The following is a 60948-nucleotide window of genomic DNA, read 5'->3' as shown; positions in this document are numbered from 1 at the left end:
TTGTTGTGGATAATATGGAGGAATGAAATGTTGTTGGGTTGGGTGGAAAGAGAAAGTGTGTGGGAAGAAAAAGTTTATAGAAATTTGTATTTTGCTGATGTGGCTGTATTAGAATTCGTGTTTGACTTGACTTTTTGTGTAATAGAGGTAGGACCGGGCCAACAAAAATGTTGGCCCAGCAAATTAATTCCCATTGCATTTGCCCTAAGTGGCTGATGGTAATGCGTTTCACGACTGAGTTATGGGCTATGTGCTCTGGGCTCTTTTTTTGGGTTCTTCTCGAAAGTTTAACCTAATTGAGCGTGACGTTCACGCGCATGCAGATAGCGAGGGCGAGACCATAACAAATAAAAGACTAAAAAAAAAGGGAATAACTACAAAAGTGGTTTTTCACTTTAATTGTGAAAAAAAGCCAGCTTTATTTGGTTATTGGAAGAGATTTAGAAACAAAATTGAAAAGCAAGAGAAGGAATGATGTCTGTTTGTGTTCTCTTTACTCCTCTTTGCAGAGAATACACTAGCAGTCTGTCTCCCTTCAACTGTATTCTCCATTGTTGGTAAGTTCTTAGAGAAAGTGGGTTTAAGCTTAATTTACGTCTACCGCCACTGACCATTTCTTCAACTATTATCCTTGTATTGGAATAGATACTGTTTGATGGATTGTGCTGTTTTGTTGCACAGTTACCTCACATTATTCTTGCTGAGTTTTGGGCTGTTTTATTCTTTTTCTGGGTCTGTATTTACACATACGGCCATTGCTTTTTGATGGGTTTGTATGCTTAGTTTTTCCAGCTAAAGTTTTCTGTCATTTTGGGATGACCTTCTTCTGTGAAAGTCTTGCTCTGGAAGATGGGTTTCTGATTTTTAGCCCTCTAACAGCACAAAATTACATATCTTGCCAGTCTACTGCCAGTGAACAGCTATTGAAGGCTTGAATTCTTTCTTCATTTTGGGTTCTAGAGATTCCCCTCGCAGTAATGGCGCTGAAAAGTGTTATGATTGTTCACGCTCATAGAACTGTCAAATTACATCTGTTGTCATTCTTGTTCCTGCTATTTCTGTGCTCATGCCCTTCTCAGTGTGTTGACATAGACCCGGAAGATAAGGCGTCGCTTTTGCTGTTCGATTCTTGGGTTGAAGACCCAAAACAGAACTTGTCAACCTGGGTTGCTTCCAACTGCACCAACTGGACCGGAATCGCATGTGAAAGTCAGACGGGTCGGGTTGTATCGATCAACCTGTCCTTCATGAATTTGTCAGGTCATGTTCACCCTAACTTGTGCAAAATTGTATCTCTTAAAATGTTGATTTTGTCTCACAACAACTTCACAGGCCAAATCCCGTCTTGTTTTGGTTGGTTGCAAAATCTCAATACCCTTGATCTCGGTCACAACAGGTTTGGTGGTGCTTTACCTGCCACATTCATGAGGCTTACGCAATTGAGAGAACTAGTTTTGAATAGTAATCAAGATTTGGGAGGTCTTTTTCCTTGGTGGGTTGGTAATTTCTCAACCAATTTGGAGAAACTTGACTTGGGTTTCAATTCTTTCAGTGGGGAAGTTCCTGAGAGCTTGTTGCACTTGAATTCTCTTAAGTATTTGGATCTTGGGAACAATTACTTATCCGGTGATCTTCCCGACTTTTATCAGCCTCTAGTTTATCTTAATCTCGGGTCTAATTCGTTTTCGGGTACTTTGCCTTGTTTTTCTGCTTCCATTCACTCTATCAATGTTCTAAATTTGGCTAATAATTCCATTGTCGGTGGCATTCCTACATGTATTGACTCACTGCAAGAACTCACACATCTGAATTTATCATTCAATCACCTGAATTATGGGATATCTCCAAGACTTGTGTTCTCAGAGAAGCTTCTTGTGTTGGACTTGAGTTCCAATGATTTATCAGGACCACTTCCAAGTAAAATTGCGAAGATGACAGAGACATCAGGGCTTGTGTTCCTCGACCTCTCACGCAATCAGTTTTCTGGTAATATCCCATTGATGATTACGGAACTGAAAAGCTTGCAAGCACTGTTTCTTTCTCACAATCTTGTTTCTGGGGAAATTCCTGCAAGGATTGGAAATTTGACTTACCTCCAAGTGATAGACCTTTCGTACAACTCGTTATCTGGCTCAATCCCGTTGAACATTGTTGGGTGTTTTCAGCTACTTGCATTGATACTCAATAATAATAATCTCTCTGGTGAGATTCAACCTGAGCTTGATGCGTTGGATAGCCTGAGGATACTGGATATAAGCAACAACAGGATTTCTGGGGAGATTCCTCTAACTTTGGCAGGCTGTAAATCTCTTGAGGTTGTAGATTTCAGTTCCAACAATCTCTCTGGATCTTTAAATGATGCAATAACCAAATGGTCAAACCTTAGGTACCTCTCTCTGGCTCGGAACAAGTTCTATGGAGATCTACCAAGTTGGCTGTTCACATTTCAGGCAATACAAATGATGGATCTTTCATGCAACAGATTCTCTGGCTTCATACCAGATGGTAACTTTAATGCCAGCTTGAATTTTAATGAGGAAGACATTGGCAGAAGAATTTCTCGGGAGCCAACTGTTGCATTGCATGATATGGAGATCAGAATTTCCATGGTGGTTGTTCATAGCAATGAAGTGAGCTTCAAGTATGTTGTGTCTTCAGCTGTTGGAATTGACCTATCTGATAATTTACTCCATGGACAGATTCCTGAAGGTTTATTTGGTCTACATGGTTTAGAGTTCCTAAACTTATCATTCAATTTCTTTGATGGCAAGGTTCCAGGCTTGCTGAAGATGTGGAATTTAAGAGCCTTGGATTTGTCTCATAATTCTTTGTCAGGTCAAATTCCGGCTAACATCTCGAGTCTTCAGGCGCTGACGCTGTTAAATTTGTCATATAACAGTTTCTCAGGATTTGTTCCCAACAAACAGGGGTTACGTAGGTTTCCAGGAGCGTTTGCAGGAAACCCAGATCTTTGCATGGAGTCCTCTGGTGAAGGGTGTAAAAGGTCAGGCGTTCCGCTGGTGCCTGGGAAAACTTTTGGAGAAGAAATGGTGGACGGACCAATCTCCATCTGGGTTTTCCTTTTAAGTGCCTTTGTCAGTTTCTATCTTGGTCTTGGTGCTATCTTTTGTTCAGCTCGAGCAAGGAATTATATCCTTCAAACTAAAGTGTCTCGCTGCCAATGAGAATGGTTCTTAATGTTTATTACTGATGTTAAACAAAACAGCTTTGAATTTGAGAATGTTGCATGAAGATGATAAAAGTTTCGATATTTTTAGCTGCAGGGGAGTAGATGTGCTGTGCTTTCGAATTATTACAGTGAATAGCATAAATTGCATCATGTTATTTTTGCATTTTGAACTCCGTCTGTGCCTACATCCGATCCCAAGCCCGGATAAAGGAGAAGAGTTATAATAGGTTGACGGTCAACATAAAACTTTGTCAAAGATATGAACACAAGTCTAACGGAGACAATATGATCAGATCTATTCAACATATAAATTGTATTTTCAATTCCTACAAGAGCCTCCAAACAATGGTGAAATACATATCAAAAGTACAATCTATCTGCTAGCCTTAGGAAGCTTGTATATCAACATGGATTGGGCGCTATAGTTGCTGATAAAATCTCTCTTTTGGGGCCAAGGACTTTGTCAGTCAGCTCCAAGATTCTCTGCAGAAGTCTTCCATGTAAGAAACTGCAAAAATTTAATTCCGGCTGCCATTTCTGAGCTTCTCTTAAGGAGATTCTACAGGCACTCATAAATAAGTTCTCCTGTGCGCATTTGTAAACGACTGAAGGTCGATTGATATTCTAGCTAGTATTTGATATGGGCCATCCAAGCTCCCTGATGCAAACTGAAAACACAGGAAAATGACGGTGGGATTGCATTAATTAATGTAATTCTTACATAAATCTAGAGCAACAATGCAACTGTAAGCTGGAAGAAGACAGAAAGCAACAACAATGGTAACCATATCATGGTCACTCAACATAGAACTTCTGTGTTTTTCTACCAGTATCAGGAGAGCACCTTTGATTACGGAACTAAAATGGGAAACGTAAATTACAATGCGAATTGTGTGTAAAAGAAATAACAAGATCCAACTGACTATAACGGGGAAAAGGATGACTTAAATCCGTACAAATCAAGTAATTCAAGTGAAAGGAGAGTCTACATCTTCTAGAGTCTAAAACTACCATTGATCATTACCTGTTGAACGATTCGATTGTTTGATGTCGTCAATTCATGAGTCATTCCTTGCCAGATAATCTTCCCCTCATAGAGAAACAACAACCTATATACGGGTAACGGCTTAGGTTAGGGTATCATATATCTGGGACAAAACATCTAAGAACACAATTCTTCAGACGAGGGCCCAACCTGTCAACAGCTCTTCTAATGGTAATATGTTGATGAGTAACAACCACATAAGATGTTGATGACCTTTTGTATGGACAGGCGGATGAGATCTTCAACTACAGTAGAAGCAATTGGGTCTAGCCCAGCTTGGTTCATGATACAAAAGCACCTGTTGAGGAGTTGGAAAAGAATATTCAGAAAGTGGTTGACAACTTAAACCGAAATAAACGCCCTTTTGGAGTTATAGAAACAATATGGAGATGAGATGAAAAGAAGAAAATATTTGTTTCACTTAATAATGCATTCCAAGCAAGTACTAGAAAGCAAAACCAGTAACCGTATTGGCTATTATTTGCCGAAAAACCATCAACACAAATAATTAGACCATTGAAGTGGCATGTCCTACATAATTGTATGTCAGAAGCTTAATATAATGTAGTCCTATAACAGGCACAGGAGAGCTTCGTGCAAATAGTTTCACACATTTCTAGCAGGATGCTTCAAAAAAGAAATTAACATGAACATATCAGACAGTATGCTTCGTCAACATTATACATAAAGCCAGACAGAATCAACTACATCCCCATCTAGGAGGAACTAGCAAGACCAGCAGTAGCAAATTCATTCTAAATGCGGCTTGATGGAGAATTTGAGAACGAGGAGCGCTAATACTTGACTTATCATCCAAAAGACATTAAAGCACGTGATATAAACTACACATTAGCTCTCACATCTTCCGATGTGGGACAATCCTATCAGCACACATACCTCAAGAAACAGTATAAAGGGGTGAGATTCATAAGGTTGCTCAACATACCTCTGGCTCTATGGCTTCTTTCGTAGTATCGAAAATTATAGAGCGAGCTAATGCAACTCGTTTCTTCATTCCACCAGACAACTCAGAAGGTAATCGATCCTCAGTCCCCTTAATACTATTAAATGTTAGATTTTACATTTCGATTAGGTCAAAAGTCGAAGGTCTGCATATATATAGCAGTATCAACAAATCTAAATAAACTTGAATAAAAAAAGATATAAATAGAAGAAGTAGCATGAACCACAAAATGTTGATCAGCAACTACAAAACCAAGGATGCCCTCACAACTAACCCAAATATATAAAGCAAGAAATAACAACAATATGATAAGATCGAGAAATTGATACCTTTAAACCAACAGCAGCCAAATTTTCTGTCACTAGATCAGAGATATGATCTACAGGCATTTTTGAATTTTCATACCTAAACAAAATCAAAAATAAAAAATTTCAGCCACTACCCCAGCGAATCCAAAGGAACTAAAAATTTCTAAAGACAATAGACTGCTTCTTACAAAAGAAAACCAACATTTTCACGAACGGTCAAAGAATCAAAAAGTGCGGCACTCTGAAACACCTGTTAAGCATATAATTAGAAAATATCAGCCAGTATATCCCAGAACAACTAGAATCATGATTTACATCTAAAATATAAAATTATCGATCCAATTCGAAGCCCAGATATCTCCTCATCACTGATCAGACCATCCCTCTTTTTACCTCGAATATAAACCTCTCCCTGCTCATTAGACATTGGATAGAGTCGACATAAGAGGACCCATTACAAAATTAATTTATAAGTTAATCAAGCTCAATAAACAACAAGATCATTTGAAGAAGCAAGATTAAGAGCAACTGACCTTGTTTGGTGCAAGAAGTCCCGCCATAATCTTCAGTACCGTAGATTTCTCAGTGCCAGAAGGTCCAATTATTCCAACAGCTTCACCGTGTCTAATCTGCATATCATGGAGATGAAAAAAGTCAAGGCATAAAATTTTCCTTTTACCCAAGCATTTTGTGCTTTGCACTTAAATGATGCCTTTCTTTTCTTCTTCTTTTTTCTTTAGCCAATAGGAATAAAGAGCAAAATGGGAATGCAACCCTAGAACACAGATTATGCAAGAGTACCTTAGACAAATAAAACAACAATACTAATGATCAGTAAAGAATGAGATTCTTATCCATATAGTTTCTATACTAAATTACTAACTAATGGTCTAGTATGAATGCCACTTGTTACATAAAGACACCTTTGGTCCTCAAGCAGTAAGTCAGTAAGTCTATAACATCATAAAATAAAATATGAAGCTGAAGCATTCTCAGATCAGATGAGAAGAAATCATATGAAGCTCATCTTAAGGCTCACACCTCTCAATATATGTTTTTCCCCAAAAGACTTGTACACATTTCTACACTCAATGAGAACATCAGACTCATCCTTTGGCTCCCATATTGTGCTTAAATTCTCCAATGTTGACGAATCCTAATCACATTGCTAGTGGAAGCAAGAATGAAAAACTGTTCAGTGGTGAAAATTGAATAGACAGATCCAACATGACTTCCGGTTAGCACAAAAAGACACTATTCAATATAATTAACTTCATTTCAATAGGAGTAAATACACAATTACTGCCACAAAATTATAGAAAACAGAAACAAATTTAAGTAAAAACTATGTAGGAAACAGAAGTACAGAACTTTACAGAGCCCAGAGAATTAATCGAGCAAGATTAAGTGGTACAAAATCGAAAACTTGAACAATATTTGACAGTTAAACCAAGAGAAAAATATAACATGCGTAGCTTGTATTGTAGTCGAGGTAAAACAGATTTTTTTTGTTTTAACTAAAAACCATCGAAGACACGGCCATATTAGACCCCGACCCCACCCTACACGGTAAACCCGACACATGAGTACTCTCATCCTACACGCAGCAGGCAATTAAAGCACTTTCAGCCCGCCCATGGGGCTCCAAAGAAATTTACTAAACGGATTATAATCTAGAAACAAAAAACTAATCTTAGCCAGATAATTGACTAGGAGACTAAATTCAGCTAATAAGCCCCAACACAAGTTAGCCTAAACGAACTGCCAATAAGCCACTTCAAAAAAATGAAGAAAAAACATAAAATAATGCGGAAATTAAATTAACCAACAAATTACTTACATTGGATTTGATAGCAGCAAACCCATCACTCCCCAAATTCTGCGGAGGCGCCACACAAGCACAAATAACCTTTTTCAGTTCTTTCCTCTGTCCATGACAACCCAGAATGACCGTGTTTGAACTTGAAAGGGCACTCCTTGTAGACGCCGAGGAGGCACCGGCAGAAGTCAGGGGAGGCAACAATGAACCCGATAAAGAAACCATCTTTTCTAGTTGGGAAATGGATTCTCTTGTCCGGATCGATACTTTGGCCAAAAAACTCACAGTGAACAAAGATACATCAGTATTGTTGTTCGAGGTATTGTATGGGCCAAAAACTGTTGGCCTGAAATAGTTTGACACATGGGTGGATACTCACGTATGGACACCGTTTAGATCGGCCCAAATATGCTCCTGATGGCTAGCTTGACTTAGTTATTAAGTAAGCCCAAGGCCCATATAGGGATTGAGTATAAAGGGGCTCTAAGGCCATGATGTATTGGAGTTGTCAAATTAAGCCATAGGCCCAATCGCGGCCCAATGAAGAAGTTCATCGGTACGGTCAACACGTGCTGATCACGTGATTAGAGAGACTATAAATAGAGGAGGGGTCCTCCTCATTTACTCTCTCAACTACATGGTATCTCTCTCTCTCTCTCTCTCTAAAAGCCTTTCACTTCTCTCACTTAAAGTATCTCCCACCGTTCACTGACTTGACCGTCGGAGCTTGTTCGGCCGACACCACACCGGTGCTCAAGTTTGACGGTCAACCTACTTTGATCTTGCAGGGTTGTCATAGGCCTCGATCGACGACAACAAATTGATTGTAGATTTTAGCGTCTACAATTTGGCGCCCACCGTGGGGCCTTGACAATCATTCGGCTAGATCATTTACTTCCAGACGACTCTCCAACTCATCATGTCTTCGGACGATTCAATTGATTTCACTACTCAATTGGCTGCGTTGAAGGCTCAAATGGCGGAAGACAAGGCTGCAGCAAAGGCCGAGAGTGCCTCCGTCTGGGTAGAAAACATCGCCTTGAGGAGTAAAGTAGAGCAGTTGATGGCCCAGCTCTCACGCCGCCTCCGACCTCATAGGTCCGTCTCAATATCGGCTCGATGCAGTCACTGGACTCTCCCAATCCAGTTGAAACTTCTTGTCAGCCACGATCTCAGTCATTCAATATGCCACACCTCCCCTTGTCGGTTGGCGAACAATCTAATGCCTATCATGGACTTCCTTCGCCCCCACCAACTCGTCCAACCATGATAACTAGTGCTGGACTGTCATACTCTGAGGGTTTATCTGATGCCCAGAGACTAACCGAAGTCGAGAGGTTCCTCAGACGACTTCCCGGAGTTCCGGTGCCAATTAGGAAAAGCCTGCCCGACAGTTATTCTGATTCTCCATTCGCCGATCGCATTGCTTCGGTGGAAATGGTGAAAAAATTTCATCTCCCTAACATGGGCTCCTTCGATGGCACCAGCGATCCGGACGACCATATGGCTCAGTATAGACAAAGGATGCTCACCCTCACTGTGCAGAGGGAATCTCGTTAAGCATGCATGTGCAAGGCATTTGGATGTTGTCTCAACGGTCCAGCACTACAATGGTTCATTAACCTCCCTAATGCTTCGATCAATTCGTTCACCCAACTGACAGATCTTTTCATAGAGCAGTTTGCTAGCAGCAGGAGGTTACCCAAAGCTTCGGACGATCTTTATAAAGTCAGACGCGGGTCGGAGGAATCTCTTCGCTCTTATATTGGTCGCTTCTTAGAGGAGAAGGTGCTGATCCCTAGTTGCAACGTGGAGACAGCTGTCACAGCTTTCAAAAAGGGTTTGCCACCCTCCAACGAACTCTATAAGGAGTTGACGAAGTTCCCATGCACCAACATGGAGGATGCGCTAGCTTGCGCGTGGGCCCAGGTAAAATGGGATGAAGATGAAAGCAATCAACCACAACCCCCGATCAGGAGAGGGGTCAGACATGCTGGGGTCGGCAAGGACCAATGCCAGGACCATCGACCTCGAGGGTCCGATCGATCACTCCATGACAGACGACAATACGATCGATCTCGATCTGTATCAGCCGATTTTTGAAAACCGGAATACTCGTTTAATATTGAACCGACCGAAATGATCTCCACTCTCAAGAGCTTGGGAAACAAGGTGCAGTGGCCCAGGAAAATGAGGTCCCCGGTAGATCGTCGAGACTCGTCAAAATGGTGCGACTTCCACCAAGACCATGGCCACACCACTCGGGATTGTCGATGTTTACACGATGAAGTTATCGAGTTGTTGAACCGTGGGCACCTTAAAGACGTGTTGACCGAAAAAGGTAAGGAGACCATGGCCAAAAGGAATGAGCGAGAGCTGACTCCACCGGCTCACCCGAAGCCAAAGGGGTCAGTCGGAGTCATTATCGCTGGATCTGAGATCAGTGGCATATCGCATTCAGCTGCAAAGAGAAATGCCCGGAAGGCTGTAAACCCAATCCTACGATCGACTGAACCTGTCATACCGCCATCCAGACAGATTATAAGTTTCATTGAAGCCGCGCAATTACTCAATCCATATCACGATGCTTTGGTAATCTCTATTCTTGTTGCTAATTACACTATTAAGCGTGTCTTAGTTGACAATGGCAGCTCGACGAATGTCTTCTTCCTAAGCTGTCTCAAAGCAATGGAAATCGATGAATCCCATATCATTGGTCAGTCAACAATACTCCTGGGGTTCAGCGGAGAGCAGGTCTACAGCCTGGGCGAGATCGCCTTGCCACTTTATACCGAAGGAATAAATCTCAACACTAACTTCGTGGTGTTGAATAGCTCTTCTCGGTATAACATCATACTCGGTCGACCGTGGATCCACGAGATGAAAGCGGTACCTTCAACGTACCATCAGCTGATACGTTTTCCTATAAAATGGGGGGTCAAAGAGATTAGGGGAGAACAACTTGTTTCACGGAACTGTTACACCAGTGCCTTGAGAGGGAAAACAAATTACTTATAGCAATTACAACAACTGACGACCTCGGAAGACCAAGCTGCTATAGTCGACCGAGGTTCGCCAGACATGGAGGAATTAGATGACATTCAGATCCATCCAGACTATCCAAATCACAAAGTACAGATCGGTGCACACCTCGAATATGATATTCGAGCTAAGCTGATTGAATTTCTTACAGAGAATCAGGATTGCTTCGCATGGTCACACGCCGATATGGTAGGGATAGATCCAGAAGTTGTTGTCCATCGACTCCGGGTCGACCCGAATCACGAGCCTGTCAGACAGAAAAGAAGGAAGTTTGCGCCCGAGCTTAATCGTATCATAAACGATGAAGTTCAAAAGCTTATCGACGTAGGCTCCGTTCGTGAGGTTCAATATCCGGATTGGTTGGCGAATGTTGTGGTTGTCAAAAAGAAAATTGGAAAATGGAGAGTCTGTATCGACTTCACTGATTTGAACAAAGCATGTCCAAAGGATCCTTTCCCTCTCCCGCACATCGACATACTGGTTGATTCTACTGCCGGGCATGAACTCCTCAGCTTCATGGATGCCTTCTCAGGCTACAACCAAATTCTCATGCATCCGGACGATCAGGAGAAAACCTCATTCATAACTAAAAGAGGTATTTTCTGTTATAAAGTTATGCCTTTTGGTTTGAAAAATGCAGGATCAACATACCAAAGGTTGGTAAACAAAATGTTCACCGCTATGCTGGGCAAAACTATGGAAGTCTACATTGATGATATGCTAGTGAAATCATTGAAAGCTGAATCCCATCTGGAGCACTTGCGAGAGGCATTCGAAGTGCTCCGAAAGTATAACATGAAGCTCAACCCAACCAAGTGTTCTTTTGGGGTGTCGGCCGAAAAGTTCCTTGGTTTCATGGTGACTCAGTGGGGGATAGAAGCAAATCCGGATCAAATTCGGTCGGTCCTCCATATCCTATCTCCGATATCAGGAAGGACGTGCAAAAGCTGACCGGAAGAGTAGTGGCCCTAAGCAGATTCATCTCACGCTCATCCGACGGGTGCCACAACTTTTTTAGTATTCTTCACAAAAACAAGGACTTTGAATGGTCGGTCGAGTTGGAAGAAGCCTTGCGACAACTGAAACATTATTTGGTATCGGCACCATTACTTTCCAAGCCAAAGCAGGGTGAGTCACTTCTATTATATCTTACAGTTTCTGAAACGACGTTAGTGCTGTTTTAGTCAGGGAGGAAGACGGTCGACAGTTGCCGGTCTACTATGTCAGCAAAAGCCTACTTGATGCAGAAACAAGGTACTCCCAACTTGAAAAGTTAGCCCTAGCACTTCTAGTGGCCGCCCGAAAATTACTTCCATATTTCCAATGTCACCCGATCGTTGTTGTTACAACCTTTCCGTTGCGTAACATACTCCACAAGCCCGAATTATCTGGCTGATTAACAAAATGGGCCGTGGAACTCAGTGAACATGACATTGTGTTCCAACCCCGGACGACGATGAAGTCTCAAGTGTTGGCTGACTTTGTAGCTGACTTTACTCCACCAATCGAGGCCCAAGCGAAGCACGAGTTGTTGTGTCTAACAGAGCATCCAGAAGGGACGTGGTTTCTCTCGGTTGATGGTTCCAGCAACATGAACGGAAGCGGGCTCGGAGTCGTTCTCACTTCACCCTCTGGGGAAATAATGCAGCAGTCCATCCGTTGTGGGTTTCGAGCTACCAACAACGAAGCTGAATACGAAGCTCTTATTGCTGGATTGGAGCTTGCAAAAGAACTTAAGGTAAGAAAAATTTTTGTTCGGTCGGATTCACAGTTGGTCGTTAATCAATTACTTGGGACTTATCAGGCTCGCGGAGCCAACATGATGACATATTTGGAGTTAGCAAAGAAGCTTCGAGACTCGTTCGAGGAATTCGTTATAGCGCAAGTGCCACGTCTCGAAAACTCGCATGCTGATGCACTAGCTAACTTGGGATTTGCCCTACAGAAAAACGAGCCACAAATTATACCAGTTGTACACCTCGAAGTCCTGGCAACCGAGGATGTTGATAAAGTCCTTACAATTTTCACCGAAGACAGCTGGATGACCCCCTTGATCAAGTACATTGACAAAGGAGAGTTGCTGCTCGACAAGAAAGCAGCCCGACGACTCAGGGCGGGAGCTGTTCGGTTCACCATTTACGATGGTCAGCTTTATAGGAAGTCGTACTCCGGTCCATTGCTCCGCTGCGTAACTACTAGGCAAGGTGGAGACATTCTTTTAGAATTACACGAGGGAGAGTGGGGAAACCATTCAAGTGGAAGAAGTCTGGCCAATCGAACCCTAACGAGCGGCTACTTTTGGCCTACGATGCGAGCAGATGCTGCTAACTTCGTCCGACTATGCTCGCACCATGGCCCTTCATGCATTGGGGAATGGATATTGTTGGCAAATTGCGGGTCGCCTCCAGACAAAGGGTATACGTCCTGGTCCTAACGGATTACTTCACAAAGTGGGTCGAGGTAGAAGATTTTAAGCAAGTCCGGGACCATGAGGTGAAGACATTTATATGGAAAAACATTATCTGTAGGTTCGGCATTCCAAAGAAGATAACGACCGACAATGGCTCCCAATTCCTGAGCGATAAATTTCAAGTTTTTTGCAACAATTATGGAATCAAGCTACACTACTCCACTCCGCGCAACCCCCAATCGAACGGACATGCTGAGTCCTCCAACAAAACTATCATACTTTGAAGAAAAGGCTCGAGGATGCCAAAGGCAAATGGGCGGAGGAGATACTGGGAGTATTGTGGTCGTATCGAACGACGGCCAAAACTCCGACAGGGGAAACTCCATTTTCACTTGTATATGGGTCGGAAGAGGTCATTCCCGTCGAGATCGGGCTCCCCTCAGCCAGATGTCAATGGATTAGCCAGAGTTCGAATGACGAATTGCTAGAGAAGAATCTTGACACGATTGACGAACTCAGAGAGGAAGCAAGGATTCGAACGGCAATCTATCAGCAAAAGATGGCGCATCACTATAACAAAAATGTTAGAACCCGAATATTTCGAGTTGGAGACTTTGTACTTAGAAAAGTCTTTCAGAACACCAAAGAGCATGGGGCAGGAAAACTTGGGAAGGACCCTATCAGATTAGGGAAGTTGTCGGACGAGGAGCATACAAGCTTACATCCAAAGACGGTTGGAAATTGAACAACAGTTGGAATGCTATCCATCTCAAGTTGTATCATTTTTAAGTAAATGAAATCCCTACTTTTGTTATAATCTCGTTCAAACGATTAAAATAAACGTACGTCAGACAACTAGTACAACCACTATTATCAATACGATCGAAACTGATATTAAGAAAATAAACCGATGATCAATACGATCGAAACTGATATTAAGAAAATAAATCGATGTCCAAAATTACATCACCAAAAACACACTTTCACTTGATTAACCAAAAAATCCTAAGTATTCTATGCCAGAAACCGGACGACACCAAGCCGTGACACAAACCGGTCAAATACAGCTGAAGTTCATCTAACGTTCAGGCCGAAGGGGGAGCGTCACCGTCGCCATCATTTGCATCATCAGCATCATCATCCTCCTCTTTGTCCTTAGCAAACATTTTCAAATACTCCTCATGATTGCGAATATGCAGGTCGACATCCCATTAAGAGGATTTCCCCTCCTTGAACTCCCTCATCAAATTTCCGGTCGTACAAATGATCGCATCATCAACAGTAGATTCCAACTGCTTCCTCAAGTCGGCAACCTCATCGTCTGAGGATTTTTTACTGGCCATCAAGGATTGGACCTGAGATTTGAGGTCTTCAATCTCTTTCTCCAGCAACCCTGTTTTCTCTTCAAGAATCTTTGCATTGGCAATTGCTGCACACTCCTTTTTCTTTCGCAATGAAACTTCGGCCGACAGCTCTCGAATTTTGACCGAAGCATTTAAGTATTTTTGCTTCATTACCCCATACTACTCAGGCATATAAAGGCAGCTTTCAAAAACCTACATCGGAAGGAATTGCTTTTAAACGCATGCTTTTCGGAGGTCAAAACGATGTAATATATAGATCGACGAAAACATACCTGAAAGGCACGGGTGGCACTAAAATCTGCAATACTCTCGGTCGTAAAGTCCGTCAACTCTTCCACGTCGGCCGGAAACACTAGGCCACTCGCTGCAGTCATAAACGCGGCAGGATCGCCAAAGGCAGATGTCCCCTCAGGAAAGGTAAATACTACGTTGCCAGGCAAATCATCCAACTCTTTTGCTTTCCTTTTTGGCCTAGCTTCGTGAGGACGCTCGACTTCCACCACATCGTGATCTCCTGGTTCCACAGTGTCTGCTACTTTGTCCGTTGCCTTCTTTCCACCGTTTCTCCTGGAGGACTTGTCCTTTTTAGCCTCCTGAGCATCCTTTTTTCTCCCTCAAATGCATCCGTAGCTTTTTTGACATCAACAGGGCCAACCATCGTGTCGTCTGACAATCCTTTTTCAGCTACATTCAAATTTCAGAGAAAAGAAAATTGGTATCCCAACAGTTCGCACGATCTTGCAATACATAAAACAGTACTTAAATCTTTAAGCTTAGGCACGGGGATACCTTCTCGAATATGTTCAACGTGTGACCACAAAGAACTCCTACGCAAGTTTGATTCCTTCAAGATATCCTTCCAGTCCCTTTGCTTGACAGTTAGATCCCCGATAAAACTGCTGAAAGCCCGTTCGAAATTACCACAATCAGGTCTCGTGCTCAGATTCCCTACAAAAGTAAAAATATAAGTCTCAATCAGTTAATTGCGTGCGAAGCAAACAGTAAAATGCACTTACTAGCTTTTCTCCAGAAAAAGGGATTCTCATCCGATCCGCCAGGACCAAAAACCATCTCCCCTCGAACCCAAAAAAAATTGAAAGTATACCGACCGGGATCACCCGGATGCTCTTTCAGGTAGTAGCAATTCAATAACTCCTTGTACCCGAATGGACGTCCCAGCCTTTCGCTAAGGCATTCGACCGCAAGCAAAAGTCTCCATCCATTCGGCATAAGCTGGGACGGAGCGATAAGGAAAAAACGCAGTACGTCCCGCGCTAACTGCGGTATTGGAAAACGAAGACCCAACTTAAAAGGAGCCTCGTACATAGCGATCCAGCCCGGTACCTCCCAGTCAACCCTTTGGTAAAACGCTGGAGCTTTTACCTTGACTCCGGCCGGAAATTTGTAGCAATATTTCAGCCTTGAAACATCATTTCCTCTGAGTGCTGGAGCATCTGTATTCACTAAAAAGTTAAGTGGCCTTCCATCAACCTAGATCGACTCGGCCCCAATAGTAGGGAGGGCTTGACCCCCGTCTGGGTCAGTTTCCTCAACTAATTCAGCATACCGCAACCTAGACTTATGGTGAGTTTTCCTTCGACGGAGAATGACATTTAAAGGAGTCGGCCAGCTTGGCCCAGGCTCATCTTCTTCCATGCCTTCCTTGGCTAATGTCACCGTACTGTCCGCTACGTTATAAAGAGGGGCATAATCCTCGACGAGCGAGCTGAATCTCTTATTTTCCCTTAGCTCATCCAAATCAGACTCTTTTAGATTAGCAATCTCTTCTAACTGCGAAGAGGAGGTCATCGAATCCGACACCGAAAACCTAGATATAACGGAAAAGAAAATCCCAAACACCGACGGAGAAGGCCAGGCACGAACTGGCTAAAAGGGTCCGAAACTCAACCAAATAACGCTAGAAAGAATGATGAAACTGACAAAACGACAGTAACTACAGAGAAAAGGCAAGAAAATCACCTGGAACGTGGAGAAGAATGGTACCAAAACAAGGGGAACCATGAACAAGACAAGCAGGAAACTTTGGAGAAGACAGGAGAAATTATCCTCACAATTTATAAAAGGTATCGCGAGATACGAAGATCATTCATTGCCTGATGATGATTACTTCGGGAGAAGAAATGGCGACACCTCTCCTCCCCCGCTATAAATGCTCTGACAAAACGTGTGAGAAAGGGAATGTATTAAATACCCCTAGACCGTAGGCTTGCCTGGGGTAACCCTGCGTCAGAAACTGACAGTTGCAATTAATTTAAAGATCTCTCCAGATACTTTCAAGCCCAAGAGGCCAGGGACATTCGTCCAAACTAACAACTAGACCCGTGAGAGTCTAACGTTCAAGCCCAAGAGGCCAGGGACTTTCGTCCGAACGAACAACTAGACCCGTGAGACTCTAACGTTCAAAGCCCAAGAGGTCAGGGACATTCGTTTGAACGAACAACTAGACCCGAGAGAGTCTAACGTTCAGGCCCAAAAGGCCAGGGACATTCATCCGAACCAACGAATTTGATGAGGGCAACCAGACGATCTATTCCAAATAGCTGCTGATCTCCAACCAACGACTTGACTACTCTCAAAGTCATGGAACTTGACTCCGAGAGTGGGGGACAAAATGTATGGGCCAAAAACTGTTGGACCGAAATAGTTTGACACATGGGTGGATACCCACGTATGGGCCCTGTTTAGATCGGCCCAAGTATGCTCCTGATGGCCAACTTGACTTAGATATTAAGTAAGCCCAAGGCCCATATAGGGATTGAGTATAAAGGGGCTCTAAGGCCATGATGTCTTGTAGTTGTCAAATTAAGCCATAGGCCCAATCGCGGCCCAATGAAGAAGTCCATCCGTACAGTCAACACGTGCTGACCACGTGATTAGAGAGACTATAAATAGGGGAGGGGTCCTCCTCATTTACTCTCTCAACTACATGGTATCTCTCTCTCTCTCTCTCTAAAAGCCTTTCACTTCTCTTACTTAAAGTATTTCCCACCGTTTCAGTCGACACCACACCGGTGTTCAAGTTTGACGGTCAACCTTCTTTGATCTTGTAGGGTTGCCATAGGCCTCGATCGACGACAACAAATTGATTGTAGATTTTAGCGTCTACAATTCGTGACTCTAGTAATTGGAAGGTCAAATTTGAACACAACGAGAAATCGTAGGTTTGAACCAGAATCTCTGGTCGATTCGGCCAAATAATGAACCAGAATTCACCGATGAAAAAGAAGTTCGAGTTGGTTTTTCCAAAAAATTCGAAATCTGGGTGATTGCTTAATTGTGCATTTGAAGCAAACCCACTTGGATTTAAATAGAAGAATGGAGAATTTGATTTCATTGTCTCTCATTTTGACGTGATGGCACAACAATTTTGACATGATCTTCACATGAAGAATTGACTCCAGATTCATTTAAGAACTAGTTGCATACTCGTGCTTCGCGCGACACATAATTAATTTGAAAAATAAAGATTTTTGATAATTTTTCTATAATTTGTTACCATGATAAACAACAGAGCTTGAATTATAGAACATAGAGATAAATGTGAGATAAACAAATAACTACAATACATTTTTCTCAATATGTTAAGAAATAATTTTCTAAGAGTAGCGAAAAATTTGATGCATAAGGAAAAAATATGCTTAGAGTTTAGCAATTCTTGTTTGCTCTGTTTTTTTCTCCAAAGTGGTAAAGGTCACCAAAAATATGTGTATGGACAACATTCTATGCATAATAGTAAATGGACAAATTATGAATCTCATTCTAAACTTGAGTACTCAGTAGCGTCAACAAAGCGAAAATATGTGTCCCCATTTATTTACGCGACTAAAAGGTAAAACTAAAAGGTTTTTAAAAGTGACAAAGTTTGAAGTGCAATTCACTTCACAAAGATTTTAATTATAATGCGAGTACATTCAGTAGCAAGATAATAGCACTGTCATATATAACATGACATTATTGAATTGTAACATATGGTTGATCATATGAGGCGGAAAAGACATGATGATTGAAAGCGTTTCTTAATACAACTTCAATTTAATTTAATTTAATTTTTTTACATGTGGCAAGAGTTTGAGCCATACAGAAGCAAATGTTACAGCTTCTAAAGCATTTCAGTATTTTGTAATACACTTATCTTAATTATATGATTATGATTATGATTGTTCAATTGCTTAGCCATAACTTTTCATTATTTTACATTTTTTAATCACTTTTTGTTGTTTCTATTAGTATTTATGCACATTTAATTGGTTATCATTGTAATAACATTGATTTTCCAGTAATTAACATCTTTAATATTATGTGTTATTTAATTTTTGATGGATCTTTATTATTAGTATTGATGGTTTTTCCATAATTAAGAAGAAGCTTTTTACCTCTATTTTAGCTATTCTTCACAATTTAAGGGGAGACATCCTTGAGGCCTTCATTTTATATATATAAATTGAAAGTAAGAATAAGAATAAACGCAATAAGACTGCATTTACATTAGTGGGGTTTTTTTTTTTCCATTAGTAAGAGCATCTCCAACAAGGGTTCTATAATTGCGTATATAAATTGCACTATACATACTCAAAAAGTCATTTATATACCCTGTTACATACTTTGATAAAAACTCACTCCAACAATAAGATAAAAAAGTTCATCAAAAAAAAAAAAGGTATAAAAGGCAGTGTTGTGAGAACCGGACCATGTCGGCCAATGAACTGGCCGTCAAGCCGGCACGGTCCTACAAGAATACATGTTATGCAATAGACCCGGGAAAAGCCGTTTGAACCGGACGGAATTCTATTGAATTGCAAACCCGACCAGTTTTGATTGAACCATTGCATATTATTGAAAAAAGGAAATCAATTAAATAATTAATAAAAATGAATTATTAAAGTATTAACTATTAAACACAGTAATACAACACTAACGTGTCTAAGTGTAACATTAAGATCATTACATCAATAAAAGACACTCTAATTCTAAATGGTAAGTTCTTACGAGTTGACTAAAAGTCTAAAACGAAAACTGAAACTAAAAGTCTAAAAGAGTAAAATACTAAAATCTTATAATAAACTAAAATCCCTAAAAAGTAAAAATCAAAATCCCTAATTTGTTAAAGCAATTTCGTTCGCGACTTTGGTGTTCAGTCTCACTTCGCCGTTTCACATTCAAGCGAATCCAGCCTCCACCGTCGTCGTCTTCTCTAGTCTCAACTATCCTCTACGCAATCGCGACTTTGGTGCTTCCCCTTCCACTATCTATCGTCGTCTCCAGAGTTCAGTCTCCACTTCACACGACTTCCTCAGCCACTTCTCTTTTCATTGCCCGTAAGTTCACTTCTGTAACTCTGTATTTGCTTAAATTAGTTAATTGTTGTGTTGGTAGTTGTTAATAAGGCAGTTTGGTTTCTGTTATTTGTTTTGTTCAAGCAGTAACCTGTAAGAATGTTCAAGTCTTGAAGAGTTGAAGTGGTCAATCTGCTCCAGCCTCCAGCTCTGTCAACAATAGGTAACTTCTTAATTCCTAATTGGATTCCTCTGCTACACCCTCAACCAATGAATCCATTCCATCAACAAATACTTCTGTTAGTAATAGATCTAGTGCTAGTAGAGAGAAAATTGATCCAACATGGGAGCATTGTAAGGAAATTTTTGAAGCAGGAGGTAAAAAGTTAATGTGCTTTTATTGCAATAATATCTATAGGGGTGGTGGTATTAGTAGATTTAAAAAACATCTGGCGGGGATAAAAGGAGAAGTTGAGGTTTGTAGGAAAGTACAAGTTGATGTACGCTTTCAAATTCAGCAGTATATTGGAGGTTTTGCATCAAAAAAAAGAAGGGCATAAGAAATATATGAGGAGAATAATCCATATGGGCAGGAAGAACACATGTGTTTAGATGATGATGTCCAAGAAATTGATCATCCTCACATACCTCCATCTCCTTCTATGGACAATGGTAAAAGAAATAGTGGTAAGGGCTTGAACGACCCAAAAGAAAAGTAAAATGGTTCAATGGACTTGTTTTCCAAAGTGGGTGGACTATTTTAAGACTAATCCCAACAGCTTTGAAAAGTTAATTTACCTTTTAGGATAAACATGTCGTGGACCAATAAAAAACTTCCTAACAGTATTAAATCCTTACTGAAATGATCAATGCTACAAACTCTCAATTCATGTGATATGTGGGATAATTATTGATTATAAACACACATGTAGAAACCTTTTAACATTCAACAATTTCACATGGATTTGAGGTAAAATTGGGGGTCTAAAAACGAAACAGTAAATCAAGCGTACAATGGCCTGGAATGTATTAGAAATTAGGAAGAAAAAAGATTAAACCATTTTATATTTGTCACATAGTATCATCGTTCAAACAGATAGCTGTTTTGGAAATTAATGCCACAAATGCTTATGTAACCGTGGGAACAACAATACCAAACGTTTATTATAAGAAAATATACATAAGAAGTCTGTGCAGAAGGTGTACATATATACAAAAGAATTCCATTCAACTTCCTACTAACTACTTTATTATAAACAACTATCTGGCTTAACCAACCCCAGCGTCTTCCCTACTGCATTGGCACATGATGATTGAGCTGCCCGATTCATGTAAGTCAAGTGTACATTTTGCAATTTTATGTTTGTGCATGGGTATTTAGAGCTACAATCCAACATTATAGCTATTGATGTCGCTGATGAACCTCGGATTCCTTGATACATCACGTCATTGATTCTGACACCCGAAACCTGCAATTGAAAGATGATGTAAGAACGATGGATTATTTGATATGATATTCATGCTAGCAACTCAAAAAAGAATACTAATGGTCTCAGTGTTTTTTGTCTTATCTATCCCAAATGATGGAACATATGCCTATGATCCATGTGAAATCGTGTACCCACATGATTCATATCAAAGCATTTGGGATAGTTGGGACAAAAACCATTGAGATCCGTAAGACTGCTGACTAAGACATCCAATGTACCCGATTAGGGCACTTTAGATTATGTGGGCAATAATGTTGGTCTATGATGATAGGGTTTTGAACATTCTGCATAACTGCACCAATGAATCTAACCCCTTGAACAAATCCATTGCTGGGCCTGGCCCATGACTTTATTCTGAACCCATTTGTACTGCCACTAAAAATGGTTCTCTTCACTGTTACATTTTGTACCCCTTCTTCATCCAATTCCTTGCCCAAGCTTCCAATACTGCAATGACCAACAAATGTGATTAAATACAAGATCAGATGCATATCAAACCAATCATGGACTGCTGTAAGTACAATTAGCTACCTAATTCCATGGCCCGGCCCACACGTGACATGTTCTATCCACAAGTTCTTGGTACCAGGCCCAATAGAGATGCAATCATCCCCAGTTTTGATAGAAGAAGATATGATCTCAACATTTGTGGAATACTGGACATGGATGCCATCAGTATTGGGACTGTCCCCTGCCGCTATGACTTTAGCTCTTTCAATGTGCACATTTTGACAGCCATTGATCACAATGTGAAACATTTGGCTGTTAATCGACATCAATCCACTTATCTGAATATTGTTTGAATTTGTGAAGCTCAATGTCTGCACCCAAATTCATTAATAAATCAATACCAAAACACTATAAAATAAAATCAAATAATAATCCAAAATTAAGGGAAAAAGAAGGGATAGTACAGTACCGTAGCTCCATTAGGGCAGTTGTTGCTTCTTGGGCCCAATTTACAAGCCCACAAGAGTGAACCTCCAGCATCAAGAGCTCCACCTAAAATGGAAACACCACTCACTCCTTCAAAACTAAGCCAACTCTTAGCTTTCCCTAATACATTATAATCCGCAGGAGCCACAAGCGTTCCATCGACTCGGAAAGCGATGTCAGAGCTCTTGCACACTCCTTTGAAGACCATAGATCCAACCATGTACCTTCCTTTGGGGACATAGATCACCGTTGATTTATTAGAACCACAGGCATCGCTCCATGCATCAAGAAATGCTTGCGTTGAGTCCTTCACGCCATTTGGTTTGGCTCCATAGCTTAACACATTGTATGTAATTGGTGCTGAGAAGGAGGGTTTCGATACAAATACAATGAAGAGAAGTGCAATACACTATGAAGATTAAACCTAGAAAAAGTTGCCATTTCTTTTTTATGATTGAGAAGCATCGATGGTTGTGATTTGATGGTGTTATTGGAATATGGACAAAGAAGATGAAATGCGTTATAGGTTTTGATGGTGAAGAAGTTGAAGAGGGGGTCAGGTATTTATACGTTAAAAACTATTAAGTATTAAGTAATATGTGCATGATTTAAGGCTTAAGAAATGGTAATTAATGTGATTGAAAGATAGCTGCGGTGCGTGAACTGAAACTAGACCTTACCAATTTCTTTTGCCTTTTATATGGATTACGTAGGTTTAGTTCGAATGAATGTACAAAAGTACAAATGTAAGAAAACGTAGGGTTTTTGTTGCATATATATATGTATATATTCATATAAATTAAAAGAGTTACGTGGAAAGCCAGGGTCTTGAATAAAATTTGACTAGAAGTAGAGTCAAATCATGTAACGGAAGACTAATACAACCAAAATTCATTGATGATGAATGCATATATATTGCATGCAAAACACAACACTGGACAGCAGCCTCCTTGCTTTGTATCAAATGAAAAACATAAAACTATTCAACAACGGAACAACCTAAATTGACTTATGTGCAAATTGTTTAATATATTCCGAGGCGGAGCAGAAGCCGTTAACGTGAAGTTTAGTCAATGCAGAAGAACATAGAGGTGAAGCTGAGGCCGCCTGATGGTTAAAGAAAGAAATTTGAGTGGGCCCATCCGCCCATGCCCGGGAAGTGTAGACCCGAAAGTTTGTAATCAATGAAATGTCAAACGACGCCTTTGAGAATCCTACAACCTCATGGATTTATTTCAAGAAAATATCCCGCCTGCCCTCACATGAACCCATGACATCTTGATGATGGGAGAGTAAGTACCCAAGAGGTCATGGGTTCGAGTTGGCGGGAGAATGGACTAACTGGTGCATAGGTGGCCAGAGCGGACAGTTCCTTGGTGGGCGAAAAATATCCACCACATGTACGATCTAGTGCATGTGTGCTTGCCTCAATTTCCTTCTTTTGTTCCTTTCTTCTCATGCCTAAATGACAAGCTATGTGTTTTAAAGTTTGATACCCCTCAAAACTTATATGTTTCATGTGCAATAGAAAGACCATATTCTCCCACTGAAGTGACTAATTGATCAAGACATGTAATGAAAAAAAAATCCCAACTGGGCCTTAATCAAGATTCGGGGTTGTTGCTCAGTGACCTTAATTTGGGCACATATTGAATTTTTTTTTGTATAGAACAAGCAATTTGATCATGACTGAGAACCCAAAAAAGTTCCAAATGAGCCTTCATCAAGATGTGGACAAGCAATGAGGTTTTGTAAGTTTGTGTAACATGCTGTTAATACCCAAAATCAGATTAAAGAAACATCTGAATGTCAAATATGATATACAGAACTAACGAGAGATGACTTGATCGGAAATTAATATTCGACTAGATTAGGTATATATGTGTTCAAAGTTCGATTCCCACTGCACAAACTTATTTCTCTGCGTATTCCCAAAAAAGAGTATGATATATAGAATCAATTCCATCCACATGAATAACCTACTCTCCCCCACCAATCCATACGATTAGAAAATTATAATCAGACCACAACAGATATAGTCTAACAGCACCGAAAATGATTAGAACAGTAACCATTTCATCCATACGATTCCAATAACTTAGAACAATGCTGCCAAGGTCGGGTTGAATTTTTTTTCATGATTTGCACGTCCTAATTTGAGGTAGGCGCCAGCATGTTTGTTGCCAACCCCCAAGCCCCAATCATTTCCTTTTATATATAGATACATGTTCGCAATGTATAATTATAATCAGACCACAACAGATACCATTTATCCCACCGACAGCCAGAGTAATATTATTAAGAAAATAATAAATGAATAATCTATATATACATACATATATATATATATATATATATAATATTTAAAAAACTGAATTCGCACATGGGCGCAGCAAGGAATTTTTGTGAGTGGGCGAGAAGTTGGCGGGGCTTCAGGGACAATGTCCCCAAAAATATTTTAGGATTATATTGAAAAATTAACTAATTTCTCATTAATTATATAACAAAATTAAAATATCACGAAATGTATATAAACCATGTACAGAAAAATATATATATACTTCCAAATGAATACAATTGTAATGTAATTCGACGATTCTTCTTATTCTGAAAATGTCGTATAATAGACTCCTCATCAACTTGTTTTAAAAAAGTCTCTTTCAATGAAAACAACCATACATATTATTCAACCATGCATCAACGGTTTCTGAGACCCTTGAGAGGCATACAACGGAGGCAGGGGAAGGAACAAATCAATGAAAGAGGCGAAGGGGAAAACATTCGCAAGTTTGAAAATTTTAGGGTAGGTCAAATTATGAAATTACTAGAATACTCCTAGACAAGTTTGGAAAAATTGAGTGTAGGCAAGAGCATACCCTTGACTATACATGGCTCCGCCCCTAAATTCGCATGTTAGAATTTATGCCTCGCATCATGTCATATGGTAATAGACAATTAAAAAAAATAATACAATTTATATGCTAATTGTGTTTGGACCATGGCTTCCTTTTGATTTATGCCAAACGCACATAAAAATAGCATTGTATACAGTATTTCGGTAACATTTTAACCAACATTTTCAGATTGTTTCTTCAACTAGCATTTTAATAGTACTGCACATATACTATCCAAATTGATTTCCAAGCTAACCTCTTATAAAGATATATATGGCATACCAAGATGATTATAATTCTATGCGGATTATATATATATATATAATGAGAAAATCTCCTATGAGATCTTAAAATAGGGATAGGGGGGCTCCAATTCTCCTCCAAAATTGTGTTAAATCATGAATTAAAATGTGTGATTAAATATTTTGGTGTTCATAATGTTATAATATAATTGTTTTGGGAAAAAAATTAAAATACTAAATTTTAAGCCCTAAACCTTAAATCATAATCTCTAAACCCCAAATATTAAAAAATAAGTTGTAAACCTTAAGCTGCATCAAACTGAGGAGGAGGGGGAGAACACACAACCTTCATCATTGTCAATAAATTGGCTTGTCTCCATGATTGCCAAGAACTTCTATGTTCAATAAAGGTTTGAGTCGTTTGACCAATTGAGTCAATATATATAAGCTGGTTCACATCAAGAGAAGACTTACTATGCATAATTTTATTCTGAATCATCCAAAATATTATCAAACAAAATTCGAGCTTGCACTTGAAAGTTTGCACCAGCTCTAAAGGAATTTTAAGCCATTGGGCAGGAAATAAAAGGGCCCTAATCCATTGAATGAGGGATCTTTTAACATACGTACGAAGAAGTATCTATAGGCCAAAAACATTATCGCCAACAAATCCTACTAGCAATGGCAACCCACAAAGAGATGTATTACTGTCTGTGGCTCGGTATGATCATACAATGATCATGATCAGATAGTCTCAAAATACCACCAATTCACTGTAGATCTTGAATATATAATCGCTGAAAAATCAAATTAAATTATTTGATGTGGGACACCTACAGTCTTGAGAAACCAAAGAGAGGTAAACATTTGGAAAGTCTTGAACACTGGTGGGATGTCTTCCAAAGAAACTCCGACGATCAAATTAGTAATCGGAATTGCTTCAGGCAAGATGTAATTAAGTGCATCAAGAATGCAATATGCAAGGTAATTGATAGGAAAATGGTCTAAGGTTTTGGCAAGTAAAGGTAAGTATTTAGGTTATGTGGTGCCCATGTTTCATCCTCCCCTCTATGAGAAAGGATTAGAGTATTTATAGTAATATTTTGGGCAGTTGAGAACGTAAGTCACGTGAATGCAAATTACGAGCCAGTTATAGGACAAATTAATTTTAATAATAAATTAAATTTAGAGGTCTTTACCTTAAAGGACAAAAATTAAAAATTGTATTCCAACAAGGAAAACCTGAAAAAAACTTTAGAAAAAAATGACAAAGCCTACCAACAAACCAAAATATCCTTTCTCCTTCTTCCTTGCGCCAACCATATAGGAACACTACAAGAAAACAGCTATTTAGCGACGGATTTTTGTGACGGATTTTTTTTCCGTCGCAAATTATTGATTTTGCGACGGAATATTCTGAAATTTCCGTCACTAAAGTTTGGTGAAATTTTAAGAAGATTTTGCAACGGATTTTGCGACGGAAATTTCCGATGCAAAAAAAGCCGTCGCAAATTCCGTTGCAGTTAAACGCGCGAATTCCCGCCATCATTTGCAACAGATTTAGCAACGGAATTTAGCAACGGATTTCGCAACGACATAAAATTCCGTCACTAAATCCTATCCTCTGACATAAGAATCTACTTTTTCTGGCACAAATTAGCGACAACAATAATTCCGTTGAAAATTCCGTCGCTAAATCTTATCCTCTGACACAATAATCTACTTTTTCTAACACAAATTAGCGATACACAATTCCGTTGCAAATTCCGTTGCTAAATCCTATCCTCTGACACAAGAATCTCCTTTTTCCTGACACAAATTAGCGACGGAAATGATTTCGTTGCAAATTCCGTTGCAAATTCTTATCCTCTGACACAAGAATTTACTTTCTCTGACACAAATTAACGATGGAAATGATTCCGTTGCAAATTCCGTCGCTAATATGTCATAAAATTATTTTAGTATATCGTTGCTGTCTCTTTTTTGCTCGTTTCTCTCTTTGTTCATTCTGTTCTTCCCCTTCTTCCTCCTTGCTACATCGTTGCTGCCCCTTTTTTTGCCCATTTCTCTCTTTGTTCATTTTGTTCTTCCCCTTCATCCTCCTTGCTACATCTTTTTCCTTTGATAATGGAGGTTCCTGAGTCTCGTAAATGGATGTACAACAGGGTCGGTCCCAATCGAATGGGACCTAGAGATGAGTTTTTTAGTGGTGTTGAAGAGTTCATTTCTTATGCATGTGGAAATAATCCACGATTTGTGGACACAGGAACTATAAGGTGTCCATGCGTGAGGTGTAAATGCACAAGATTTCAAGGGTTGGATGATATAAGGGTGCACTTATACAGAAAAGGTTTTCAGCCTGGATATCATTACTGGACAGCTCATGGTGAAGAAATGCCTGAAATTCCCACTATGGTGACTATCGATGTGGAAGCAGATGCTGTAAATTATTATTGGCAAGACAATAATCGAGATAATTTCAATACATACGAGCAGATGGTGATGGACGCTGCTGGACCTTCAGTTAGGAATGAGTTCTTACAAGGAGAAGATAACAACCAATATGTTGTGCCGGAACCTCCTAATCCAGATGCACAAGCTTTCTTTGACATGTTGTCTGCTGCACAAGCTCCGCTATGGGACGGATGCGAGTCACACTCAGAGTTGTCAGCTGCGATGAGGTTATTAAGCATTAAAGCTGACTATAATATGCCCCAAGGTTGTTTCGATGACGTTGTTCATCTAATGAAAGAGACTATGCCGGAAGATAATAGGATGCCTGCAGACTTCTATCAAACCAAGAAGTTGGTGTCTAAACTCGGACTTGGGTATCAACGAATCGATTGCTGTACAAATGGTTGTATGATATACTATAAGGATGACGCGAATGAGAGGCAGTGCAAATTTTCCGAGGCAGACCGTTATAAACCTCGGAGAATTGGACGAAGAAATTACAAGGATATTCCAGTTAAACGTATGTGGTACCTGCCTCTGATTCCCAGACTTCAGAGGCTTTATAGTTCAACAGTTACAGCAAAGGAGATGAGATGGCATTATGAGCATCGAAGCGAGTCCAACAACCTGTGTCATCCATCAGATGGAGAAGCATGGAAACACTTTGACAGAACATATCAAGATTTTGCTTCAGACCCGCGAAATATAAGATTAGGTTTGTGTGCGGATGGATTCACTCCTTTTGGACAATCTGGTAAGAACTATTCATGTTGGCCTGTCATTTTGACGCCTTATAATTTATCGCCTGGGATGTGCATGAAAAGGGAGTTTATGTTCCTGACAATAATCATTCCGGGTCCTCAAAATCCGAAGAGCAAAATTGATGTTTATCTACAACCTCTAATAGATGAGCTCAATCAGTTATGGTGCGAAGGTGTGATAACCTACGATGTGCACATGAAAGAAAATTTTGTTATGAGAGCTGCATTGATGTGGACTATCAATGACTTTCCTGCCTATGGTATGCTGTCTGGATGGATGACTCAGGGGAAATTAGCATGTCCTTACTGCATGGAGCGTTCAAAGGCATTTACCTTGAAAAATGGTAGAAAAAATTCGTGGTTTGATTGTCACAGACAATTTTTGGATACGACACATCCTTTTAGGCGGAACAAGGATGCATTTTTCAAAAATCGAATTGAGAGATCAGAACCTCCTCCACGTTTGTCAGGGGAAGAAGTATTGGCACGAGTTTTGAACTTTCCAAAGATCACTGATACGGGCCTATTATCATTGCCCGGATATGGCCAAGAACATAATTGGACCAAGAAGAGCATCTTCTGGGATTTGCCTTACTGGCATAATAATCAAATACGACATAACCTAGATGTCATGCATATTGAGAAGAACGTCTTTGATAACGTTTTCAATACGTGTATGGACATTAAGGGGAAAACAAAGGATAATGTTAAGTCGCGATTGGACCTTCCCTTTTACTGTAAACGCAGAGTTTTAGAGTTGGTGGAGAATGGCAACGGTAAATCTCTCAAACCGAAAGCACAATTTTGTCTCAACATGGAGCAGAAAAGGGATGTTTGTCATTGGGTCTCCAGTTTGAAGTTGCCAGACGGCTATGCCTCCAACCTCGGCAGATGTGTAGACATGAGAGAAGGAAAGTTGTTCGGGATGAAAAGTCATGACTGTCATGTTTTCATGGAGCGACTTCTTCCAATTGCATTTAGGGCATTGCCGGAGCCCATTTGGGCTGCCATTACTGAGTTGAGTCACTTTTGTAGAGATATTTGTTCAACTACATTGCGTGAGGATCAATTGATCATCATGGAGGCGAATATTCCTGTGATCCTTTCTAAATTTGAGCGTATATTTCCCCCATCTTTCTTTGATTCTATGGAACATCTCCTTATACATCTACCATTCGAAGCAAGGATGGGTGGGCCTGTACAATACAGATGGATGTATCCTTTTGAAAGGTATTTTTACTTATATTATATGATTTGTTATATTATTATGCATATGTCAATTGAATTAATATTGTGTTCGATTGACTTTTGTTATAGGTTCCTTCACTTTTTAAAGAAGAAGGTTAAAAATAAATCTCGTGTAGAAGGATCTATTTGTGAAGCATATATTGTCGAAGAGACATCTACATTTGTTTCGTATTATTTTGAACCACATGTGAGCTCTCGACGAACCAGAGTGCCTCGAAATGATGACGGTGGTACTTTCAACCTGGAATTCCCTACCATTTCGATCTTCAATCAACCTGATCGTCTTGCTGGTGAGGCTGGTAGGCGTTACCTCACTGATAAAGAATATGATGCAGCAACATTATACGTGTTTCTGAATTGTGATATTGTCCAACCTTTTATAAAGTAAGCTACTATTAAATTATATTGGAATTATAAAGTGATGTTAATTTAATCGAACGATTGATGTGAATTTTATATATGTTTGCAGCTTGTTTACAGGTTTCGTACGAGCATCAGCACCTACATTATCAGATGACGAAGTTGACTATGAAATTGAGAAGGGTTTCGCATCATGGTTTAGACAGTATGTAAGTATCTATCAGTTGTCGTTACAAGACACTATTTTATTTCGCTGGAATGATATATTATGAATTAACTTATCCCTTTTATGTTTAAGGTTTATGACCCACAAAACATGATTACCGATGAACTCATACGAGACGTGTCTAAAGGACCATTGAGGAGGGTTGAGATATGGAATACGTACTATGTCAATGGATACAAATTTGATACTGATGCCAGAAGTGAAGGCAAGTCAACTACCAACAGCGGTGTATGCATACGGGGAACCGATTATGGACATTCAGAATATGACTACTATGGAATCCTGAAAGAGATTGTTCAATTGGATTTCCTAGGACTACCGAAAAAAAAAATTGTTATTTTTAATTGTGAGTGGTTTGACCCTACTCCTAATCGAGGAACGCGAATCCATAAGCAGTATGGGATTGTCGATGTGAAACGTAAAGGGAGGTACAAAAAGTTTGATCCATTTATAATTGCACAACAAGCGGAGCAAGTATACTTTGCTCCTTATCCAGAAGGGATACGTGATCGACAAGATTGGTGGGTCGTGATTAAGACGAAAGCGAGACACACAATTACTGCACAATTAAAGCAAATGGATGATGCCTTTCAAGACAATGAAGTACCAGTTTCTCAAGTTAGAGGAGATACTGATCAAATAGAGTCTCTCGTTGACAATGAAGCTGAACCTGATGAAGTGGATTCCAATTCTCCAAGGCAAATGATTGAGGAAGAGACTGATGATGATGATGACGATGAAGAAGAAGAATCAGAATTTGATGATTCTCAGACAGAGGAAGAGCCGGAAGATGATTAGCAATGTGTTTATTTATTTGATGAATATTAGACTTTTGTTAATTGTATGAACTCCTCATTAATTTTAATTTGTATGAAATGGATGATTACAGTTTCAAATATATATAATATATAGTATATATATGCACATAAAGAATATCAGATAATTTAAATATAAATTATATATATACCCATAAACAATATCAGATAATTTAAATATAAATTATATATATACCCATAAATAATATCAAATAATTTTAATATATATTATATATATACACAAAGAATATAAGATATTTTACTTTCAAATTTTAACATTCTAGATAGGCGGTATAATTTAATCTTCCCAAATTCTCAATACCCGCACAAATTGCGAAACCCTTATTCCATCTGAGAGTCTGTCGCTCACCCAAACAATCTGGTCTCTCTCTCATCTCTCGTCTCTCACACTCGTCTCTCACACTCGTCTCTTGCTCTCATCTCTCGCATTGACAGGGCGACTTCTTGATTCCAAGAGACAAGTGAGGCTTACCAAGGTCAGTTATTACTATTGTTTCTTCAATTTTTCGTTAAATTACTCTTTTTACGGATAGTAGATTCTTTTCATAAAGGGATACGAATTCATTCGGAACCTAGACTTTGACTAGACAACATCGATGTGCATGTTGTGGAGGGGTTCTTGTTTCTCCTTGTTTGGTATTGTAGAGATTTAATTTTGGTGAGTCGCTGCACATTTATTGGCAGGCTAGGCCATATTGAACTTCACTTGTGGTTGGTTAAATTTTTTTCTCTCGATTAATTAGATTATGAATCTATTATGAGTATTGTTGCCTTTTTAATCCTATAATTTGGGCTGAGATTGGATTCTGTGATAATTTCATCTTGACAAAAATTTGTTTGCGAATGGCACTTTAAAAAGTTTGTTTATTAAAGATGTGTTTGTGCATACATGTGATGTGATGAATGTGTTCGAGCTCAAGCCTCTCTACATTATCTTCCCTCTCTACGTGTGATTTGAAGCATATGGTTTTCTGGATTACTTCTTTATTAAGAAGTTGGTACAGAGTTAAACCATTTAGATGATTTTGATGGCCTTCTTGGTAAAGGATCAGGTACTTTAGTATTGATAATGCTTGTGCAAACTAATTTAATGAAGTTCAATGGTAATTGTTGAAGTAATAAAAGGAGCAGTGTTCTGAGATTTGTCATTTGATGCTATAGCTACCCTTCTCTTCTTGTTGTGGTTCTGTTAGTAATTGTTCTAATTTGTTTGAACTTTCCATTTGATGTTTTATCTTGGAAAAGGAGATTCAATGCTATGGTCGAATGTAGTTAAGCATCTTAAATTGGGCTGTCATTATTTCTAACTGCAGGTGACTCTGATATCATCAAGACACTGCCAGGTGACCATTGAGCAAATTGAATTTGGTTGGTGCCATGTTTTTGTTTTTGAGATCATAATGATGTTTTGTTTCCCCCCCTTTTTCTATGTTCTTGTGACCTTGGGTTACTGCCTAGTTACCATTGAGCATATTGAATTTGGTTGATGCCATGTTTTTGTTTTTTAGATCAGAATGATGTTTTGTTTTCCCCCCTTTTCCTATGTTCTTGTGACCTTGGCTTACTACCTCTACTGTATTCCCTACATTAGAGATGCTTGGTTGCTTGACTTTTCTCAACTTTTACTTGTGCAATCTAGTAATTTCTCTCTCTGCCAAATGTATTTATAGTTAGTTACTTAGTTTGTATTTATGCCTTCACTATTGTTTAGCTTTCATTACTGGGACATGGCTAGTGATCAGTCGACCGACCGTGGCCATACTGCATCTGGTCGAGGTCGTGTCTCTCGTCGCGGCCGACCAATCCTAGGGAATGCGACATGTTTGCACTCTCATGCCACGGCCTCCTCACCCTCCTCTGTAAATTCTATTCAACAAACCAGTCAATATCATCCTACTTTATCATCTCCCAGTCACTTCACTGCTGATATGCTGGAAGGGGCTTCACCTCCACCTAGCCCCCATATTCCACATGCACCCAGCACGCATGGCCCACCATTGGACACACAGGGTGCTAGTGGCTCTTCTTCTCAAAATAATGGGGTTGTGCCTCCTCAAAATAACCGTATCTTTATACGACCTGTTTCGACTGCTCTGTAAGTACATTATTCCTAACTCTTATTTTAGTATACATTATTACAAAAATATTTACGCCACTAATATCTTCTTACTCCTTAATTCATAGTTTCGATCCTTTTGATGTTACTCGAAAGATAAGCGAGATCATGAAGACCAAGTATGAACGAGCCGTGACACAATGGAGTGATTTTACTCCCGAGGAAAAAGAAAGTTACTTTAAGGAGTTCAAGGTAAGTATAAAGTATAAATTGAAAGTGTTCTCCTTTCATATATTTTCTCACCAATGCTTCATAATGTTGGTAACTTTTTATATATTGCAGAGTAAATTTACATGGGACCCTGCTCATGATGTTGCAATAAAGAAATTGTGGAATAAGAAGAGTGGAGAATTATTTCGAGGGATGATGCATAGGGCACGAGAAAACCCGGCCAAAGCTATCTGGATCCCTAGTATAGTACTTTCTGAACTTCGTCGTATTTGGGATGGACCAGAGTACAAGAAGAAAAGGGAACAGGGGAAGAAAAATCGAGCATCTGAGGATAGTTGTTCTCACACTGGTGGTTCTATTCCTCACACAGAGTACCGTAAAAGAATGGTAAATTTTGTGTAAATTTAACAATTTCAGTTTTTATCTAGTTTAAAATTTAAATATCATATACCTTTTGTAATTTTAATTGCAGAAGGTAGAACTTGGCCGGGATCCCACCAAGGCAGAGGTGTTTGTTCGCACTCATCAAAAAAAGAGTACGCAACAATTAGTCGATGGACGAGCAACAACTACATTTGTAAGTATTTAAATTTTAATATATATATAGTACTAATATAGATCTAGGTTGTTGGCATCTCTTTTACAAAGCTACAATGAACCCCATTTGTTTGTTTTTAATGTTCAGTGTTGCTATTTAAATATCTATGTTTCCTAAAATTTGGAAAACAATGGTGTCTTAGCTTAGTTGAACAATTTTTGGATATATTTATTTTAGCTCATTTGATTCCATATTTTTCTGTTTATGTCTGCTTACACATCTGGGATATCCTTTTATTCTATATTTTTTCTTCAATATATTGTGTTGTTGCTCATTTTTGTCTTACCAGTATTTATGAGCATTACTATCTTCTTTTGCAGGAAAAATTTAACAAGCTGAAGGAGGACATTCTGACACAGCGATCAGTCTCCTCCACCAGTGAGTCTCCTCTTGAGCCGTTGGACGAGGATCCTTTATTCCTTAAGGCGACTGGTGGGAAGAATAAGAAAAATCGCTTCTACGGGCTTGGATCTGAGGCAAGCTTTTTGCCTACTTCTTCATCTTGCTCCAGTGGACATTCCAGATTGTATACTCAGGCGGAGTTGGAGCAAGAGTTAGAGGAGCGCATCGCTCGGATGAAGTCTGAGGTATTGGATGAGGTCGGTGACATGCGGCAGCGGATGCAGGATCAGGAGCGGATGGTGCAGCAATTATTTTCTCATATGTAGATGCAATCCCCTAGAAACAACCCTGAAAATGATCGTGCTTCACATGGACACCTTTCTGATGAAGATTAGATTGTATTTCATAAAAATATTGAACCACTTATGTATAATATTAATTTTTATTATATGCTATTCTTGCACATTTTGATAAAAACATTTTTAATGAAATTATTAAATTGATAATTATAGTTGAATTATAATAATATCGAAATTTTAAAAAATAATTATTATAAAATGAAAAATGAAAAATAATATAAATAAAATATTTTTGTATAAATAAAATATATTTATTTAAATAAATAAAAATTTATGAAATAAATATTTTGCGACGGAAATCCCGTCGCAAAAGTCGTGACAAATTTCCTCCACGAAAATTTAAATTTTAAAAAATAATATATTTTGCGACGGAATATTCCATCGCAAATTCCGTTGCAAAATAATTTCGTTGCTAAAAGTCCGTCGCTAGTCCGTCGCTAATTTCCGTCGCAAATAATCCGTCGCACTTTTCCGTCACTAATTTTAGCGACAACTGTTTTTGCCACAGAATTTTTTCCGTGGCAAATTCCGTCGCAAAAAAATATTAGCGACGGAATTTTGATGTTACTGTTTTCTTGTAGTGGAAGTTGGCCATCCGACCATCGTTTTCGACTAACAGAACTATCGAAATGAAGCTCTAGGTCAGCCCGATAAAAGCCCAGTCATCACCTACATTGATTATCACTTAAGTTGTTGAAAAAGCTTCGTAAAATCATGGTCACCTTTTGAAAAAGAGGTAGATCCGGCCAACGCCGACGACCATCAACACCCCCCTTCACCTCCAGGACCAAAGCACATCACCTTTGAGGTTTTATTGCTTTTTCAAACTCTTTTTTTTTTGTTCTGAAATCGGATACGAATCTGTAGATATTATATCTGTTTTGAATCTGTTATGATATGTTATTTGTTTCATAACTTCAAATAGATAACATTTCATTAAAGACAGATAACATTTTAACAAGAGAGATAATATTATGACAGATATCAAATTAATCAAAACAAATAACAAATCACCTGCAGTCTGTAAATCCCAAATCATAACCAAAAAATCACGAAAATCGCCATACAAATTGCCAAAAATAATGATGTGATGACAGATCGAAGGAAAACAACAAGATCTACAAGTCTCGTGGTGAGTATGAGTAGAACTCTCAAATACAACAAAAATCAAGATGAAAAATCACTAAAAAATGTCATAGAACTCTCAAATAAGTCATTAGGGGCAGAGACGAAGCTTCCGGCGACGGACACGAAGCTTCAGGACATGGAAACGAAGCTTCCGATGGAGGTCAGAGATGAATCATGCTTCAGAGGCATGTGCCATGTTTGAGGATGAAAAAGAGGGTATTTTAAACAATAAAACTATGTTTTAACTTTTTGTTCTTTTTAGAATATGAGTTCAAACTATACGAATTTTATGGAATAAGACTTTTAAAAGTATGCTTCTTGAAACAAAAATCTTCAATGAAAGACTAATATTTAATTTTCCCTTAAATTTAAGATAATACTTGATGTGCCAATTATATACATATAATTGTACATCATTTTACATGAAATCTTGCATTGTTTAGAGTCGTTTTGGAATTAATTTTGCCTAAAGAGTGATTAATTGTGCATTTCAGGTGTAAGGGCAATTATGGAAGAAAAGGAGCAAAATGGAGAGAAATAACTAAAATTGGAGTCAGAGAAGAATTTCGATCAATCGGCCCATTGTCCGATTGATCGGACAACTTTGAAGCTAAAAAGAAGCAGAGAGAAAATCTGATCGATTGGCCAGGCTCAGTTCGTGATTTTTAAGTTTTCTACATGCCTGAAATTACCCTCAACTCAAGTGGGCCCAGTTCAAAACGACACAGACTTGTTAGAAAAACGACTTTAGGGTTTTTGAGAGTATAAAAGCATAGATTTTTAGGGTTTGTGAAACTTTTTGAACTTTGGGAGCAAAATCAAGGGTTTTGGAGACTTGTCTACAACAGCTATTGAAGCTTGAGGAAGGGGATCCAGGGGTTTCTCTTTATTTCTTACTTGTTCTTGTATTTAATGACTGCCATTTTGGATCTTGATTTGTATTCCTTGGTTATGAGGAACTAATCCTCTAACTAGGGGTCCTAATGGAACCCCTCTTTGAAGATAGAATGAGATTGGTTTATTATTCTTGAATCTCTCTTTGCATTGTTGATTCTCTATGGATATGCTTATTGCTTTCAAATGCTTGATCACCATTTGGATGATTTTGAGCCTAGGTTGAGACCGAAAGGATATGCTTAGGGTTGCAAGAGTCCATAGAGAACATAGGTTGCATGAACCATAGGAATATAGGTTTGTGACTTATGCAATCGTTACATGATTTCCATTGTTCTTAACGGGTTTTCAATATATGAATCCGAGTGTTAGGAATAACAGGGATTTATATTGAAAACACTTTTGGTGTATCTATGAATAGAACATTGAATATGTTGGGAAATTGATTGTCAACAATTAAATTGGGAATTAATGAATCAATGGGGTTCAATTGGATAAGAGGTGGTGATATTAGGAACCCTAGTGTTTACTTCTCTTAAGAACTCAATTTCTTGTTTGTTTTTTGGTTACGTACTCAAATTGTCATTTACTTACTGATCTCTTAATTACTTGTTTAGCATTAGATAAAATACAACCAACAATTCGCATTGCCATCTTAGTGTGATAATTACTTGGATTGACAATGAATTGAAATTGCCAATATATCTTCGTGGGAACGATACTCTATTCACTCTTCATTACTTGTGCGACTTGTCCGCTTGCAAATAATTCACATCAAGTTTTTAGCGTTATTGCCGGGGATTGAGGCAATTTTATTTTTGTGTCAATTTAGATTATTTTTGTGCTAATTTGGATTTTAAATTTTCTGCAGAAATTCTTTCTCTTGTATGAGCTTAGGAAGACGTGCTCTTAGCTCAAATGTGATTGGTTTGGATCCGGAGATTGAGAGGACGTTTTGCATGCTTAGACGGGAGCAAAATAATAACCCGGTTGAAGGCTTGGGAGACAATTTGGAAGGAAGGAATGGTGCGGGACTCGTTGGTGGCAATGGTTTGAATGAGAGAAATGATAATGGTGGAGGAGCTAATAATGCAAATGGGGGAAATGGAGCCAATGAGGTAGATGGACCACCAAGGCAATTTGACCCTCGGTCTTTGGAGGAATGTGCTCGACCGACTTAGGATACCACTCCTTTTAGTATCCGGTATCCGCCTATCAACTCGATTCATTTTGAGATCAAGCCGGCTATTATTACCATGATTTCCAACTCCGTTGTGTTCCATGGTTTTCCTCACGAAGAGCCAAATGTGCACATTGCTTCATTCTTGCACCTTTGCGCTACATTTGATATTCATGGTGCTTCACGTGATGCAATTCTCTTGAGGTTATTTCCATTCTCTTTGAGGGATAAAGCTAAAGCACGGTTGATGTCACTCCCTCCCAACTCCATCACTACATGGGAGAAGCTCTCGGAGCAATTTCTATCTAAATTTTTCCCTCCAGCGAAAGCGGTTCAAATCCGGAATGATATCATGACTTTTTCCCAATTTGACCTTGAATCTTTCCATGAAGCTTGGGAGAGGTTCAAAGCTATCTTGAGGAGTTGTCCTAATCATGGACTTGCGGAGTGGATTGTTTATCAAGCCTTTTATTCCAGATTGAGTATGTCGGCGAGGCAAATGTTAGATGCAGCCGCGGGTGGATCTTTTATGACTTAATCTCAAGAGGAGGCCCGAACTTTGCTTGAGAAGGTTGCCAAGACGAATACTTCTTGGCCTACGGAGAGGCTACCACAAAGGCAAGGCAATCCAAGAGATACAGACGTGATGACCGCCTTGGCCGCTATGGCTAAAAAGATTGATGCTTTAACAGTGAATTCTCCTTAAGGAGTGCATGCGGTTCAAGGAATGCCTATAGTGGCTTGTGATTATTGTGGTGCTAGCCATCAACCCGGAGAATGCTTGATTACTAATGCATATTCTTCTCAAAGTGAGCAAGCTAATGCTATTGGAGGTGGGCATTACAATCGGCTAAGAAATGATCCATATTCCAATTTCTACAATCCGGGATTTAGGAATCATCCCAATTTTTCTTGGAGCAATACTCAGAATGTGCAAAACCCTCCTCCTCAACAAATTCCACCCCAACAGAAGAAGAGGGACATTGATGAAATGTTTGCCAAGATGGCCGGGAGTATGGAGGCATTAGCAAATAACACAGACAATTTCATTAACAAGACCGATTCTGCATTACAAACTCAAGCATCATTGATTCAGAATCAAGGGGCTTCCATTAGAAATCTTGAGATATAAGTGGGCAACTAGCTAATGCTTTATCATCTAGAGAAAAGGGGGGACTCCCTAGCCAAACAGAAGTGAATCCGAAAGAGAAAGATCATTGTTATGCTATTACTCTACGGAATGCAAATCTAGTGAAAACTACTGCAGATCTAGATGCTGAAAAGGTGAAAAGACTCAAAGATGCATAATTACAGGAAAATGCAGCTGAGGAGTCACAGAGCCCAGGTCCGATCGGTCAAACATCATCCTCGATCGACCGGACCCTCATTTCAGCTAAAACTGAAATAGAGGCAGAGAGAAATTCTGATCGATCGGACAACTACAGATCAAGCTGAAGATTTTGAAAAAAGGCAGAAAAGCAGGAACGTGCAACCCCGGTATGCAGTTGAGTTGGATTGGCCTAATAGTTCACTGCCAGCACCTCCAGTTAAGGCATATGTACCTCCAATTCCTTTTCCACAAAGGTTGAAAAACACCAAGAAGGAGTCTCAATTTTCAAAATTCCTTGAGGTGTTCAAGAAGTTGCAGATAAACATACCTTTTGCAGAGGCTTTGGAGCAAATGCCTAGCTATGCAAAGTTTATGAAGGAAATTATTTCTAAGAAGCGGAGGATGAAGGACTATGAGAGTGTCCAATTGACGGAGGAGTGTAGTGCCATAGTGCAACAAAAACTTCCAATTAAGAAGAAAGATCCTGGAAGTTTTACCATTTCTTGCACCATTGGTAGTACGGTGATTGAAAGAGCGCTATGTGATTTGGGAGCGAGTATTAATTTAATGCCACTATCAATAGCCAAGCTCATTGGTTTGCATGAAATCAGCCCCACTACAATGTCTCTTGTCATGGCGCATCGATCTATTAAATATCCTCATGGTATCATTGAGGATGTCCTTGTCAAGGTGGATAAATTGGTTTTTCCAGTGGATTTTGTGATTCTTGATATGGAGGAAGATTCTAATACTCCAATTATTTTGGGGAGACCTTTCTTGCGTCCGGGGAGAACTTTCATTGATGTGGAAAAAGGCACTTTGGTGTTGAGAATTGCGGATGAACAAGTCACATTCAAAGTGTTTGAAACCACTAAATACCCGGAAGATGGAGAATCTTATTTTCACATAAACACGGTGGATCATATCTTGACTCATACTTATGCCATAACCTCTTGCAAAAACCCTCTTGAGACTTGCTTGGTGAATGAGGATGCTCTAGAGTGTGGTGATGATGATGTGTTGGAGTTCATACATTGCTTAGAATCTATGAAAGAATCTAATCCGAGAAGATTCTAGAAATTTGAACCTCTTTGTGTCTTGCCTTCTAGACCACAACCAAGTATTGTGGAAGCTCCTACACTTATATTGAAACCTCTCCCGTCCCATCTTCGATATGCTTACTTGGGTAGTTCTAATACTCTACCGGTTATTATTTCTTCGAATTTGAATCTGGAGGAAGAGGACAAGTTTTTAAGATTGTTGAGAGAGCACAAAATGGCTTTGGGGTGGACAATAGCGGATATTCGGGGAATTAGCCCCACTATGTGCATGCATCGTATTTTAATGGAAGAGGACTACAATTCTTCGGTGGAACATCAACGCCGATTAAATCCCAATATGAAAGATGTGGTGAAAGCTGAAATTTTAAAACTTCTTGATGCGGGAATTATTTATCCTATTTCAGATAGTTCGTGGGTAAGTCCGGTGTAAGTTGTTCCCAAAAAGGGTGGAATCACAGTGGTGAAAAATGAGAAGAATGAATTGATTCTCACCCGGACTACTACCGGTTGGAGAGTTTGCATTGATTATAGGAAGCTCAACAATGCCACTAGAAAGGATCACTTTCCCTTGCCTTTTATTGATCAAATGCTAGAGAGGCTTGCGGGGCACTTTTATTATTGCTTCTTGGATGGTTATTCGGGGTACAATCAAATCCCCATTGCTCTGGAAGACCAAGAAAATACTACCTTCACTTGTCCTTTTGGCACTTTTGCTTACAAAAGGATGCCCTTCGGCTCATGCAATGCACCGGCCACTTTTCAACGATGCATGATGAGTATTTCAGTGATATGGTAGAGCACACAATTGAGGTATTCATGGATGACTTTTCTATTTTTGGCTCATCATTTGATTCTTGTTTGAAAAATCTATCAATGGTGCTTCAAAGATGTGAAGAGACTAATCTAGTACTTAATTGGGAGAAATGTCATTTCATGGTGCAAGAAGGGATAGTCTTGGGGCACCAAATTTCACAAGAGCGCATTGAAGTGGATAGAGCGAAAATTGAAACTATTGAGAAACTCCCTCCACCAACTTCGGTTAAAGAGGTGAGAAGTTTCTTGGCGCATGCGGGCTTCCATAGGGGCTTCATCAAGGATTTTTCCAAAATCACAAAGCCTTTGTATGAACTATTGTTGAAAGATGTCAAGTTTCATTTCACAAAGGAATGCTTGGAAGCTTATACCACTCTCAAGGAGAGACTTACTCAGCCCCTATCATCACTTCTCCGGATTGGAGCATACCATTTGAGCTCATGTGTGATGCTAGTGATTATGCTATGGGAGCGGTTCTTGGTCAAAGGAAGAATAAACTTCTGCATGTAATTTACTATGCTAGCCGCACTCTCAATGATGCTCAACTTAACTACACAACATCGGAGAAAGAACTCTTGGCAGTTGTCTTTGCCCTTGACAAGTTTCGATCATACTTGATTGGTTCTAAAGTCATTGCTAATACCGATCATGCTGCCTTACGTTATTTATTGACAAAAAAGGAAGCCAAGCCAAGGTTGATTCGATGGATTCTTCTTTTACAAGAATTTGACATGGAAATTCGGGACAAAAAGGGATCCGAGAATGTGGTGGCGGACCATTTGTCTAGGTTATTGGAAGGCCGAGAAGAAGCCAATATTCCTATCAAAGAAACATTCCCGGATGAACAATTGTTTGCTATTCATTCCTCTCCAACTCCTTGGTATGCTGATTTTGTGAATTTTTTGGCTAAGGAGATTCTTCCTCCGGACTTATCTCACCATCAACGAAAGAGATTCCTTCATCTTGTTCGTTTCTAATATTGGGAATAACCTTTCTTGTGGATGCTATGTGTGGACCAAGTTATTCGTAGGTGTGTCCCGGCGGAAGAGATGGTTAGTATCTTGAGACATTGCCACTCATTTCCATGTGGTGATCATTTTGGAGGTAACAAGACAGCCACTAAAGTCTTGCAATCCGGTTTCTATTGGCCTACTTTGTTTAAAGATGCCCATTCATTTGTCCTAGCATGTGATGAATGTCAACGTACGGGGAACATTTCAAATAGAAATCAAATGCCCTTAACCAATATCCTTGAGGTGGAGCTTTTTGATGTATGGGGTATAGATTTCATGGGGCCATTCCCTAACTCTTTGGGAAATTACTACATCCTAGTGGCGGTTAACTATGTTTCCAAATGGGTGGAGGCCATGGCGTTACCCATCAATGATTCAAAAGGGGTTTTGAAGTTTTTGAAGAAGAAAATTTTTACACGATTTGGTACCCCGAGGGTGATTATTAGTGATGGGGGTACCCATTTTTGCAACCGGCAATTCAATTCCTTGCTTGCCAAATATGGCATTACTCACAAGGTGGCAACTCCTTATCATCCTCAAACAAGTGGCCAAGTAGAGATTTCTAATAGAGAGTTGAAGAAAATTCTTGAAAAAACGGTGAATGCGTCAAGGAAGGATTGATCTTTGAAGCTAGATGATGCCTTATGGGCTTACCGTACAGCTTTTAATACTCCTATTGGCATGTCTCCTTTCCGCTTGGTATTTGGGAAAGCTTGTCACCTCCCGGTTGAATTGGAGCACAAACCCTTTTGGGCTTTTAAATTTCTGAATTTTGACATGGTTAGTGCGGGAGAGCAACGTGTTTTGCACTTGAATGAGCTAGATGAAATCCGCCTTGATGCTTACGAGAATGCAAAAATTTATATGGAGCGGACCAAGAAATGGCATGATAGTCATATTGTTCGGAAGGAGTTCAAGGTGGGGCAACAAGTGTTGTTATTCAATACAAGACTCCGTCTATTTCCAATCAAGCTAAAATCAATATGGTCGGGTCCTTTTCTTGTTACCGCGGTGTTCCCTCATGGAGCCGTTGAGATTAAGCATGGAGAAATGGGGACTTCATTTAAAGTGAACGGGCAGAGGTTGAAGCCCTACTATGAAGCTGAATTTTCTGGAAGGAAGGCCACTATTTCTCTCCAAGATCCACAATAATGAGCAAACAAGAGTCGGGCCATCAACTATAAACTAGGCGCTTGTTGGGAGGCAACCCAACCGAGGTAACTTCGTTCCCTACTTTCTTTTACATTGCTCTATTTTTTTTATGTACATTTATGTTTTGATTGTTTTGAAAACTGCCTGGGTTAGTCGTGACGTGTTTTGGTGTAGGATATGCAAGTATGAAAAAATGAATCAGAGGACAAATTCGATCGATCGAACCAGTTGAGTTAAAAACTGACCCGAGGAGAAAACCGATCGATCTGATGTCATACCGATCGATCGGATGCGTGAGCCAGGGTTTTAAAATGACCCCAGCCCACGCAGCCACCCAATTGTTTTCTTTCTTTTTTTTCTTTTTCTCTTCTCCTCTCTCACGCACATCGGTAGTTTCCCCACCCACTTTCTGCACTTCTTTTTCAATTCCACTTGCACCCAATCCATTTCCTCATCTCGGTTAGCATACACCACAGGTATGATTCCTTCACTTCTCTTGGATTTTCAATTTTGAGTTTGTTACTGCCTTGGTTGCATTGTTTGGAATAAGGATGGTGTGGGCTGATAAATTCTTACATATAAGGGTGTGGATTTCTATTTGGAGTCCCTAGAAATCAATTTATCCAAAAGACAGAGGGGACCATGGCAGTTTCTTATACTTTCACCACTGCAGATATATGTGTCGCTCTGGACTATCCATGCCTACTCTGAGGATCTTCTCGTAGAACCTCCGGTAGAGGTCGACCATACCACTATGTTCCACACTTTGGTACCAGATCCGACGGTCTATCAGAAGAATAGGCATGCTGCAACTCGAGGCTCTATTTGCTCTCGCCTTTGGGTTATTGACAGCATGGCGAAAAAAAATCTATGGCCACATGGCCATAAATCTGAAAGGCGAGGCCCCGCTTTGGAGTTACTATACTACTTCCACTAGTAGTGTTGGTTTGATGTGGGAGTCTACTTTGTATGGGCCATGCTGCAGTGCTCGGCGGAGGTACGTGAGGGGAAGAAGCTGCGGTTATTCTTTCCACGGTTGATCACTCGTCTACTCCGCCATTTGGGCCACCAGCTACCAGCAACCGGTGATGCTGATAATCTTGTTTCTGATCTTTCCAAAGCCGACTGGAATCTGTAAACCGGTCATCTTCCTCCAGCTGATAATTCTGATGTTGAGCCGGTGGATCCTAGTGCCCCGTCCAACTCTGCTGATCCCCCTCTTGCTCGTCCTATTGAGGAGCGGTTGGATGCCATTGAGTTATGTCAGATGGAGACCCGTGACCAGCTGGCTGCTATTCGTGCTCAGCAGTATGAGATGATAGCTCTTTTGCGCCAGCTGTCCATGCAGTCTACATCTGCCCTGGCTGCTCCTGCTCCTACACCTGTACCTACTACTTTTGAGCCCACCATTGCTCCTCTTCCATCTAGGCGGCGTTCTATTTGAGATCACCCAAGTTGTTTTGTTCCTCTCTTCCCTACTTCATATTTACAGTTTGAAACACTGAGGGCAGTGTTCACATCTAGTGTGGGGGTGGGAAGGAAACTTTTCATTTGATTGTGTTTTCCTTTCCTTTGGAACTCTTGAATTTTATCGTAGTGTAATTTTACTTTTAAAATTTTAGTGTTAAATTTTTAGTGTTGCTTTCCCCTTGCTATGATACTTATTATTGATGTGTTCATTGCATTGGAGATGAATTGATGAATTGTGGCTTAGAAATTGATGTTGTTGTTCAAATTAAACTTGTGGCCAAAGGATCAAATTGAGAACTTTTCGGTAGTTACACGTCCATTACTTAGCAAATTGTGGAGGCTTGAACCAATGTGAGTTTTTGAGCCATTCGTTTCTCAATGAGTGATGAAAATCAACTCTATTGTTTTTGTTCCGCTCATAATAATATTTGCTTGGTCTCATTATCTTTCATCTTGGTTGCTTGCTAAGTATTCATTACATGACATTACATCCTAATCACTTTCTTGTGGGAAATTCAATAGTGTTCTTGAAAGATGAGAGTAAGGCCATTTTTGGATCGATAAATACCGTTCTCACCCGATCTTATACATGTTATCCATTGCACCCTTAATTGAAGCCAAACACTAGCCTTTCGTTCATAACCATTTTCCTTCTTATTATTATTGTGGAGAAAGAGTTGTTTATCTTACGTGAGAAGTTGGAATGGTATATGCTGAATTTATTGAACATTGAGGGAGTATGGATGCATGTGTGGTTTTCTCTTGGAAGGAATGTGGGATGTTGATCGATGGGAAATTGGAAATCGTGTAAAAAGAGCATGAGATTGTTCTTGAAAGAAAAAAAAAGAAACAAAAATCTGATAAGAATGAAATAAAAGTGCATTTGCATTTGGTTTTACATTGTAAATTTGATTGTGAAGAAAAGGGAATGATGGAGGAATGAAAAGATAGTGAAGTAGTGGGAAAGTTTGAATGATATTTCTATATATAATATTTCTCCACTTATTCAAAATTTTGTACCCTTTGCCCTTCTCATCTAACCTTCACCCTACATTACAAGCTTAAAAAGTCCCACTTGATTTTGAGAATACTTTGGATTTGAACACAAGTTTGTGAATAAGGATGTAGGTCAATAGCTTGGTTAAGTGACATCCATTCATGAGATCATTTAATTCGTTTCTTAAGCGTTCATTGAATTATTGTGTGTGGGAATTCTGATTTCTTGCTTACATTATTCCGCCCACATGCAGTTAAGAGAAACACTTAGCCATTTCAGTGAAATTTTGCTTGTGAGTGAATATCTGTGAGGCTTGAAGTTGAAGCTAAGAGCTTTGTAACGTGCTGTGTTTCTGGTTGAGTTTGATATATGATCCTAAGGCTACTTGACATTTTATAAGAGATTACACTGAGCTGCAATTTCGTTGATGACTCTCTTTTGTCTTTGAACTACTTTCAGTCCTGAGGTTGTGGGATAGTTGTAGGTTTCTTGAAAGAAAAAAAATATATATATATATATATATATTCTTATTTTCTTCTTGATTCTAGAGTTACTCGAGGACGAGCAAAGATTAAGTATGGGGGTGTTTGATGTGCCAATTATATACACATAATTGTACATCCTTTTACATGAAATCTTGTATTGTTTAGAGTCGTTTTGGAATTAATTCTGTCTAAAGAGTGATTAATTGTGCATTTCAAGTGTAAGGGCAATTATGGAAGAAAATGAGCAAAATGGAGAGAAAGAACTAAAATTGGAGTCAGAGAAGAATTTCGATCGATCGGCCCATTGTCCGATCGATCAAACAACTTTGAAGCTGAGAAGAAGCAGAAAGAAAATCCGATCAATCGGACTATATTCCGATCTATCGGCCAGGCTCAATTCGTGATTTTGAAGTTTTCTACATGTTTGAAATTACCCTCAACTCAAGTGGGCCCAGTTCAAAACGACACAGACTTGTTAGAAAAACGACTTAAGGGTTTTTGAGAGTATAAAAGCATAGATTTTTAGGGTTTGTGAAACTTTTTGGACTTTGCGAGCAAAATCAAGGGTTTTGGAGACTTGTCTACAGCAGTCATTGAAGCTTGAGCAAGGGGATCCAAGGGTTTCTCTTTATTTCTTACTTGTTCTTGTATTTAATGACTGTCATTTTGGATCTGATTTGTATTCCTTGGTTATGAGGAACTAATCCTCTAACTAGGGGTCCTAATGGAACCCCTCTTTGAAGATAGAATGAAATTGGTTTATTATTCTTGAATCTCTCTTTGCATTGTTGATTCTCTATGGATATGCTTATTGCTTTCAAATGTTTGATCACCATTTGGATGATTTTGAGTCTAGGTTGAGACCGAAAGGATATGCTTAGGGTTGCAAGAGTCCATAGAGAACATAGGTTGCATGAACCATAGGAATATAGGTTTATGACTTATGCAATCGTTACATGATTTCCATTGTTCTTAACGGGTTTTCAATATATGAATTCGAGTGTTAGGAATAACAGGGATTTATCTTGAAAACACTTTTGGTGTATCTAGGAATAGAACATTGAATATGTTGGGAAATCGATTGTCAACAATTAAATTGGGAATTAGGAATTAATGAATCAATGGAGATCAATTGGATAAGAGGTGGTGATATTAGGAACCCTAGTGTTTACTTCTCTTGAGAACTCAATTTCTTGTTTGTTGTTTGGTTACTTACTCAAATTGTCATTTACTTAGTGATCTCTTAATTATTTGTTTAGCATTAGATAAAATACAACCAACAATTCGCATTGCCATCTTAGTGTGATAATTACTTGGATTGACATTGAATTGAAATTGTCAATATATCTTCGTGGGAACGATACTCTATTCACTCTTTATTACTTGTGCGACTTGTCCGCTTGCAAATAATTCACATCAATACTTTGTTCAATAGCTTTTTTGGTAGTCGGTTTTTAATTCTCCAAACATTTCACAACATATTACACAGCTTTAAACTCAATTTATTTTTTCATAACTTTTCTATTAACATTGAAAATCAATTCAACCGCTCAACCAAATGAAATGTAGATAAATAGAGAACTATGTACTATAACTTGAAAATCCCATTAATTGATAGGGGAAAAAAAAAGAGGAGAAACAAGAAAATAAAATATTTATAATTTTCCATGTGAATCCTTGGAAGATCTTGTCTGTTATTAGCATAGCTGGATAATTGAGATATAAAACAATATATATAGTTATATAGTTATAGTTGACGATAGTGATAAGATAATGTAGTTCCATAATTACGATATGATATCAACTTTAAAATGCATTGTTGACTGCGAATTTAGATGAATATATACAAAGATCACACGACTTTGAAGATCCCACAATATTTGTCCCACAAAAGGCCAAAAGTATATGAGAATTAATAATGTCACAATAATGTCACATGAAACCCGTACGTTCTAACCACCTTTTTAATAATTAATATATTGGTAGAGAGGTTATGTTGTCATACTCATACCATGATATTGATTCCCCTCTCATATAAAAAATAACAATACTCATCATCATCATCATATACATGGCCATTGCTAATGGGGTTGCCTTTCATGATTATCCTTGCTTTACCGAACCACCGTTGTGTTGATTTCAACAAAATATGATTATCACAGTCGAATTTTTTTTTCCTTTCATGATTATGATGTTTTGTTCGACCTTACTCATTTAATTCAACTTTATTTCTTATAATTATTTTAGGTAAATTACGGTCACACCACGCAAAGTTCACAATTCAAAAATGATTAAACATATTATCGGGGTTAATATCACTTTTGCACATTGAAAGATAGTCCATGTTTCAATTTATACTCTGTTGTTTAAAATTGTTTCAACTTGATCTCTCGAACATATTTTCTCACTTTGGGGCAGTCAAACTGTGCATGTGGCACGTTGACTGTCCAAATATTGATTGTCACATGTGCAATTTGACTGCCCCAAAGTGAGAAAATCTGCTCGAGAAACAATGTTATCATTGGGTGATCAAATTGAAACATTTTAAACAACGGTGTGCAAATTGAAACACTGACTATCTTTCAGTGTGCAAAAGTGGTATTAACCCCATCATATCGCTTGGTATCCAAATTATTGAGTTGGAAGCATATCGTACAAGTGAATTTGTGGACTCGACATGTCTTACATGATACACGTTAAATCTTGTGCTTGTAACTTAGCAATTAGGATGATAATTAGGATACCAATTGTCTGTTGAGATCCCTATCATTATATCTTATAATTATGTACTTGATCTCTTGTAATTATGCTAGATAAATTACAATCACACCACGCAAGTTCACAATTCAAAAATAATAAAAAGATCCTAACGGTTGGTATCCCAACTACTGAGTTGGAAGTACATGGTACGAGTGAATTCATGAGTTCCACATGTCTCATATGATACACATAAAATCTTGTGCTTGCAACTTAGTAGTTAGGATAACTGAGATTAAGTTCAACTGTTTGCTGGGATCCCTATCATTATTGGTGACAATTTGATATGAGACTAATATCATACTAGAAATGGAATTATCATTGTATTTGATGTTACCCTTTTTATATGTGCAAACAAAAAGTCTAATCACATTTTCTAATACTACCATCTCCAAACCACTACATATAAAACAAATTATTCCAAACCAAATCAGTCAATCCATATTTTGTTGAAATTTTTCTTTCATTTTATCTTGTTTGGAAAAACCTTAATGGATCTACTTATTGCCATTACATTGTGTAAATTTACATTTCTATCACGAAAAATAAAAAGCATTACAACACCAACCAAATTAAGCAACATACCACCACCGCACTACTACTCCATCACCGGCGACAGCGGAGACCCAAGTTTTCCGGCACCACGCGGCACCATCGCATGATCTTGCGCCATTACAATGGATTTATAGATCTCAAGGATCATCTTCTCATCATACTCCTTCAGTCGGGGCTTTCCCATCCCCGCGTTCCCATACGCGTACCCACCATATGAAGCACTCATCACGCTCGACTCGGCGAATGCCATCATCATCTTCACATACGCGTCGCGTAACCAAACAAGGAACCTCTTCGGAGCAGCAACCAGCTTCACGATTCCAATCTTGGGCCTCACCCGCCACAACCGTCTCCTCCTACTCGAACCGTTACCCAACACCACGGTTCTACGGCGACGTCCGTGACCCGACCCGTCTATCCTCCTGTAGTCGGATTTTCTCCGGCCGAAGTACCTTGCCAGTTCCATTAAAGAGAGGAAGGTGAGGGGTTGGGAAGATTAGGCAATAAGGTCGATGAGATGCAGAAAGCAGAAAGAGAGCGGCATTGGCATTAACTTCAATGGAGGTGTAGTGGGTATATAGTGGAAGGTGGGTGGGGTTATAGAGATGGGGCCCACCCATCTCTATTAATGAGGACCGCTCAATACGCTTCCGTTTTATCTCACGAAGTCGTCTGTATTGATTATTGAATGAGCGGCGGTGTTACTCGCCTGTAAAGTTAGATAGGAGTGTGGCCGTTGGATGTCATGACGTTTTTTTGTCTATCTGGCATTGGTCAAATGTTGTTCTTTTTGTCTATTTATGAACTCTTTTTGACTGAATCATTCTGATTGGGTTCCTAAATCCAGATGATGAAAAAAAAAAGGTCAAATTAATTAGATTTATAATTATGTAGGAGAAAATTTTGTTACAATTACAGTGAGATTCATAAATGCACTGCATATTTTATACTATCAATTTAATAGCTTTTTAATTAATATGGCATATTTTATACTACAATAATGTTGTCAAAATCGAGATTTTACATAAGCTCGATAAAAGCCGGTAGAATAGAATCGTAAAATCATAAGATTTTATCAAATTTTAAAAATAAATAAAAAATAATATAATAACTTATTTCTATATAAGTAATTAACATAATATAATATTCTATAAGTAATAAAAAAATTAAAATATGATTATTAAAAATAAAAACAACACTGATTTAGTGTACATGAATAAAAAAAATTTAAAAACAAAGGGTGAATCATCTCTTGTATGAAAATTTAGTGTTGGGGCATCTTTTTAATATATTATATACGTAAGTTACTTATGCGCCTACTTTTTCATTTTGACCCTTGATAGTTCCCCATGACTTAAGTCAGGAAAGAGAGATTTAGTTTATACGAACCCGCTAACAAAAGGTTTAGTATGGTCAAATGACTCAAAATAGCTTTTTCAATGATAATCTCGTAGTTATAACTAGATTTAAGTATATTTTTTGTTCAGCTCATAAGCCCAATAAAGCTAAGATCGGACAATAAGATTGCACGATCTTATCAATTTTACGATTTTAAATCAATTCGAATTGTTTTGTTGATCTAAAATCATACGATTTAAACAGAGGCAGACCACAATTAAGTTAGTGGAGGCACTTGTCCCCAGTTACTTTTTAAAATACCCACTAATATATATGTAAAAATAAATTATGCCCCCATTGAATTTCGACTTTTCCCCCAATGAACTCTATCTCATCTCTCCATTTGATTGATCATCTTTTATTTTGTACCAATTTTTTTATATTTATTGTTTACTCTCACTCATATTTATAAACTAGTGTGATTATGTAAAATAGAGGATCTACCCATACAGATCTTATAATAAGTAATTACGTTAGAATCTCTAATAAATATTTATGTTGGACCCAATTGTTTTCTTAATAGAGTATATACGTTTAGTTATAAGGGCCGCCACCCAAAACATTTCAAGCTCCCTATTTCATCCAATCCAACTCTGTAGAGAATTGTAATGAATAAATATATAATATTTTACTGTTTAAGGAAATATCGAAAATTTGTAAAACCTTACCACTTCATTTGTTGGAATTTGTTCTTCAAAAAAGAGCTATTACTTTAAGGATGATTAAACTTTGCCAAAAAAAAAACTGACTATTTCCTAATTAACACATTGGTGTGACATAAAAACAGAAATTCAGATATGTAATTAATAAGTTTCATTGTCTGGCGGTGTCCGTTTTTAATGTTTATTTCTTCTTAATTTGTTCTTATTTTTTTAGTACTCTAGATTGTATTTCATATTTATGGTGGCTCGAGTGCCTACGGACCTTAATTATCTAATTTATTGGGTAACTTAATACAATCAGATCTATGATATTTTTAAAAAAAACTATTTTGCCTCTAAAACAAGACGATTTGATTATATTATGACTATAGGGTCTTAAGGTTCAGAAATGATAGGGATCCAGTAAATAGTATCCCAATCATCACAGTGATTGAAATGTCATTCTTTGATTAAATCATCAAGTTTTGTGAGCCCCAACACTTTAAATCAATCGAGGAACAAAGATGAATTAGTGGGTCTGAGAGGTAGTGGATGAAAAAATATGTTTTTAAAAGCTAAATCGAATTATTTATGAGTTCGAAAATGCCAAAAACACGAGTCACGGGGTCGGCACCTGTTTTCGCAACACCGAGGCCTATTTTGTTGCCAAGCAGATCCCACCAATCTTGCTGGCCTGCATCAGTGTATCTATTTATATGATAGTTTTAAGAACCAATCAAGTCATTTTATTAAATTAATTAGTGTAATCAATAATGGCCTATAGAAAACCGGATTTAGACTTTCTCTAATCTAAAAAAAGAAGGAAAGAAGTTGCCAGGATTTGGTCCCGCTATGACTTGCATAGATCTAGTCGAACACTAAGAACACGGCAATTGTTTGATACGTCACTTAATTGAGTTTAATTATGTGGTGTGGGGTATTTAGGTGATAACATGTCCGCGCGCGTCCTAGAAGACCAGAATTCTGATTAAAAATTAATGAGAGTTAAGAATACGTTTTGGTCTGTGGTTAAGCATTAATGAGGTTGGCATAACTCATAAGTATGTATGCTAACTGGTGGCAGGGAAGGACTTTATGGGACGAACCAAAGTCGTCGTAGAGGAATAGACAATAAGGATTCATTGATTGTGAAAAAAAAATCCAGATTTCCTTTTAAGTCATCGTAAACTCTTACCTGACTATATGTTTGTGTACATTGAGGGTTACAAAAGTTTCACTTTCACCTAAAATATTTCTCCCCAACTCTAAACTCTACATGTCAGGTAACACATGGCAAGACGAATCCCACAACTTTCAAAGAGCAGCCAATCTCTTGGTGGCACGTGGCGGATGCAAGGAGAATTTTTTACGAACCGTTGTTCATTTTGCAGGATTATGATTGGTTGCTAGCATGAAATCCAGGAATTAGTTCACAGGAATCAGGGCTGTCCAAGTTTCATTGTCCAAAAGGCTACAATTCAGGGAATTTTGGTCTTAATGGATGAATCCTTTTTGAACGGATTTGTTGAATAATTACCGATATTTCAGTAGGATTATATCAAATATCATCCTGGAGAAACGGAAGTTATTAGCTTAACGTCCCAGTTTTCTCTCAAACTTGTTTCTAGCTGAAGCACAACTCCACGAAACTCAAACCACGTTCGTCCTACACAACACAAAAGGCAACATTTTTACACGATCTTTCGTGCAATAGCAGTAACGAAATGATTATTGTTAGCCATGTTCCCATATTTTCAACCATGAAGCCTGAAGAATCACGAAGCAAAGACTACCACGACTTCCAAGAGAGTCCATATCCTCCTTGAAGAAGAAGCACGATCAGAGAGATGCTACCATCATCCACATATCTAGGAGAAGGTTGCGGTTAGGAAATACACTTACCAAATCACTCCAGCAAGCAACAAGAAGGTGGTCATGACACGATCCCCATGATGTCTCATGACAGACATGTGAAGAAGAACAGAAGAAGTGCCAATCACCTGACACTATAAAAGAAGAAAGAAGAGAATATTACACCCACCCCATATCAAATACAAACCCAGGGTCTTCAATCCTTCTTTGCTTTCTTAGGCATGGCTCCGGCCACTTATCTTTTTATTTAGCGTGGCTCCGACAGCTAGTTCTTAGATTTGTCTTTTGCTTTTCAAAAGCCCTTGTGGCTACGTCTTCATTTTATCTTGTAAAGCATGCCTACATCCCAGGATGTATTCCTTTTCAATGAAAATCCTGATGAATTCCAGCAATGTGTTGTTTTTCATTTTCTTTCAATTGAAGCTCTTTTCATTCCGATGATAGTTTTTTGTTTCCTGCCTTTTTTCAAATTGACACTCTAGGCATTTTAAGTCATTTTCTTGGAAGGTAGACCTCGAGCCAGTAGTCTTGTGTTCTCTAACTACGCACAATCCGTTTGGTGTAGAGGTTAGATTCGAAGTAGAATCCTACAATAATCCTATCAAATCTTTTGGGCTCACAACAAGCCCTAGCACACTTGCAAAATCCAACGTCCATATCCACAAAACTCCTATTCCCAATAGTCAAAATTGTGAGATCTCTTGTCTAGAACAAAAGATAACCAACATATGTTTGGTACACTTGGTGGGACTGAGAATCAGAAGCAGGTAGAATTCAAGATCTTCTGTCCAGCGTAGAAGAATCCAATATATTTTTGGCACACTCGGTGGGACCTGAAGTGTTAGTTACTTGCAGTCATGACAAAGAGAACTGGAAAAGCAGCAATAGGTGAACCATTTGGAGACCCGTCTCTGCCACTTTCACCAAGGAAATCACACAACAACTTCCAGTCCACTCCTTTCGACGAAAGCGAAAGAGATGGTAATGTGAGCTCTATACTCGCCAAAACTCTTGAGCCGAGAAATCTCCTCGGTAAACCATAGTTTGATGTAGACCATGGAGCATATAGTCAAGAACATACAGGAAGCTTGTCAGTAGACTCTCCTATAGAATCAAGAGGCTCTTCAATGAAATTCTCAGAAGTTCCGGCAAGTTCTTAAATCAATGCAGCAAGGCTTGCAGCAAACTACATTTTCAGTGCCTATTCCTCAAAAATAGTTGCAGACCATTCAGCAGCCAACTCTTCCTCAGTCGTCGCAACAATTCCTAATAGAGCTAGCCACTATAGTGAAGGTCGGCAATTGTCAACAAATCTCAGTAGCAGCAATGGCCACCCTATTGTGACCAACCTAGCTCCAGTTATGTTCAGGACATATGAGGCCTTAGGCGGTTGGGGAGACCCATGTACTGCAGGCCTTTTACTGAGGTAGTACACCGTATTCTACTTCCCAGAGGATTTTAGCCTCTTGATTTTTCTTTGTTCTCTAGAAAAGACTCCCAATCAACCGTGGAACACATAGCCCGCTTAACTATTCAGTGTGGTGACATTGGCTCAGACGACGATTTCAAGCTCAAATTCTTTGGGAACTCTCTCATGAGTATAACCTTGTCCTGGTATATCAAATTACCCGTTAACTCTATTGATACATGGATAGAAATAGAGGAGGATTTCCATAAGAAATTTTGCATGGAAGTACCAAAAGTCACGAAAGCATATTTGTCAAGGATTACTCAGTTTTCAAGAGAGCCAATTGTGTTGTTCCTTACCAGATTCAAGGAAGCCAGACTTTGTTGAAACACTAAGATTCCAGAAGGAGAGGTAGTGATGTTGGCAGTGAAAGGAATGCTCGTTCAATTCAAGAAGAAGTTCGACGCTTGGATGTCCTAGACTTCTCTCACCTAATTGCCAGAAATGTCCGTTGCGAAGGAGTCCTTAAGGAAGAGCATGACATGGCGTCTAAAGGAATCTACTATTGAGATTCAAACTATATGGTGGCTAATGTCGAAGGTGATATGAATCAAGAGGTGGGTGTAGCCAAGATTCTGAGCAAGAAGTCCTACATTTGCAAAGATATTGACAAGTCAAAATCTTCTAAGCAGCCAACTACAGACTCATCCAAGTTAGCCAAGTTCTACGCCTATGATATAACCAAGACAGAGAAGAGCTTTGACTGCCTCCTGGCGGATAAGTTGATAAAGTTACCTTCTGGCATAGAATTCCTCCTCCAGTAGAAAACTCACTGTATGTATGACAATTCTTGGAGTCACTTTACCAATGATTGTGTGGCTTTCAAGAATGAAATTCAAGCAAGGATAGAGAGATGAGACTTTATTATTCTCGAACCAGTAATGAGAGTGGATTTTGATCCATTTCCTCCGGAGATGGGAGCACACATGGTTTCAATCAACATAGGCAGCATGCCTAAATCAACCCCAAGAAAGAAGGTGACTCTGGAAGATGTTATCAAGGCCAAACCTCTAGGCAGATACCAGAAACCCCCTGTCCAGACACCAAATCCTAAGAAGTTCTGGTACAATCAATAGTTTTCATAGAGTCAGCAACCAAGTAGACCTTCTGGAAGACTAAGGTTTTGTATAGAATGTAGACATAAGCTATTCAATTGGAGACAATTTTTGCATAAACAAGAAAGATTCATCCCAACTCCAGTCTCAAGGGGGCAATTTCAACACAGGAAAGATAAACTCAAAAGGTTCTAACCAATTTCGACAGCGTAACAGTGGAAAAGGGATCAAGGTAGCCAGAAGATTCGGTGGTAGGTCATTCTATCATCGTCTTTCTCAACCCAAATCCAGAAGATAAAGGTCCAACTTCTCTTATCTTAGATTCATCACTGCCCAGATTATATTTCAAATGTATTTAATTGACCAAACTCAAATTGGTTTAAATCTGAACTAATAAATCAGATAATAACTTAATCGGGGTTAGAGTTCAAAAATATTTCCATGTTTGGGCGCGAACCCGGTTTTAAATTGGACAAAAAATTTGTGTTTGGACCTGAATTTCGAACATATAACTGATATATAAACTTGGTTTACTTCGGGTCGGATAAATTTGGTCATTCGGACAGGACAAAGTTTTGCCACCACTACTTGATAATGCCAACAATTTTAAACATATACCACATCGAAAGATGTGTGTATATAATATCCCTTTATATGGGTTAGGCCCCCACTCTACAACAAGGTTTTTTTCTAGGCTTAAGTGAGTTGACCTTAGTCTACTTGTTTAAGCTTAAGGAGAAACAAAGTTGTGTGGGTCTAATGTATCTACAGGAATTGGACAACCCAAAGTAGACTATATGTCTGGCCTAGTACAGGTCATGACATACATTAAGCTGCCTATAACCCTAGAATATTCTAGTTGTGCCACTATTCTCCCTTCATTAGGATATAATTTAACTTGTGAGTCATAAGGTATAGATACAGCTTTACAATCAAAGTGATTGAATTTCTTGAGAATGTTCTCAATGTAATGTGATTGGGTAAGTATTAGGTTGTCATTCAACCTCTTGATCCTTATTCTCAATATCACATCAGCCACACCCATATCATTCATATTAAAGCATGTACACAAGAACCTTTTGGTGCTTATAATAACTTCATGGTCAGTGCCAAAAATTAACATGTCATCGACATATAAACATATTATATCATCTCTATTTCCATTAAATTTACTATATACACACTTATCTGACTCATGCACCCTTAATCCATTTGACAATATAACCTTGTCAAATTTTTCATGCCATTGTTTGGGAGCTTGTTTTAGACCATATAAGGACTTAACAAGTTTGCACACCTTGTGCTCTTGACTAGGCACAACAAACCCTTCAAGTTGCTCCATGTAAATTTCCTCTTCCATATCACCATTCAAGAAAGCTGTCTTGACATCCATTTGAGGGATTTCCAGCTTATGAATGGTGGCAAGTGCTATTAGCACTCTAATTGTGGAAATTCTTGCTACAGGAGCATAGGTATCAAAATAATCAATACCTTCCTTTTTCGTGAACCCTTTGGCAACTAACCTTGCCTTGAACTTATCTATAGTCCCATCAACCTTCATTTTCTTCTTGAAAATCCATTTACAACCAATTGGTTTGAAACCAGGAGGCAAATCCACAAGAATCCATGTATTGTTACCTATGATGGAGTCCATCTCATCATTAACTGCTTCTTTCGAAAATGCAGAGTCTTGGGATTTCATTGCTTCCTCAAAGGTTAATGGGTCAGATTCCATGGTTAGTGATATCGCAGTTTGACGTTAAGGAGATTCCCTAGTTCCTTCAACTAAGTAGACTATAAAATCTGGACCAAAAGATTTCTCAATTCTAACCCTTTTACTCCTCCTAGGTTCAATGTTATCACTAGGTTCATTTGACTCATCTTGCTCTACAAATTCATTTTTATTAGTTTCTATTGCTAACCTATTGTTGTTATTGGGTTTTGACTCATTTATAAATTTTTTGATTAAAGAAGAGAATATATTCTCATAGAACACTGCATCTCGTGATTCAATGATGATATTTATACCAATTGAATCATTTGGTTCTATTACAAGAAACCTACATGTTTTACTATGTAGAGCATACCCAAGGAACATACATTCTATTCCTTTGGCACCCAACTTCTTTCTTTTTGGATCAGGTAACCTCACAATTGCTCTACAACCCCAAGTTCTTAAATAACTTAGGTTTGGTTTCTTCTTTCTCCATAATTCATATGGAGTGATATCTTTCTTCTTTGATGGTACTCTATTTAATATATGACAAGCCGTGAGTAATGCCTCACCCCAATAACCATTACTTAAACCAGAGTAACATAACATAGCATTAATCATTTCATTGAAAGTCTTATTTTTCCTTTCCGCTACTCTATTTTGTTGTGGTGTGTAAGTTGCAGTGAATTCATATATAATACCAACATTTTCATAAAAATCATAAAATTGATATTCACCTCCCCTATCTGACCTTAACCTTTTTATCTTAGCATTGCATTGATTTTCTACTTCAGTCTTATATAATTTAAACTTGTCTAAGACTTCATCTTTAGAATGCATAAGATAAACATAACAAAATTTTGAGTAGTCATCAATGAAAGTAACAAAATATTTCTTTCCACCTCTAGTAGGATTGCTATGCATGTCACATACATCACTATGAATTAATTCAAGTAGAGATGTTGTTCTTTCAACTTTAGGGAAATGAGTTTTAGATATCTTAGTTTGCATACATATTCGACATTTATCAACTAAGTCAATTTAAAATTTAGGAACTAGTGATAATTTAACCATATCATTCATTTTTCCTAGTATTCACATGTCCTAAACGAGCATGCCACATTTCCAGCATGTACCCTTCTTCATTTTCTTGGAATCCTTCTCCGGCCACTGTTTGCACTTCTTATTGGGTTGGGATTGCTTGCCATCATCCACTATGTGGACATTTGAAATCTTAGTGCTCAAATTTTCCTTGCTTTCAAATTTTCTTGCCTCTTCCTCCAAACGGAGATGTTGACCTAATTCTTCAAGAGAAAGGTCTTCCTTCTTATGTTTAAGACTTTTCTTAAAGTCTTTCCAAGAAGCAGACAATTTTTCTATTATGGCAGGCACCACAAAAGATTCATCCATATGAATGTTCTTTTGTTTTAGTTGGTCAATAACATGTTGAATTTCATGTAATTGATCAACGACAGGCTTGTTATCTACCATATAAAAATGCATAAATTGACTTACGAGAAACTTTTTGCTTGTTGCATCCTCAGCCAAATATTTTGCTTCTAGAGTCTCCCATATTTCTTTTGCAGTTTCCTTGTTCTGGTAGACATCGAACAAAGAGTCTGCCAAGCCATTGAGGATATGTCCTTTACACATGTAATCATCATTATCCCATTTGGCCCTCTCACGTGCTTGTTCAACGGCCTCATCTTCTTGCTCAGCAGGACGTAATGTCTTCAAAACGTGAGCAACTTTCAAAGAGGTGAGAAGAAAGTGCATCTTCTTTTGTCATCTTTTAAAATTTCCTCCATCAAAATGGTCCAACTTGACAAAGTCTTGTGTCAATTGTTGCAATGATCTTGCCATAAATGCTGTCTTAAGATTGTTGGAGAAATATTATAGGATTGGTGGTGATTGCAACAAAACTTGTACAGAACTAGTGCTTCAAGGCGCGTAGTCGCTTTCCTTAAGACGGTATTTGCCCCCATCAAATGATTGCACTAGGTTACAGCAAATCTGCCTTGAGAATACAATGAAGCTTGGTCTATGGACCACCTTCTTCTTGGTGCAATGGCCGTAGAAGGTCAGAGTACTTTGAGAATAATCAAGAGAAAGAAAGATACTTGTCTTTCTATTTCTGCATCAATAGAAAAACAATAGAAAAACTTTTATAAAAAAGAGAATGGGAGAAAGTTGATCGGAAAACATTAGATCAAATGGTTGGAGAATAACTCTATTTATAGAGTTTATGGTAACTCTTCACATAGGACATGCCTTTACAATGAATAATCATGTCCTTACAATGAATGATCATGTTTTTACAATTGTGACTCTTCTTTTAAGACACCATAAAAGGACATATCTTTACAATATGAAAAGTAGCCTCCAAATCAATTAAAACATGTCTTTTAAAATGAAAGTGTGTGTTAAAAAGTCATGTCTTTTCAAAACAAAAATCAAAATAATTTTGAAAAATCTCTAACAATAAATGGTTAAGAAGTTCCATATTCCACCAGTTTAAGTCCCAATCAATAAGAGATCCGTCCAAAACATTCTTGTTAAAGCCCATCATCTCTTCATGGGACCCGTGACAAATATGCTTGGGCAGCCAATGATCTTGCCAGATGTGAACCCTTGCACCATTGCCAATACGCCACTTCAACCCATCTTGCAAGAACCCCCGAGCATCCAACAGACTAGCCCACAAAAAGGACGCATTCCTTCCCTTCTAACGCCCATACACCTCCATCTTTCTTCGTCTCACAAAGTCTGGACCATGCATGGCAGCCAACTTTTTGGGTTATTTTTAACATTATTTCCCCACCAAACCTTACGCAAGAGTTGATCCATTTCGCTGCAAAGATTTTTAGGGAACTTGAACAATTACATGGCATATGTAGGAATGTCTTGTAACACTTTGATGAAAATTTCTTTCCTAGCCTGAGATAAAGTGCGATGCGACCAACTAGCAACCTTCTTGTTTATTTTATCTAGAACATAAAGGAAGGCACTTCTACTAGATCTTCCAACAATTGTTGCAATCCCAAGTAGCGATCGTACGTCTTGGCTTCAATAACACCAATCATTGACACTAGTCTTCCTCTTTGCTGTATAGGTGTAAACTGGTTGAAGAAAATACTAGTCTTATTGAAGTTTATTAAATGGCCAGAAACTCTCCCATATACAGACAACGCATTATGGAGACACATTCAGTCTTCATCTTTGGCCCGACAAAAAAGAAGACTATCATCCGCAAATAGTAGATGTGAAATCCGAAGTTGGACTCTACCAAAAGGGATCCCCTTAACAAATTCGCATTGTACGCCATATGTAGTTACTACTGAGGGCCTCAGTACACAAAACAAAAAGAAGCAGTGAAAGAGGATCACCTTGTCGAATGCTTCTCGTAGGGTAAATAATATCTGAAAGAGAACCATTTACATGGACTCGATATGTAACAGACTTAATACATTGCATGATCCACCCAATCCATTTATCT

General features: G+C 38.7%; 5 protein-coding genes, 1 non-coding gene and 1 pseudogene across 8 annotated transcripts; 3 read left to right on the top strand and 4 right to left on the bottom strand.

The window, feature by feature from the left end:
• Positions 1–411: 411 nt before the first annotated feature.
• LOC120007849 (receptor-like protein CLAVATA2) lies at positions 412–3310 on the top strand. 3 transcript variants are annotated; one of them, XM_038858314.1, is made up of 2 exons: positions 412–1260; positions 1333–3310. In XM_038858314.1, the coding sequence occupies exons 1-2, from the start codon at positions 978–980 to the stop codon at positions 3183–3185; spliced, it is 2136 nt and encodes a 711-aa protein (XP_038714242.1). In that variant the 5' UTR covers positions 412–977; the 3' UTR covers positions 3186–3310. The 3 variants fall into 3 exon arrangements, with proteins under 3 accessions (XP_038714242.1, XP_038714240.1, XP_038714239.1); XM_038858312.1 differs by having other exon boundaries at positions 421–557; positions 903–3310; XM_038858311.1 differs by having other exon boundaries at positions 421–557; positions 784–3310.
• A 153-nt stretch (positions 3311–3463) lies between these two features.
• Positions 3464–7598, bottom strand: LOC120007850 (annotated as a pseudogene).
• Positions 7599–9465: 1867 nt separating this feature from the next.
• Positions 9466–10344, top strand: LOC120007271. Its single transcript, XM_038857472.1, has one exon. It carries the CDS (start codon positions 9466–9468, stop codon positions 10342–10344), a length of 879 nt encoding a protein of 292 aa, XP_038713400.1.
• Positions 10345–10407: 63 nt separating this feature from the next.
• On the top strand, positions 10408–13523 carry LOC120007270. Its single transcript, XM_038857471.1, has 8 exons — positions 10408–10710; positions 10816–10963; positions 11009–11156; positions 11246–11496; positions 11553–11622; positions 11791–12783; positions 12897–12960; positions 13065–13523. The coding sequence occupies exons 1-8, from the start codon at positions 10408–10410 to the stop codon at positions 13521–13523; spliced, it is 2436 nt and encodes an 811-aa protein (XP_038713399.1).
• Positions 13524–20686: 7163 nt separating this feature from the next.
• On the bottom strand, positions 20687–23321 carry LOC120007269 (polygalacturonase-like). Its single transcript, XM_038857470.1, has 5 exons — positions 23163–23321; positions 21846–22271; positions 21458–21747; positions 21145–21373; positions 20687–20905 (listed from the first exon to the last, which is right to left on the bottom strand). Exons 1-5 carry the CDS (start codon positions 23319–23321, stop codon positions 20687–20689), a joined length of 1323 nt encoding a protein of 440 aa, XP_038713398.1.
• A 14686-nt stretch (positions 23322–38007) lies between these two features.
• On the bottom strand, positions 38008–38112 carry LOC120008328. The gene has a single exon (XR_005470447.1). It is a non-coding gene; the product is annotated as a small nucleolar RNA R71 (small nucleolar RNA).
• Positions 38113–49189: 11077 nt separating this feature from the next.
• LOC120007786 lies at positions 49190–49865 on the bottom strand. The gene has a single exon (XM_038858239.1). The coding sequence runs from the start codon at positions 49768–49770 to the stop codon at positions 49348–49350; it is 423 nt and encodes a 140-aa protein (XP_038714167.1). The 5' UTR covers positions 49771–49865; the 3' UTR covers positions 49190–49347.
• Positions 49866–60948: the final 11083 nt, after the last annotated feature.

This window comes from Tripterygium wilfordii, chromosome 10 (assembly GCF_013401445.1).
Source record: "Tripterygium wilfordii isolate XIE 37 chromosome 10, ASM1340144v1, whole genome shotgun sequence".
NCBI lineage: Eukaryota > Viridiplantae > Streptophyta > Magnoliopsida > Celastrales > Celastraceae > Tripterygium > Tripterygium wilfordii.
The sequence above is the reverse complement of the archived record's forward strand: the minus strand, read 5'-3'. Positions and strand labels throughout refer to the sequence as shown.

Excerpts from the sequence above, each read along its gene's own strand:
- LOC120007786 (XM_038858239.1), bottom strand. The coding sequence starts at position 49,770 with ATGGAACTGGCAAGGTACTTCGGCCGGAGAAAATCCGACTACAGGAGG.
- LOC120007270 (XM_038857471.1), top strand. The coding sequence starts at position 10,408 with ATGGAGGAATTAGATGACATTCAGATCCATCCAGACTATCCAAATCAC. Across the intron at positions 10,964-11,008 it reads CTCATTCATAACTAAAAGAG|GATCAACATACCAAAGGTTG; the intron begins GTATTTTCTGTT and ends TGAAAAATGCAG. Across the intron at positions 11,157-11,245 it reads GCATTCGAAGTGCTCCGAAA|AAGCAAATCCGGATCAAATT; the intron begins GTATAACATGAA and ends AGTGGGGGATAG.
- LOC120007849 (XM_038858312.1), top strand. The coding sequence starts at position 978 with ATGGCGCTGAAAAGTGTTATGATTGTTCACGCTCATAGAACTGTCAAA.
- LOC120007269 (XM_038857470.1), bottom strand. The coding sequence starts at position 23,321 with ATGAGAAGAAAGGAACAAAAGAAGGAAATTGAGGCAAGCACACATGCA. Across the intron at positions 22,272-23,162 it reads TCGAACCCATGACCTCTTGG|TGTATTGCACTTCTCTTCAT; the intron begins GTACTTACTCTC and ends TAATCTTCATAG. Across the intron at positions 21,748-21,845 it reads ACTGCCCTAATGGAGCTACG|ACATTGAGCTTCACAAATTC; the intron begins GTACTGTACTAT and ends ATTTGGGTGCAG.
- LOC120007271 (XM_038857472.1), top strand. The coding sequence starts at position 9,466 with ATGATCTCCACTCTCAAGAGCTTGGGAAACAAGGTGCAGTGGCCCAGG.